This window comes from Sorex araneus, chromosome 1 (genome assembly GCF_027595985.1).
Source record: "Sorex araneus isolate mSorAra2 chromosome 1, mSorAra2.pri, whole genome shotgun sequence".
NCBI lineage: Eukaryota > Metazoa > Chordata > Mammalia > Eulipotyphla > Soricidae > Sorex > Sorex araneus.
Window position 1 is genome coordinate 358,141,344 of NC_073302.1, and position 72,089 is coordinate 358,213,432.

The following is a 72,089-nucleotide window of genomic DNA, read 5'->3' on the forward strand; positions in this document are numbered from 1 at the left end:
AATTGAGATTCTGTGGTTTGCAATGCTACTAATAAGCAGTCAAGCATTTTCTGTTCTTTGTATGCTCTGGCTTCTGGCCTTCCCTTACAACCCTTTGATCATGGGGGAGACTCATACTTTTTTTAAAATTTGGGCAGAGTAAGCATTGCATAAAATGTTCATTATACTGGGAATAATATTCAGACAGTTGACAATATACTATGCATTCCTATTTAAATGGGCAGCTTTGCTCTTAGCTCTCCTCTTGATAACTCCCTCTTCCTGGTTAGTGCATCTATTTTATCTCCTCATGATTTTAGATCTCTGGTGCATGGGCAGGATGTATGACCACATTACTCTGGGATGCCATCAAATGACTGTCTGCAGAGCTGGGGAAAGAATTGAAATCCTCTTTTCCTCTGGGCACAAAGTAGCAGCTAATACAGAGAAGTCACATGCTTAAAAACTTTATAAAATACTCTTTATTCTCTCCCTTGAGGGAATGAAGTTCAAATGAGACTGCAAAGTTTTGGGTTGAGAAAAGCCCAAATTCATATTTGTGCTTTATCTTTTTAGACAGTTCAATCTTTGCAGTATGAAAACAAGGCAAGGAGCAATCTCTTCTCTCAATTGGAATACTGATATTTATCATGTTGTCTCAATGACCAGATCCCAAAAGATGTATGGTAAATGCTATTACTTTATTTGTAAATGATATTATTTTATATATTCAGTTATCTATGGAGAAAGTATTAAAATCAAAGACAATTCTTAAAAGTCAATTTAAGGTAATGAACTTGATCAGGTCACCTAAAAGAGGCAGAGGCCAGCATTTTCAGACACTTTCATCCTAGTAGCAGAATTACTATTATATTCTATAAATCCATGGTTACAGACCTCAATACTGAAGCTTCCAGCTTCCACTGCAACAAAGTCCTGGGTTATAATATAGAAGTTTTGGTAAATGGTTGTATACCTTAGAAGGCTTCTTGAAATCAGTTTATTCTGTTGGGAATACCCTTTTATAATACAAGCCATTATTCTTTCTCTAGTTTGCAAATGAGATGCAATGACAGAAATGACAGCATCTGTTTGGGAACCAAAGACTGGAAGCCACAGGTTAGGATTATAAAGTAGAACATGAAACGGACCATGAGAGAAATGGGACCACCCAAACAGGCCCTTCTTAGGAAATTGTGCATGAAATCAGTAAATGTCTGGCTTAAGTCATGGATTTCAAAATATATGTTGCTTAATTGTGTGTGTCTCATCTAGTCCTTTAAAATACTGAGTTGCCTGGGGTATTCACATAATGAATGTTCAAATAACGACTGCATCTCATTATAAACAGCCTGACCATTTGTTCTGGCCTAAAGGAATCAGGAGTGCTATTTTGTCAGCATTGGCCAGTCCACTGACTCTAGACAGGCTAGGGGGAATTTTGTTGCTACTCCTTGCTTGATTCTATCCACCCTGACGGATTCATGGTTTCCTACAAAAGTCCTCATCATGATTATCAATCCCCTCTGTTTTATTCTTTTTGTTGATCCTTGACTTTGACTCTTTCTTTATTAACCTTAAGGTAGATAGCTTTTATCACTCATCAACTCAATAGTGTTTGGAAGAATAATAAATAAAACCATTATAAGTTCAAAAACCGTATCAATATATCTAATAATGGTGATAGATAACCCCACAAATAATGAATATTTTATCCATATTTAGGTTGGTACAGTATACTTCTTCTTAAATGCCAGATAGTGACATTTCAGGCCTTGTGAGTCATGTGCTCTTTATCACAACTCTTCATTTATCCTATTATAGTATAAGAAAAATCCTAAGCATTTTGTAAACAAATGAACATGGCTTTATTGTGGGTGAAACTTTATTTACAAGATCGGCTGATAAAGCTAGATTTGATGCATAAGATTATCAAAGATAAAAGACATTGGTGAAGTGACAGGTGGACAGTGGGCAGCTACTGCTGTGACCAATGAGATTGTCCATTCAGGGACTTTGGTTGTGGATGCATGTGATTGCAAGGTGCTAGGACAGGAGGGTGCAGTTCTACTTCATTAGTACTGGATATGAAAAATGAGGAGAAAATACTTTGGGAAGGACAGGATAGTAGAGAAACATTTCCTTTTAGAAAATAAAAGTGAGGGTGCAGTTCTACTTCATTAGTACTGAATATGAAAAATGAGAAGAAAATACTTTGGGAAGGACAGAATAGTAGGGAAACATTTCCTTTTAGAAAATAAAGGTAAGCCCAAAAGTGTCACTCTGTTCATAGTGTGGAGTAAAACTGCCCCAAGGGTCATCTCTGCCATCACTGTACTTGGTGCTGCTTTCCCCTTCACTTGGCTGGAGACAGTGCAGACAAGCAGAACTGGGGAGGTTCAAGGCAGGGGAGGCAGAATACAATTTAACAGTGGAGAGGAGAGGGGTGATTACAGTTGAGTAGCTCAGAAAGATCTTGGATGGAGATTATTATACAAAGGAACAGGTAGGCTGAAGGTCTTTTCTGAGGCACCTTAACACCAGGGGAGAGACTTATCTGAAAATAAGCCTTTGTACTTAAAGAGAATGTGAATGGTCTGTGTTAGAATTTTATTGCAGGGAACAGGGCTGTGCTTGTTTGTTTATGTAAAACCAATGGACTATTACCTGCTTCCAGCAGGAGCTAGATCCTCTAGTCATTAGAATAGCATTGGGGAGATTTCTGAGCCAGGGAAAAATTTGATAAGAGTATTCTTGGAATATTATTCATGCACATTTATGGAAGAAAAGAACTGGTTGAGTTGAAATAAGTAATAAGCACCTAATAATAATGATCTAGATTAGAAACTAAACTTTAAAGGTGAGTGCCCTGGATGAACAGAGTGTTAAATATCTCCTTATAAGAAAAGTCTATTTTGGATTTACCATATAATAAGTGGATAGAGGTAGAATCAGGTTATCTTTCTGATATGTTGTATCTTTTAAAACTACAAATAAACAATTTATAAAATAAATGGCACCAAATGCAGGGTGAATTGTTGGAAACTAATCATTTTTTTTTAGTTTTTACTCATAATACTAAACCTTAGTCATATTTACTCACTAAAGAAAAGTTTGTGAGTATATTGATAGAGTTATGTTTAAAATATGCTGTGAGTTCCTTCTATCACCATCTCTTGTAGGGAGATTTCATGGAGTGTTTATGAATAACACACTCAGTTTATGGAGTTATAGAAGATGAGAACAAAGTGAGGAAATGTAATTTTTAAAAAAATGTTTAATGAATCACTGTGATATACAGTAATAGACTTACAAACTTTCGTTATTAGGTTTCAGTCATACAAGGATCAAGTACCCACCCTCCCTCAGTGCCCATTCTCCAACATCAATGTTCCCAATATCCCTCCCGCCACCCCTCCATTATCCCCCACCCCTACCCCAGCCTCTGTCACAGGCACATTTCATTTTACTCTCTCTCTCCTTTTGGGTGTTATGGTTTGCAATACATGTAGTAAGTGGCCATCATATTTGGTCTATAGTTTACTTTCAGCATGCACCTCCCATTCTGAGCGAGCCCTCCAAGCATCCTTTACTTGGTGGTCCTGTATCTATCTCAGCTGCCTTTTCAACCAGCATGTGAGGCCAGCTTCCAAGCTGTGATCTTCCTGTCTCTTATCTCTATTGTCCTTGGGTGTTAGTCTCCCATTATGTTACTGAATATTCCAAAAATGAGTATGATCATTCTATGTCTGACCTTCTCTCTCTTACTCATTTTACTTAGCATGCTACTCTCCATGTTGATCCACTTATATGCAAATTTAATCATTTCATCATTTCTAACAGCTGCATATATTGCATTGTGTATACATACCAAAGTTTCTTTAACCAGTCATCTGTTCTCACGCACTCGGGTTTTTCCAGATTCCAACTATTGTAAATAATGTTGTAATAAACATATGAGTGCAGATGTCATTTTTTGCATCTCCGGGATACATTCCCAGAAGTGGTATTGCTGGGTCAAATGGGAGCTCAATTTCTGAGGAAATGTAATTACTAAGTCCTTAGCCTAGAAGTGATGATTGCAGTGGGTATTCAGTGAGGATTTGGGGAGAGGTTAAAAATAAAAGGCCATTTCCACATAAATAAATTAGGTAGCACTGTAGCACTGTCGTCCTGTTGTTCATCGATTTGCTTGAGCAGTACCAGTAACATCTCCATTGTGAGACTTGTTACTGTTTTTTTTGTGTGTTTTTTTGTTTTTGTTTTTGGGTCACACCTGGTGATGCACAGGGGTTACTCCTGGCTCTTCACTCAGGAATCACCCCTGGCAGTGCTCAGGGGACCATATGGGATGCTGGGAATCAAACCCGGGTCGGCCGCGTGCAAGGCAAATGCCCTACCCGCTGTGCTATTGCTCCAGCCCCCTTGTTACTGTTTTTGACATATCCAACATGCCATGGGTAGCTTGCCAGGCTCTGCCATATGGGTGGGCTACTCTCAGTAGCTTGCTGGGCTCTCCAAGAGGGACAGAGTGTCTGCCACATGCAAGGCAAGTGCCCTACCCGCTGTGCTATCGCTCCAGTCTAAATAAATTAGGTAGATATGAAAATTCTTGTCCCTAACAACAACAACAACAAAAAACCAAAGTTGAGATATCTCTCTAGCTAAAATAGTTTAGGTCTTAGAATGCAAAGGGTTTGCAAATACATGACAAATATCTGCCAGCTGCAAATGTGCTCCAAACAAGCATAGAATAAGACCTACTGGGGACTAGGGATAGCATGGACAAAAATAGAACAGGAAACTGTCATGAATTTTATTATGGGTGCCTTCTGATTGGCTATGTAAAATATCCCAGACTCTACTCTTTACTATTGAATGTTGATGTGCTTACTAACTATTCTTAATGTTGGTAAGCACATCAATGGCTCACCATTGGGAGCAATACTGAGGTCAAAGAGAGAACCTAAAGCTTGACAATCATTGTGCCCTTGTTTGTCTCCTTATGTTTTTGTTTGTTTTACTCTCTGCTATTGACCTGCAGTTGATGGAGGTTGAAAGTGCCAGTCCAAATGATATTAGACAGGTATGATGTGCATTCAGGAGCTGAATGTGAACAGACTGTGAGAGAGGCTTCAGGATGACTTCACTTACCCATATTTTCAATATTTTTTTCTATCACTGTCCTTAGGTTTATGATATTTATGTGTCCTCCACATTATCCATATTCCAGGTGGGAAGAAAAGGGAGAGTGGAGGTTGAATTATTAGACTAACAAATTGGAGTATAGAGTAATCAATTAAATTTGAATTTCAGATTGACAATACATTTTTTAAAGATACAAACTTGTGTTTTATCTGGGAACCCCAATGGGCAACACCAAGTCAAAGATAAAAAAGATACCTAATAGATTCTTGCTGCTTCATTACTATCTGTAGGCCTGACCATCTAAGATTTTCACATCATTGACCAACTGAGAATCACATGAACACTCTTGAATTTAGGTGACTCTAGGAAAATAGACATTTAAAACAACATTCATTGATGTCCTCTATAAACATGATTTTGTCTATGAGAAATAAAAGAGGTTAGATATGGCTAAGCAACCAGCACTTTCTGTGATAGGGAGAAAACTGAATTCAATGGTGGAAGAAAGATCTAGGATTTCATAAGAAGGGTTACCATTTCCTGAGTACTAGCTCTGGGAAATTGCTGTTCTACACAACGTGTAGTTTATCATAATTAGTTCTAATGATTGGTTCTGACTAGTATTCCCAACATTGGAGAATAAACTTGCCAGTGAGGTTTCCCTGGTGGCTTACTCGAAGTGGGAAGGAGGGAGGTTGCAGCCTCAGGAAGGAAATCTGCTTTCTCTCTACCCTCCTCTTGGAAAGGCCCAAGGGATTCTGGACAGATAGGAGTCTGTGAGGAGTCCCTGCATGGCACGTCCATTTTCTTCTGCCAGCCTCATAAGGCAGTTGTCAAGCTGCGCCTGAAGTTGACTTGTTCTGCACTGCATGGGTGATGAACCGCCTGCTTTCTCTGAGAGCCACGGACTAAGGCTGGAGTGAGGAATTGTTCTTGGCAGAAAGTATAGTAAGTCCTGATCATACCCATTTTAGGCATTTTGAGTAAATCACCTTTTCCTCACAGGAAAAAAAAAAGTCCAGGAAGAGACAAACAGTGAAGTGCACTTAACAAGTTTATTGTGATAGAAAGGGAAAGAAGGAAAGAGGTAAGTTAAGTTCAGGTATGTGCTCTAGAGAACACAGGCTTCTCCAGAGTGGAGAGAGCCTAAAGAACACCTCACAAGAGGGGTGATGTACCCGGGCAGTCCATGCTCCGGAAACCCATGGATATGCTTCTTCCTCTGTGTGTTAATTTGTATACTCTTTTTCATAAATACTTCCTGCACCCAGACTGTTGCTAGGGTTGTTGCCAAAGGGGGTGATCTCGGAGCATTTTATGGTCTTCTTATTTATTTATTCATTTATTAATTTTTAAATTTTGTAAAATCAGTGTGAGATAGTTACAAAATTTCATGTTTAGGTTGTCTGGCCCTGGTCTCAGCTATAAGCCTCTCTTCTAGGGGAAGAGCAACCTCTTCTCTGAGGAAGCCTCCTTGCACTTGACCTGGATTTCTGCATCACAATTGGCTTTTAATATGGGTCTTTTGTTTCAAAGTCCTCTTTTGTTTCAAAGGCCTCTTTTGTGCCCTTTGGCTGGTTCAGGCTTCAGAGGTTATTTTCTCCTACTCACATTACCAGGGTCTCCCTATCTTCCTCCTGCAACAAACTGAAGCACCTGTGAATTAAATACCCGGTTAAAAAGTTCCCCAGATTTCATTTTAAAAAAATATTTTTTTTTATTTTTATTTAATCACTGTGAGATAGTTACAAATGTTCATGTTTGGGTTACAATCACACAATGATCAAACACCCATCCCTCCAGCAGTGCACATTCCTCACCACCAATATCCCGGGTATACCCCCCCTTTCCCACCCTCCCCCTGCCTCCATGGCAGACAATATTCCCCATATTCTCTCTCTACTTTTGGGCATTATGGCTTGCAACACAGACACTGAGAGGTCATCGTATTTGGTCCATTATATACTTTCGGCATGCATCTCCCATCCCAACTGGTTCCTCCAGCCATCATTTTCTTAGTGATCCTTTCTCTATTCCATATGCCTTCTCTCCTCCACTCAGGAAGCAGTCTTCAAGCTATTGGGCAATCCCCCTGGCCCTTGTATCTACTGTCCTTGGGTGTCAGCCTCATGTGATGTTATTCTATACTCCACAAAGGAGTGCAGTCCTTCTCTGTCTGTCCCTCTCTTTCTGACTCATTTCACTTAGCATGATACTCTCCATGTCTATCCATTTATAAGCAAATTTCATGACTTCATCTCTCCTAACAGCTGCATAGCATTCCATTGTGTGGATGTACCAAAGTTTCTTTTTTTTTTTTGAAGTAAATAGATTTTATTCAGAGGTTTCTGAGAAAAGGAAGAAGGGATAAGTGGGAGAGAGAATAATAAGAATAACGCGCTCAAGAGAGAGTGCAGGCTTTTCCAAGGGTGGAGGAAGACCTTACATAACCGAGCTTTAGTCACAAAAGTATGAAAGCATGAAAGTACACATTTCAAGAGGGGAGATGCAGGAGACACATGTCCTCGGCCACGCGGGTGCAAGCAGCACGTGGGCTCAGGCAGCATATGTGCCGATGTACCAAAGTTTCTTTAACCAGTCATCTGTTCTAGGGCACTTGGGTATTTCTAGATCTTGGGTATTGTGAACAGTGCTTCAATGAATACATAGGTGCAGATGTTATTTATACTGTGATTTTTTGCATATATTCCCAGAAGTGGTATTGTGGGGTCATATGAAAGCTTAATTTCTAGTTTTTGAAGGACTGTCCATATTATTTTCCAGAAAGGCTGGACGAGTGGGCATTCCCACAAAACAATGAAAGAGTGTCCCTTTTTTCCCCCACATCCATGCCAGCACTTGTTGCTTTCGTTCTTTTGAATGTGTACCAGTCTCTGTGGTGTGAGATGATATCTCATTGTTGTTTTGATTTGTATCTCCCTGATGAATAGCGATGTGGAGCATTTGTTCATGTGCCTTTTGGCCATTTTTATTTCTTTTTTAAGGAAATTTCTGTTCATTTCTTCTCCCAATTTTTTGATGGGGTTGGAGGTTTTTATCTTATACAATTCTACTAGTGTCTTGTATATACTGGATATTAATCCCTTACCAGATGGGTTATGGGTAAATATTCTTTTCCATTCTGTGGGCTCTTTCTGTATATTGGTCATTGTTTCTTTTGAAGTGCAGAAGCTTCTTAGTTTGATGTAGTCCCATTTGTTTATGTTTGCTTCCACTTGTATGGTCAGTGCTGTTTCATCCTTAAAGATGTTCTTAGATTCAATGTCATGGAGAGTTCTGCCTGCATTTTATTCTATGTAGCTTTTAGATTCATATCTGATATTGAGGTCTTTAATCCACTTTGATCTGACTTTTGTGCCTGGCATTAGACAGAGGTCAGAATTCATTTTTTTGCAGGTACCATGTTATTGGGCTAAAAACACACCTGCAGACCAATGGAACAGATTTGAATATCCTGTCACAGTTCCCCAGTTTTCTATGGTCAACCAGACTTCAAGCCTCTGTTCTTTGGAACTACATCCAGATGGCATCTACCTGCTTAAACTGTATGCTAAACAGATAAAACACTAGGAACTAACAGGATCCTTTATGGAGTAGCTTAAAAATCAACAAGTTCACTAGCAAAATAAATGTAAGAGTATGGAACACTTTCTCCCTCTGGAAAAAGGTGAGCAACACATAGGTCTGCTCAGAACTGATCAAGTTCCCAAGGATGTGGACTTTCAGTGTTTAATTTGAAAACTCTAAGAGTAGACCATAACATACTGACTACCCAACTTTGGTATCAAAGGCTGCACTGTCTATTCAGGAGCTTCTTGACAGAACCCCCAGTGGGAAGATGAAATTTGGGAAATATGTTGCAATTCATGGTGCTAATGAAAAAGATGTTTCAATATATTTTTTTGGAAAAGACATTAGCCTGAAAGTTAGAGGGCTTATTTCCATTTCTACTTTATTGGAAGACCTTGGGCAGTTTTCTTTATCACCTGTCCATCACATTCTTTATTGGTAAAATGAGGAATGTGAGCATTGTTCTGTTAATTCTTAAGCTTAGAATTAAATGGCTTATACTGTCTCCCAGCATGAGTATTTTCTAAGATATGTGAACCTATGGTTAGAAAGAGAGAAATATTTTGTGTCTCCTTTAGATTTTGGATATAAGCATATAGTCAGTGGGGACAGAGCAGCGGGGGGTGGGTATCTTTTTGTTTGCAATTCCCCAGGTTCTTCTGTATTTTCAATAATAAAAATATTGAGTAAATAAGCTCAGACTCAGAGTTGAAAAGTAGAAAAAATTATTGGAAAGCAGAGAGAGAAGAACAGGAGCTCCCTAAGTGGGGAGGAACTTAGTGTAGGATTAAATTAAAAGTAAGGCCTTGTGTCAGCCTTTTAAAAAGTTCTTTGCATTTTCATATCAATTGACAAGTATCACAGAGAAGTCAGGGAATCTAGGGTTGGTCAGGCTGGTTGGATTCTTTCTGGCCATCTGGGTCAGGTATCGTCCATTATCTTTGTCTCTCTGTGAGCCTAAGTTCTGGAGAATAATTTTATGATGAACAATTGCTACTCCCTGTTTATCAGAAAAGCCCAGGAATTTGCAGGGATTCAAAAATGTAGGATGGGCCAGCAAAAAGCAGGGCTGCCACAGCAGCTGGCAAGAGTAAACTGAGGTCTCTTCTTTCAAGGTGAAGAGGAAAATCACTTTCTCCTGATCTGCCTCTGTCACTCCAGGACCAGCTGGGAAGGCTGGGACTGATAAAGTCTGTGATGAGCCTCTGCATGGCACAGACCTAGTACTGCCAGCCCCGCAAGGTACTGGGGGGATAGAGATGTCTATACCTGATGTCTGCTTGGTCTTCTCAGCATGGAGTTAATCCTACCACCTGATTTCTCAGGGGGCCATGACACAGGCTGGAGTGAGTAATTTCTTTTTGCAAGGAAGAAGGCAAGTCCTAGGCTTTATTTAGGCTTTACAGGTTCTTAATCCTATTTCACAAAAAGGAATTTCAGGAGTACACAAGCAGTGTGCTCCTGAAGTAATAACATTTTATTGGAGGTTTTGAGAAAGCGGAGGTAGGTAGAGAAAAGAGGGAGTAAGAGTAAAGTGTTCAAGATAGAGCATGGGCTTCTCCAAAGATGGAAAGAGGCCTAGTACACTTCTCAAGAGGAGAGATGCAAGTGGCAACACATGTGCTTGGGCACCACATGTGCTCAGTCACGTGAGCCCAAGTAGCACATGGGCTCAGGAAGCAGATGTGTGCTTCTTTTGCTCAAAGTGGTTTTTACAGGGGTTATCCCAAACTGTCCAATGTGGGACTTCTAGCTAGGATGGTTGCCAAGGTGAGTAGAGTTCGGATGGTCTTCTTTAACACTCCTTTTCTTGAATGTTATTCCTGTTGGATCTTCACTTGGAAGGTGGGTTCAGCCTTCTCTGGTTTGGGATAGCTCCAGGTAAATGTCTTACTAGGTCTTGGTCGCTTTAGTCACAGATGGGTCCTGATAGCATTAGGGCTAGGTAGTTTTATTGTTCCCCAGATTTTTTACTGCCACGAGGAATGGAAATCTACCCTAACCTACTTACTACATAAAACATAACATGATCATCAAAAAAGAAAATTATAAATGCAATGATACAATTTTGGTTTTACCTGATCGGTGAAAAGTTATAACAGGATATCAGCAGCAACAAATGAATACAGAAAAAGCTAACTTTACCATATACTTTTCCTCTTTTAAAAATTATGTTATTGAATCACCATGAGAACAATTACAAAGCTTTCATGATTGAGTTTCAGTCATACAATGATCAAACACCATCCATCCACCATTGTGTATTTTACACCAACAATGTTCCCAGTATCCCTCCCATCACCCCCATCCCATCCCACCCCCTGTCTCTGTGGCAGGCACCTTCCTTCTTACTCTGTCTCTACTTTTGGCCATTATGGTTTGCAATGCAGATAATGAGAGGCCATCATATTTTGTCCTTAGTCTGCTTTCAGCACACATTTCCCATCCTGAGTGATCCCTCTAACCATCATTGACTTAGTGTTCTCATCTCTATCCCAACTGCCTTTTCCCCCAGCACATGAGGCAGGATTCCAATCCGTGGAACAATCCTTCTTATCCTTGTCTCTACTGCCTTTGGATGTTAGTCTCATATTGTTATATTATATTCCACAAATGAGTGCAGTCGTTCTACATCTGTATCTTTCTTTTTTACTAATTTCTCTTAACATGAGACTCTCCATGTCCATCTACTCATAAGTTAATTTCATGAATTCATCTTTTTAATAGCTGCATAGTAATCCATTTTATAGATATACCAAATTTCTTTAGCTAGTCATCTGTTCTCAGGCACTTGGATTGTTTTCAGAATCTGGCTATTGGGTACAATGCTGCAATAAACATACAAGTGCAGATATCATTTCTACTGTGCTTTTTTGCATCTCAGGGATATAGTCAAAGAAGTGGTATTGCAGGGTCAGACGGAAGCTCAATTTCTAGTTTTCGGAAGAATGCCCATTTTGTTTTCCAAAAAAGACTGAACGAGTCGGCATTCTCATCAACAATGAAATAGAGTCCCTTTCTCCCCTCATCTGCACCAGCACTGGTTATTATTGTTCTTTCGGACATGTACCAGTCTCTGTGGTGTGAGATAATATCTCATTGTTGTTTTGATTTGCTCATCCCTGATGATTAGTGATGTAGAGCATTTTTAATGTGACTTTTGGCCATTTGAAGTTTTTTGAGGATGTTTTTGTTCATATCTACTTCCCATTATTTATGTGGTTGGAGATTCTTATCCCTGTACAGTTCTATTAATGTTTTGTATATTCTGGATATTAACCCCTATGTGATGAATATTGGGTAAATAATTTCTCCCATTTTATGGGATCTCTTTGTATTTTGGTAACTTTCTTTTGAGGTGCAGAAAATGCTTAGTTTAACATAGTTCCACTTGTTCATTTGTTTGTCTTTATTTCCACTTGCTTGGTCAGTGGTGTTTCATCCTTGATGATGCCTTTAACTTCAGTGTCATGGAAGGTTCTGCCTACATTTTCCTACATGTATCTTATGGATTCAGCTCAATACCTTATGATATTGAGGTCTTTAATCCATCTGTATCTGACTTTTGTGCTTGACGTTAGACAGAGGTCTGAGTTCATTCTTTTACATGTAGCTGTCCAGTTTTCCCAGCACCACTTGTTGAAGAGGCTTTCCTTGCTCCATTTCACATTTCTTGCTCCTTTATCAAAGATTAAGTAATCGTATACTTGAGAGTCTGTGTCACAATATCCAACTCTGTTCCATTGGCCTGCGAGTCGGTTTCTATTACAATACCATGCTGTTTTAATTATAACTGCTTTGTAGTACAGTTTTAAATTGAGGAAGGTGATGCCACTCAAATTATTTTTCCTAAGGATTGCTTTGGCTATTCATGTGGGTTTATTTCTCCATATGAATTTCAGGAGTGTCTTGTTTATTTCTTTAAAAATTGTCATGGTATACAGGGACCTCATTGAATCTGTATAATGCCTTGGGGAATACTGCCATTCTGACAATGTTAATCCTCCCGATCAGGATTAAATGTAGGAGATCTCCAGTTCCTAGTGTCCTCTTTTATTTCTTTTATTTTATCTCCATTTCTTAGTGTCATCTTTAATTTCTTGAAGCAGTGCTTTGCAGTTCTCTTTGTATAGGTCCTTCACCTCATTATTTAAACTGAATCCAAGGTATTTGATTTTCCTGAGACACTATTGCAAACACGATTGTTTTTGAATATCTCTCTGTTATTCTCTTTCATTACTTGTATGTAGGATAGGCATGGATTTTTGGGTATTGATTTTGTAACTTGCCACTTTAATATACAAACTTATTGTTTGTAGGAGCTTTTCTGTAGAGCCTTTAGGATTTTCTAAGTATAGTATTTGTCATCTGCAAATAGTTATAGCTTGACCTCTTTCTTTCCTATCTGGATGCTCTAGATCTCTTTCTTGCCTAACTGCTATGGCAAGTATTTCCAGTATTATACTGAACAGAAGTGATGAGAGTGTGTAACCTTGTCGTGTTCTGATTTTAGAGGGAAGTTTTTCCCCGCTGAGAGTAATGCTTGCTATGGGCTTGTTGTTATGTCGGATTACATAGCTTCAGGTAGTCTAGGTTTATTGGGTTACTCCTGTCACAGTGCTCCCATTCCTCTGTGTTTATTTGTAGCTTCTTTCTTAGTGTTCTGTTGACTTGTAAATAATGTTTTTCTCTTCTCCTTGAGTCCTTTGCATAGTTTATTCAGAGCAAGTCCTTTTTGCATGGACAAAGAAAGACATTCTTTGCAATTGGGAGTTAATTGGCTTTGAATATTATTAATTCCCGGGCATCTGCTATCTTGACTGTAGCCTTGGTTGCCCTCAGTTCCTAGCCCTCTAAAAGGCAGGGTCCCAACGGGGGACGAGACGGACCCAGGGCAAGCGGTAAGTTATGTGCTACCCTGGCATCGAGATGAGCCTGGCCAAAGTGCCTCATTCTTAACTCTAAGTTAAGAGTCTGATCATGGACAAGTGCTGTCATGATCTTAAAGTAATGACAAGACTAGGACCCTGCTAGGGATAGGAAAGACTAATCTGGCCTGAGCACTGTAGTCTGAGATTGAGATGGCCCCAGGAGAACAATTCTAAAAGTTTAATGCATCTCTTGCTATGCCCATACAAAACGATTAATATTATGAATGCTTATATGTTTGTTGGACAAGGAGAGGAGAAACACAACCATGGGATTTCATCATTGATGGGTCCTGCTGAAAGAGTATCTGTCCTAGAGAATAGGTGTTCTGCTATTGTTATTGAATTTTTTGTGCCTAGCATTTTATTTTAAGCTTGAATTGTTACATTGTAGATTCCAGGCTCTGGCCCAGCCTAGTCTTTGGGATGTAGATGGCCTAGTTTGTAATTTCATGTGGCAGCCAACCCAGTCTTTGGTATGTAAATCCGAGTGCTTTTCAGCCCAAGGAAGGCTTCGGTTTTGGTTTTGTATCTTCTTTCCAGAGGCCTAGATTACTGGCCTGCAGATACAAGAGAATAATGTTGCCTCAATGTTCTTCCTGTAAGATCTTTTGGTGCCCTTGGTGACGTCAATGTATTGCACCATGAGCAAAAAGGGGTTCCGAGAGAGAGACATGGGGAAGGAGAGACTAGAGAAGGCAGCGGAGTAGATCCAGAGAGAGGTCGGAGCTGGGAGTGCGGGAGATGCAAGTTTAAAGATTGAATAAATGGTAACTAATCAGCAATCAGCTTGGTCCTTGCCCCTCAGCGAGCCTTAGTTTTTTACAGTAGATTGTTTTGACTATATTGAGGAAAGTTCCTTTGACTCTTATTTTATTTAGAGTTTGTATCACTAACGGGTGTTGTATCTTTTCAGTTGCCTTCTCTTCATCTATTGGTATGGTCTTATGGTTTCTAGCTTTTTTTATTGATATGGTGTATTATGTTGATTGACTTGTGAGTATTGAACCATACTTGTATGCTTGGGATGAATCCTATTTGGTCATGGTATTATGATCTTTTTTGGATGAGTTGTTGGATTCTATTTGCTAGCATTTTGTTGAGAATCTTTGCTTCTGTATTCATCAGGGATACCAGTAGATAATTCTCATTTTTGTGATCTCTCTTTCTACTTTTGATATTTGGGTTATATTTGTCTCGTAGAAACTGTTTGGAAGTGTTTCTGCTTCTTCAATTCACCGGAAAAGCTTGAACAGGATTGGGATTTTGGTTTTGGGGACATTTTTGATTATTATTTCAATTTCCTTGATAGTGATAGATCTATTGAGGTATTACAAGTCTTCTGGGGTCAGCTCTGGGAGATTATAGGAGTCTAGGAATTTATCCATTTCCTTGAGGTTCTCTTATTTTGTGGCATAAAGATTCTCAAAGTCATTTCTGATTATCTTTTGAATTTCTGGTGTTTCTGTTGTTATGGCCCCTTATTCATTTCTGATTCTGTTTATTAGAGCTCTCTCTCTCTCTTCCCTTTTGAGTCTCACTAGTGGTTTATAATCTTGTTTATTTTCTCAAAGAAGCAGCTTTTGGTTTCATTGATCATTTGGATTATTTTTTGGGTTTCCATGTTGTTAATTTCTGCTCTAAGAAATTATTTCTTCCTCCTGCCTGGTTTGGGTTCCTTTTGTTAGTCATTCTTCATGTTCTTAAGCTGTGAGGCTAAGCTACTTATATGGGCTCGCTCTTCAATCCCAAAGAATGCTTGTAGAACTATAAGCTTTCCTCTTGTCACTGTTTTTGTCATGCCTCATAAGTACTGGTAACTTGTTTGTTCATTTTCGGTTTTTGTTCCTAGGAATCTTTTGATTTCCTCTCAAAGACACTGGTTGTTCAGTAGTGAGCTATTTAATTTCTAGGTGTTTTATTTGAATTTCTGTTTCTATGTGTGATTCATTTTTATTTTCAGTGTATCATGATCTAAATATCATTGATACTATTTCTATCCTCTTAATTTTATATCCCCCATTTCCCATCCTCCCAATGCCTCCATGGAAGACAACATTCCCCATACCATCTCTACTTTGGGGCATTATGTTTGCAATACAGATACTGAGAGGTTATCATGTTTGGTCCTTTATCTACTTTCAGCAAACATTTACCATCCCGACCGATCCCTCCAACCCTCATTTTCTCAGTGATTTCTTTTCTATTCCAGCTTCCTTCTCCCCTACACTCATGAGGCAGGCTTCCAATTATGGAACAATCTTCCTGGTCCTTGTATCTACTGTCCTTGGGTGTCAGCCTCATATTATGTTATTTTATACTCCAAAATGAGTGCAGTCTTTCTATATCTATGCCTCTCATTTTGATTCATTTCACTTAGCATGATAGTCTCTATGTCTATCCACTTATAAGAAAATGCCATGACTTCATCTTTCCTAACAACTGCATAGTATTCCATTGTGTAAATGTACCAAAGTTTTTTAAACCAGTCGTCTGTTCTCAAACACTTGGGTTGTTTCCATATTTTGGCTATTGTGAACAGTGTTGCAATGAACATACAATTACAGATGTCATTTATACTGTGATTTTTTGCATCCTCGGGATATATTTCCAGAAGTGGTATTGTGGGGTCATATAGAAGCTCAATTTCTAGTTTCTGAAGGACTGCTCTTGAGAGGAATATGTATTAAGTTTCTTGGGGATGAAATTCCTACATATTCTACTGAATCTGTCTTCCATTTCCTCTCTCAGATAATGTATGTCCTTGCTGAGTTTGAGTCTGGTTGATCTATTAAGAAGTGATAAAGCAGTGTTGAAATCTCCAACTAACATTGCTTTGCTATTGATGTCTTTCTTCAAATCTATGGATAGTTGTTTTAAATATTTTTCTGGTCACTCATTAGGTGCATGTATACTTAGGAGTCTGAGTTCTTCCTGATTTACAGATCCTTTGATCATTAAGGAATGACCTTCACTATATCTTGTACACTTCTTCAATCTGAAGTCTATGTGGTCTGGTACTAGCATGGCCATTCCAGTTTTTTTTGAGAGAGTTTGTTGCTTGTAGAATTATTTTCCATCCTTTTACTCTTAGTCCATTTTTGATCTAACTGTTCAGGTATGTTCTTGTAGGCAGCAGAATACTGTGTTCAATGTTTACATCTATCCTATCACTCTGTCTTCTAATTGGTGCTTTTGAACTTGAGAGAAAATATTGTTAAGGTTTTGTCCCATGCTTTTGTAGATTTTCTGTGTTTGAGGAACTTGTTTTGCCTTAAAGCAGTCCATTAAATTTTTCCTGCATCCAGAGGTCTGAGTCTATGAAGTTAGTGAGTGGCCATCGTGTTCAGTCTCTAGTCTACTTTCAGCACTTATTGCTCTTTCCGCGAGGGCTTTCCAATCACATTTTACTTTACCTTATCTATCTGGACTGCTTTTCCCACAGCATGTGAGGTCAGCTTCTAAACCATAGAGCCACCTCCTGGTATTATATACTACTATTCTTGGGTGTTAGTCTCCTACTCTGTTATTTTAATCCACAGATGAGTGCAATCTTTCTATGTTTATCCCTTGCTTTCTGGCTCATTTCATTTAGCATGATACTTTCCATGTTGATCCAATTATATGCAAAGTTCATGACTTAATCTTTTCTAACAGTTGCATAGTATTCCACTGTATTGATGTACCAAAGTTTCTTTAGTGAGTCATCTGTTCTCGGGAACTCGGGTTTTTTCCAGATTCTGGCTATTGTAAACAGTGCTGCGATGAACATATAAGTGCAGATATCATTTCAACTGTACATTTTTGTGTCTCTGGGATATATTCCGAGTAGTATTGCTGGATCAAATGGGATGTCAATTTCTAATATTTTGAGGAGGTCCATATTGTTTTCCAAAGGGGCTGAACCAGTTGGTATTCCCACCAGCAGTGTAGAAGGGTCCCTTTCTCCCCACATCCTCTCCATCCTTTGGTTGTTTTGGATGTGTGCCTTTCTCTGCGGTGTGAGGTGGTATCTCATGGTTGTTTCGATCTACATCTCCCTGATGATTAGTGATGCAAAGCAGTTTTTTCATGTGCCTTTTGTCCATTCATATCTCTTCCTTGGAAAAGTTCTGTTCATTTCTTTGCCCCATTTTCTGATGGGGTTGGATGTTTTCTTCTTGCAGAGTTCAAGCAATGTTTTATATACCCTTGGTATCAACCCCTTATCGGATGAGTATTGGGTGAATATCCTTTCCAATTCTGTACATTGTCTGTGTATTCTGGTCACTGTATCTTTTGCAGTGCAGAAGCTTCTTAGTTTAATATAGTCCCATTTGTTTATCTCTGTTTCTGCTTGGTTGGTCAGTTGTGTGTCATCTTTGAAGATACCTTTAGCTTCAATATCGTGGAGGCTTTTGCCGACCTTGACTTCAGTGTACCTTATGGATTGTGGTCTGATGTTGAGGTCTTTAATCCATTTTGATCTGATTTTTTGTATATGGTGTCAGGTCAAGGTCTAAGACCATTATTTTGCAAGTGGTGGTCCACTTATGCCAGCACGATTTGTTAAAGAGGCTTTCCTTACTCCACTTCACATTTCTTTCTCCCTTATCAAAGATTAGATGATCATACATTTCAGGTTGTGTGTAGGGATATTCCACCCAGTTCCATTGGTCTACAGCTCTGCCTTTATTCCAGTACCATGCTGTTTTAATTGTTACTGCTTTGACGTAAAGTTTAAGGTTGGGGAGGGTGATGTCTCCCATTGTCTTTTTCCCAAGAAATTTTAGCTATCCGTGGACCTTTTTTGTTCCATATGAATTTCAGGATTGCTTGCTCCATTTCTTTGAAGAATTTCATGGGTATCCTTATCGGGATCACGTTGAATCTGTATAATGCTTTGTGGAGTATTGCCATTTTGACAATGTTGTTTCTCCCTATCCATGAGCAGAATATATGTATCCATTTCCTTATGTCCTCTTTATTTCATGGAGTAGCATTTTATATTTTTCTTTGTAGAGGTTATTTACTTCTTTAGTTAGGCTGATTCTGAGGTACTTGATTTTCTGGAACACAATTGTGAATGGGATTCCTTTTTTCATGTCCCTTTCCTCTGTCTCATTATTTGCATATAGGAAGGCCATGGATTTTTGGGTATTGATTTATAGCCTGTGACATTACTGTACAAGTCTATTGTTTCTAAGAGTTTCTTAGTAGAGTATTTAGGCTTCTCTAGATATAGTATCATATTGTCTGTGAATAGTGAGAGTTTGATTTCTTCCTATCCTATCTGGATGCCCTGAATATCTTTTTCTTGCCTAACAGCTATTGTAAGTACTTCCAGCACTATATTAAACGGAAGTGGGGAGAGTGGGCATCCTTGTCTTGTCCCTGATCATAGAAGAAAGGCCCTTAGTGTTTCCCCATTGAAGATAATGCTTGCCATAGGTCTGTGGTAGATGGCTTTTACTATCTTGAGGAAAGTTCCTTCAAAACCCATTTTTGTGAGAGTTTTCATCATGAACATATGTTGGATCTTGTCAAATGCCTTCTCTGCATCTTTTTTTATATGATCATATTGTTTTTATCTTTACTTTTGTTGATATGATGAATTATGTTGATTGATTTCCAAATGTTAAACCATCCTTGCATCTCCGGGATGAATCTCTCTTGACCATGGTGTATGATCTTTTTGATGAGTTGTTGGATTCTATTTGCTAATATTTTGTTGAGGATCTTCGCATCATGTTCATTCAGGATATTGGTCTAGTTTTCTTTGTTAGTGGTGTCTTTGTTTGCTTTTGGTATTAGGGAGAAATGTGCCTCATAGAAACTATTTGGGAGTGTTCCTCTCTTCAATTTCCTGGAAGAGCTTGAGAAGACGTTGCAGCAGGTCTTCTTTAAATGTTTGGAAGAATTTGCCAGTGAATCCATCTGCACCTAGGCTTTTTTTTTTGGGTAAACTTTTGATTAGTTTCAATTTCCTTGATATTAATGTGTCTGTTCATGTATTCCAAGTCTTCTTGATTCATTCTTGGGAGATTGTAGGAATCAAGGAATTCATCCATTTCTTTTAGGTTCTCTTGTTCCGTAGCATACAGACCTTCAATGTAGTCTCTGATGATGTTTTGAATCCCATTGGTTTCTGTTGTGATGTTCCCCTTTTCATTTTTGATTCAATTTATTAAGGTTCTCTCTCTCTCTTTTCCTTTGTGAGTCTTGTTAGTGGTTTATCAATCTTGTTTATTTTCTCAAAGAAGCAGCTCTTGGTTTCATTGACCTTTTAGATTGTTTTTTGAGTTTCCATTTCATTAATTTCTGCTCTAATTTTTATTATTTATTTCCTTCTGTCTGGTTTGGGTTCCTTTTTCTAGTCCTTTTTTAAGATCTTGAGCTGCGAAATCAAGCTATCTATGCAGGCCCTTTCTTCCTTCCTGAGGAATGCTTGCAGAACTAAAATTTCCCCCTTAACACGGCTTTAGCTGTGTTTCATAGGTTTTGGTAGCTTGTGTCTTCATTCTCATTTGTTTCTTGGTACCTTTTGACTTCTTCCTGGATTTCCTTCCTGACACACTCATTGCTCAACATTGAGTTGTTTATTTTCCAGGTTTTTAATTTGGTTCTCCATGTCTGTGTATGATTAGCTTCTATCTTTAGTGCATCGTTGTCTGAAAAGATGGTTGATACAATTTCTATTTTTCTGATTGTATTGAAGTATATTTTGTGGCCCAGTACATGGTCTATTTTGGAAATTGTTCCATGTGCACTGGAAAAGAATGTGTATTCTTTCTTTTGGGTGTGTAAAGCCCTGTATGGGTATATTAAGCCTCTCTCTTCAATTTCTTCTTTCAGTCAGTGTTTCCTTGCTGAGTTTTGTTCTTGTCGATCTATCCAGAGAAGATAAGGCAGTGTTGAAGTCTCCAACTACTATTGTGCTGCTAGTGATGTCCTCTTTAAAGTCTGTTAGGAGTTGTTTTAATTATTTAGCTCTCATTCATTAGGTGCATATACATTTAAGAGTGTGATTTCTTCCTGTTGTACATCTCTCTTGATAAATAGAAAATGACCTTCACTGTCCCTTCGAATCTTTTTCAACCTGAAATCTGCATTGTCAGATGCTAGTATGGCCACCCCATCTTTTTTGAGGGAATTATTTGCCTGCAGAATTGCTTTCCATCCTTTGACTTTGAGTTTGTTTCCTCTGACTATTCAGGTGTGTTTCTTTCAGGCAGCAGAATGTTGGTTTACTTTCCGGATCCATTTTGCCACTCTGTATTTCTTAGTAGGTGCATTTAGGCCATGGACATTGAGAGAGATTATTATCATGGGGTTTTGTGTCATCTTTCTGATGATGTTTTGTTGTTTTGTTGTTCTTGTGGGGTTCTTCCTTGTCTTACAATAGCCTCTTTAGTCCTTCTTTTAAGTTTGGTTTTGAGTCTATGAAGTTCCTGAGCTGCTATTTATCCAAGAAATAGTGTTTGGTTCCTTCGAGTTTGAGTGATAGGTTAGCCGGTAAAGTATTCTTGGTGAGGCGTTCATTTCATTGAGTTTTTTCACTATGTCTTCAGGCTTGGAGAGTTTCCTCTGATAGGTCTGCTGTAAATCTGAGGGTTGTTCCTTTGTATGTGATTTCCTTCATTGACCTTGGTGCTTGCAGTATTGTGTCTCTATCCTCAGCACCCATCATTCTGACTATGATATGCCTTGGAGTCTTTTTGTTCAGGTCTCTTTTTGCTAGTACCCTTCAGACTCCTTGGATCTGGATGCCTGCCTTCTCCAGCTCTGGGAATATCTTGCAATGATGTCTTTAACTGTGTGTTTTTCATTGGGGTTACTTCCCTTTGCTTCTGTTATGCCAATGATTCTTATGTTATTCCTTTTGAGGTCATCCCCTAGTACTCTGATTCGCTCCAGAGCTATTTTGAGGTCTTTTGACATTTTTTTGTTGCTGTCTGTAAGCTTTCTGCAGCTCATCTTCAAGGTCGCTGATTCTGTCTTCGGCTAGTAGCCATTCTACTGTTGAGGGCTCCTACTGAGATTTTTAATTCATCTACCAACTCCTTTATTTGTGTGACTTCTGTTCGTAGCTTGAAATTTCTGCTCTCATTTCTTCCTGTATTTTCTTGGTGGACCATTCTCATGTTTCATTTATATCCTGCCTTAGTTTATTGGATGTCTGTTTCATGGTTGCTTGGAGTACATCGACTCCTCAAGATTTCCTCTCTGAATTCTTTATCTGAGAGGTTGTATATGTGAGTAGCCCCTGTTGAGGTTTCTGGAATCTTTTCTTCGTCCTCTCTTCATGGAGGGAATTTTCACTGTTTCTTCATATTGTGATGGAGGTATAGAGTTGGAACCTTCTAGTTGTCTATCCCTGTTCCCTCTTGCTGTGGGGAGGGTGAGGGAGGTCTGGTTGTGCTAAATTGATGATGGTAGCCTTGTTCCTATTCTAGAATTCTTCCTTACTCTCAGGCGCTCTTCCTGATGTATGTGGGGCCTCTAGTGAACACTTAAGGCTATGTTATCTTTATGAAGGTTTTGTGCAGCTTCAAAACTATCAGTTCACTGATAGTTTTTGTGTCATTAGAAAAGCTAATGGTCTATTTGACTTAGAGTGATTGAGATGGCCAGCGTGTTTTTCAAAGAAACACTCAGTACATATTATGCTAAAGCAAAAAAAGAACCTGCAAAAGGCCATGTCCCCTTTTGAGACCACGCCCCTTGAGATACAGGCCACGCCCCCAGTAACCTCTTGGGACCCTGGTACGTCCGGGTCTGGGAGAGCTGTCTGGGGCTTGGGAGGTGAGGCTCAGGGTGGGCCAATTACCTGAAGACAGTGGCGGAGTTAGGGAGTGCGGGGAGAGATGTGGGGACGGGACACAGGGGCTGGGTGGGTCCTGGGATAGTTGGTGCAGTCAGGCTGCGTGGGAGCCGTCCGGGGCCAGGAGGCGGGGCTCTAAATTTTATTTTTTAAGATGTTCAAAATAATTTATTACATTCAGTATTCCAACACCAATCTTGCCACTAGTACACCTTTTTATCATCATTATTTTGAATTTTCCCACCGCCTCCCATCTGCTTCCAAAGCAGATGCTAAATAATGTATTTTGTGTTGCTTGTTGTGAATAATCTGCTAAAAGTTATTCAAAAAAGTTTCCTTAGAGGGAAGTGTGTGAAGGTTTTTGTATCTCATCCTGGAGTCATTAAGTGCTTGTATTAGGGATTACTAACATGTTTTTATAGGTTGAGCCTTTATGTACATATATATGTATATATATATAATTGTATCACTGACATCACTGTCATCCCATTGTTCATTGATTTATTCGAGGGGGCGCCAATAATGTCTCCATTCATCCCAGTCCTGAGATCTAGCCACCTCTTCTTACTCTTTCTCCCCAATGATTGGAGGCTCTTTTCAGGGTCAGGGGATGAGACCTGTTATTGTTATTGTATTTTGCATATTGAATATACCACAAGGAGCTTGCTAAGCTCTTCCTTGCAGGCAGGATACTCTCAGTAGCTTACTGGGCTCTCCAAGAGGTCTATCTACCTACCTACCTATCTATCTATCTATCTATCTACTATCTATCTATCTATCTATCTATCTATCTATCTATCTATCTATCTATCTATGATGATTTGTTACATGGCTGCTCATGTGTGAGGCTCAGCCTGAGCGTGTGGAAGCAAAAATTAAATTCTTCAAAATTTGAATCAGTGGTCAAAAAGAATTGTATAGTGGGTGCAGGAAAAAGTCTCTTTTTCAGACATGTACAGCTATGATTTTTTGTTTGTTACAGTAAAATATGACATATAGTTTAGAAATTTACTTTTTACATAGTGGAGTTATTTGATAACTGTATACATTTCTTGTAACCCCTTCACAAGGATGCCTGCCAGCCACGGAGTAAAATAGGAACAATGTCTTAGGGTCCACAGAGTGATTTGGTTAGTGAACAATACTTGATTCCTTTGTGTAATCACTTTTTCTCTCTCCTATATCAATGCTTGCTTCACTATGCTACATAAATTTACTGGGTTCCAGGACATGTGCCCAGTGAGTTAAGCTAATTTTGTGGGTGTTTATGAAAATGACAGGTATGGCAGGATGTGTTATTTCCTAATCAAAATCCTGTGCTTCTGCTGAGGCTGCTGCTCTTGCCTAGCAGGACAGCGCGCCAGCTGGTGTGAATACACTCCTGCCAACTTTATTTGATATCTCCAGGTCTAATTTGATCATGACCCCAAAAACTTTGATCATGACCACAAAAACTTGTGGGATTTGATGGTGGACCCCAGCACAACAGGTCCCCAGGACAGCTGCAGAGATTCTTCAAAGGACCACTTTGCTGTTGCTTTGTTCAAAACTTTGCCCAGTTGCCCAGGGTGTGAGCTGAACTGATGCCCCCAAATCTCTTAGATTTGGCTCTTAGGAGTCCTCTGTTCCTCACCAGAGAGTCACCCATGATCTTTTCTCTGGGCTTGTAAGTCACTGTTCAGGACTGTGTGGAAGGCTGGATGCAGCACTACTGACCTGAGCAGGCCTGGACATGTCGAGATGGACCACACGGGACATTTAAATCATCTCAGCACAAGAGCATTGCTCTCAGGATCAGTGAGTTTTTGTTCTTTTTGTTTTCTTATTTATATTTCTTTTGGGAGGGGCACACAAAGCAGTGCTTGGGGATGAGTCCTAGTGGGGCACCGGGGATCATACAGGGTGTTGGGGATGAGCCCAGGTTTCCACTTCATACAAAACAAGTGCCCTTCCCACTACACTATCACTAGGATCCAAAGACCAGTTCTTTGACACAATTAACACTTTTACTAACTTTCTATAGAAGGCAAACTCACAGTATTCCATTAGTATGAAAATAATAGATATTTTTTTAGGTTTCAAATGGACTAATTTCAGTTCCCAGTGAGACTAAAGCCCTCCACTCCCAGCATTAGGCTCTGGACTTCCTCCTGACCTGTCGAGAGACCATTTGTCAGGGATGGAGCCTGGACCCCCACCTTTCAAGTCACATGCTTGCTCCACTGAGCTATCCCTGCACAATAAATACATGTCTATTCCATTGTGAATCATGCCAGCTCACTCATATTTGGTGACCTCATTCTCAAGTAAAATTGCAGCAATGCCAAATCCTGAAGCTGTGGCTTGAGTTCTGACTTGTAAAATATATATATATGTATATGTATGTGTATATATATACATATTTGATTGAAATAAGCTCCATTTCCTACCACATTACACTGTATCAAATGTGGTGTATTTCTCTTGGTACATCAATGGTGTAGAGTATGAGATGTCATGGCCATGTGCTATAGGAATGCTAAAATTTTAAATATGGTGTTACAGCTGGAACTAAATTTTAACTTGAGTAGTGACATTGAAATTAGGAGGCATCTTTGCAGCTGTGGTTCTCCTTTGAGATTTAGTTATGAGTCTCTGGATTTTTGCTGTTAATGAGCTTATATGGTGCAAGAAGAGGCAGTACGTCGGCGTGACTACTAGTGTTCCAAAAGAACAGGGAGATAGAGGAAGGTTGCCCATTCCAGTCTCTCTTACAGGGACTGTAGAGTTTGGTCACAAAACCCATTTTCTGAGTTTTACAGGAGATTAATTCTCATGACTGAGGCACATGCCAGTCTGTGAAGATTGTGAGAATGGCAGTGATTGGGTTCTGGAGGTTTTCACCTGCCAGGGTTCTGTTGGGGTGGGTGGCAATCTTATTTTTCAAGGTAGCTATTTTTTCACATCTATAATAACACCCAAACATGGCATAATTTTTGGCACTAAAGATTATGATTCCATTGTTTTGGTAATTCAGAGGTTGTACAAAGTATTTGTCATTGTGCCTTGATTTTTTGTATTAAGAAACAGAAGTAAAAAATCAGAAGTGATTAGTATTGCCTAAAGATTGTGTTTATGATATATGTAGGAGAGAATTCAGATATTATGTAATCCAATCTTTCTTTTCACAGGTCAGATAGATGTGAAAACATGGGAAGACTTTGTACTATAAAATAGTAGAGTTAAGGATAGCTCACATTCTGCTTACAATACTATGTTTTTAAGTATCTTCTTCAGTTGCATAAATACACATCCTTTGGATAGAGATAAAAAGACAAGGATTATCATCTGTAAATATATAAAATATGCAAAACCCAAACAAAATGTGAATAACCATTGTGAGCAGAACAAATACTTGCTGAGTTGGGGCCAATGTTATTTTATATAAAAGCTAAAAAGGACAACTAGAATGTTATTAGTATGTTCAAAAACACCTGTCTTATCCCCTGAGACATAAGCTTTCATTTTTATCTTCAATTTTTCTCTTTATAGATATACTATTGGGCATATGCTATCAGAACTAGCAGCCTTGTAAAAGGTATCTGGTTTTTCTTTTTTGCTTTTATTAACGTGATGAATCACATTAATTTATTCACATGTTTTTAAGTGATCATGGTTCTGTGATTTACAATGCTGGTTTTTATTTTGGTTTGGTTTGCTTTTAGGGCGACACCCAGAGTTACTTCTCCTGTTCTTACTGCTGCCTCTGTGCTCAAAAAATCACTCCTGAAGGGGCTTGGAGACTATGGTATACCAATGGCCAAACCTTGCATAGGTTTGATCATGTGCAGGGCGAGCACCTAACCCATTGTACTATCACTCTCGCCCAAATAATGTTGCTATTGACTTTCCTTGATTCTAACACAACATTCATTACCAGTGTACCTATCTTCCTCCCTGCATGTCCCCATTTCCTTTTCCTTCTAACATCATTTCAAAATCAGTTTTGTGGATCATTGTGTTGTCTTTGGCCTTTTGTTGCTAACTTGTTGTGTATCTTTAAGTCTTATATATGAGAGTAACCTTCTGTTTCTATGACTTACCTTATGCTGCCTTCACTCAACATGATGTCCTTTTGTTTTATTCATATCATGGCAAATTGTATGATTTTGTTCTTTATTGAAGCTACATTGTGTATATATATACTACAACTTATTCTTTTGTTTTCCTCTTGTACTCCACCATTCAATCTGGGATGCTACATGGCAGTGAGAATGGCACATATCTAAAAGTCTTAAATCGGCCAATGTTTGTTGGGCTCTGGTGAGGAAAAAATCTCTCATCCACAGTTGGCAGGATTGCCATCTGCTTCACTCTCTATAGAAAACAATATGAAGACCTCTCAACAAAAATAGAAGTAGACCTTCCATATTACCAGCAAAACCCAGCAATACCACTTCTTGATATTTATTCCAAAATATAAAAACATTAGTTCAAAGGATATATGCACACCTACATTTATCACTATACTTAATAAAATAGTCAAGATATGGAAACAACCCAAATTTCCAACTGTGGAAGAATGAATCAAGAAGTTTTAATACACACTACAGGTGTGAGGAAAAATGAAGTGTGTCCTCATACTTTCTGTCTGGAAAAGGTATCTCAGTAATGACTTTAAAATATTTAGAAGCATCTTTTTTTCTCAACTCCCAAGGTAATCAAATTGAAGAGGGACATGAAATATTCCTTTTTGGTTTTCTTCTCAGAATGCCATGAATACAACTTTGCCATTTGAGTTTTGTATAGTAACCCAAGGAAGCAGAAGTAAGGAAGTAAGAAGATATGGAAGAAAAAAGCCAGCAGAAGGCATGTTAGAGTTGCTTTGGGAGTACACTACTGAAGCTCCAATTCTCTTAACCAAACTATGGATGGTTGAGTATTCAACAAATCTTATGCCTCACCACTTCAGGATATCACTTCTTTCTGTGTTGATTCACCATTAAGACCCTGTGGCCTTTTATGTCTTAAATCCAAAGCGGCTGGTGAAAGGTATATTGATGAGGTTGAGGATGATTAAATGCTGGAATAAACATGAAAACTAATTTGAAATCAGATGCACTATGAGTATAAAGTAGTTGCTGACTATTCCAAACAGAATGAATTTCAGGTATCCGGAGGCACTCAGAGAACACTGAGAGACATGTGTGGCTGAATAGAAAAGGCTGTAGTGACTGCAGTCTGAGAGGGAAGGTGGGATCTGTTTGACTTATGAGAAGACAGGTGCAGAGTTTGCATAGGGTGTATATGGGCTGATTAATGCTGTGTAGAGAATGAGTTTGCAGTAGATAACTGTAGGAGTCATTTCAATATCAGGTGAGAGTTGATAGTGGCTGTGTGGATTGATGAGACAAGAGAGGCATTCTCTGATTCTCCTGACAAATAAACAAGGTGATTCTTATTTTTAATTCTGAGTTTGTGTTTTCTAAGAATTTGAAAATTAGTAATATCAAATAATTTTGATTTCTGTAGGTTAAGGAGGTCACAAGTATTTGACCCTACAAGTGTTAACATAGTAACACTGCGTTACCATCTAAAAAGATTTCATAAAAGCTGTCTAGCGTTTTGTCTCCTGCATCGCTGGCTACAAACCTGGATATATTTACTGACAAGGAGGCATAGGAAGAGTAGATAAAAGAAAACAAAAAATTCTAGATCACTTTTCTAAGATTCCACTTGTCACATTCCATGATGCTGAACAAACTAGATGCATGACTTCAGAAACAATGTAACAGCAAATTATTGAGCTGGGAAGCAATAATTAGAAAGGAAATGAAGAAAATGGATGTTGAGAGTCTTAATGTGAAATATGACATTGATAAATCAAAGGAAGCCTTAAATTAGAGATGTGGATATTTCAACTGATTATCTGAGATAACTCATATCCTCCATTAGCCTCGTCCATCTTGTTTTGACTTTGTGAGGACAAAGAGAGTCTTTGCAAATTGCCAGGCCACAAAATTGTGTCTCCCAATTACTTATTGAAAGGAGGGGGGTAGGAAGGGGATGAAGCAGTTGAAAAATAATTTGCTTATGAGGCAGTCTAGAGGAATGTTCTACTTTCCAAAGCCTAACATATTTATGAGAAAGATAATAAGGGTTTCTTATGACAGATTTTGACATTAACACAAAAGTAAACCATAAGCTCAGTTTAGTAAAAGTTATATTTACAAACTTTTCCTTACCACGTTTATCCAAATAGTTGAGTATAAACAAAATGTCACATGACCATATGTAGAGAAGTAAAAATTTTTCTTCTGTCTTCTCTTGCCTGACACAAATTTCCACAGAAACACTCTTTGTTTTTCTGACATTTTAATTTAAAAAATACCCCTAAGGACAAAAGGCATGTTGGGATTATGGTATCATCACGTGTCTGTCTCCAGATTGTTTTGATTCATGTGATGTGATGAGAGACCAAAGGATACCACAGAAGTGGAATTAGAAAAGACCTGACCAGAATATTCTATGTCAGCCACTCCACCATACCTGGCAGAAGCTAGTTCCTTGACAGAAGATATAATGCCTGGTCTTAGCCAAATATTCAACTTGTGTGGAAACTGTGAAGATAAGGATAGAGATTTGAACTGGTGCATGAGATGCTTCACAAAACTCTGTAGGGAGAATTTTAGAGGATTGGTTTGTTTTGTATAAGAGAGTTCCCAGGCATTTAGTAAGATTTTTGGTGTTTGTTTTGTGGAGGGTGATCTTGTGCAAGCAAGTTCTCAAAGATTCCCATATGGCCATCTTTAAGACCTTTTACTGTTTCCTTGTTCTACTACCAGCTATTTACAAGTAGACCTGCTCACTGTTTGGGCTCATGAGAAGATAATATAACTTTCCTAGTGGCCCAAACATAATTAAAAAACCCTTTCACTGTGTAACACTGTAGCAACGTTGTCCCATTGTTAATTGATTTGCTCGAGGAGCAGGCACCAGTAACATCTCCATTGTGAGACTTGTTGTTACTGTTTTTAGCATATTGAATACACCATGGTAGCTTGCTAGGCTCTGCCAGGCAGGCGGATACTCTCGGTGGCTTGCCCAGTTCTCTGAGAGGAACAGAAGAATCGAACCCCAGTCGGCCGTGCAAGGCAGATGCCCTACCCACTGTGCTATCGATCCAGTCCTTTTATTGTGTACTTACCTGTAAAGAATTACAAAGGTGCACACGCTTGCAGGAGGGGGAGATGATGTGTGCTGTGTTGTTGTTGTCCGCAGACTTTCGGGGACAGCTCTCTCTTACACGTGTGCCGCTCGCGTTTGGTGTTCTCGAGCCACTGTGTATGGACTAGATTGGGATGGCTCCTCCTTGTGTTCTGCTTCTGTGTGTACCGCTGTGCTCTCTTCTGTCTGTCTATCTCTATCTCTGTCTCTGTAGTCTCTCCTCTGGTCTCTTCCAATCTCTCTCTTTCTCTGTCTCTGCTTCTGTGTCTTCTCTCTTGCTTCTGTGTCTTTTCCTGTGTCTTCTCTCCTGTCTCTGTCTTCTCTCCTTGCTGTGTCTTCTTCTGTCTGTGTCCTGCTGCTTCTTCTTCTGTCTCTGCTGTCTCTTTGCTAGTGTGTCTTCTGCTCTCGCTTCTGTGTCTTTTCAGTGTCTGTGTCTCTCCCTATTTCTGCTACAGTCTTAGTTTATATAGCAATCATATAGAGTGGTAACACAAAGGTGGGTTGAACATCAACAAATCAACATAGAAGGGTAAGACCATTTCTCGAGGAGATTATCAAAATCTCATCTAAGGAGATTACTAGTAGATCTGCTCAAAAGTGGGGTCCAAACAAAGGTGTGTCAGGGTGTGTGGCTTTCTTCCTTCCACAGCTAGTAATCCGCTTAAATAGTTACAGAAAATTTACTTCAAATATTTCTAGCAATGTCATTCTGTATGAGCAAAGTAAGAGATGTATCAAACTTAAAGTTTGATTCTTTCTGAGGACATCTCACTACATTTTCTAAACCATAGTCCTCAGGTCAAGTTAGTCTTCCTAACCCCAGCAGGGTCCTAGTCTCGTTGTTACCTTTGGATCATGACAACATTTGTCTATGACCATGTTCTCAACTTATAGCTGAGTATTGTGGTGCTTTGGCCTGGCCCATTTTGATGCCAGGGTAGTCCACAGCTTGCCTTGGGTCCATTCCATCCTTCGTTGGAACTCTGCTTTTGGGGAGCTAGGAATTAAGGGTAACTGAGTTGAGAAAGCAGATGCTCAGGAGTAAATATTATTGGAGTCAATCAACTCCCAAGTTACAAAGCATAATATTAACTGTCTTCCTGTATCCATACAGAAAGGCTATTGCTCTAAGGTAAACTAAGTTCCCTGCATCAAGGCTAAAAGGACAAACCCCATGTTATCTTATACTTCCCCAAATCTAGCTCTGATTTTACAAAATGCATGTATGTGTGAGTTTGCTCCAGCTATCATAATACCAACCATGGTTGCTACTTTACTACCTTATTATACCACCAGTTGTAGGATGTTGAGGCTCTTTGATCATTTATTCCAAAAATTATCATTCCTCTAGCCTCTATAAGTCTCTTAACTATCCCATAATATTTCTACTTTCAATCTTTAAAAATTTGTTAATATGATCTTACCCTCCTGGCAAACCTTTTGCATCCCATCTTTATATTGATTGAAAACTCCAATATACAGCTTTCTCTTTAAGAACTGTTTTACACGTGTGTAATAAGCACTGAAAATTAAGTACCCCATTTTCTATTGCATTTTGTTCTGCAATTAACAGAGTTTAAGTTAGTGTTTATTCTTCTGTCTTTATTAGTATTTTGTTTACATACTTGTTTTCCTTTTCTACATATTTATTCTATTTTTATTGTAAGTCTTTAATATGTATATCATACTTAAATATACTTTTTATACTTTTATCAGAAACAGCCAAAAACTAAAGCAAAATTAATCACATGATATGATTTACTTTTCTCAAATTCTTTCTAAAGAAGTAAGCTCCTTGAGGGTAGGTAAGACTGAGAAGAGACCAGTATGACAATAATAGCAGGGAATGATCATGCTGGAAAAGATCTGAGGGTTAAAAGTAGGTAAAGGGTATTATCAAGAATATTATCAAGAATATCAGTATAGATATTGCAAACCACACTGCCCAAAAGGAAAGAGAGAGAGAGGGGGGGGAGGGAGAGGGAGAGGGAGGGAGGGAAGAAAATCTCCTGCCATAGATGCAGGCAGGGGTGTGAGGGTGGGGCATTATGGGAGGGAACCTGGAGACACTGGTGCTGGGAAATGTACACTGGCAGAGGGATGGGTGTTGGAATACTGTATGACTGAAATCCAATCATAAACAGTTTTGTAAGGGTCTATCTCACAGATTCAATTAAAAATTTTTTAAAGAAGTAAGCCTCATCAAATCTGAAATCCAATCATAAACAGTTTTGTAAGGGTCTATCTCACAGATTCAATAAAAATTTTTTAAAGAAGTAAGCTTCATCAAATCAGAAGCAGGTATGATGTCTTACACTGGGCAGCTGTAAGTCTGTACAAATGTGTTCACCTGGTGAGTTATTCACCTCTAACAGAAACAGCTGCAAAAAGCCTATGAAAAGTGAGAGGGAACTGAGATGGGAGAAAAGAAGGCAGCTGGCCAGGCAGCTGGTGGGACTTCATAACAGGTATTTAGACCTTTGAGGAGATGTTCACTCCAGAGTCGCACATTTCTTCACCACTCTATGACTTCATCCTACACATACAAAGACTACAAAGACATCTTAACTTAGGCTCTTAATCACACAAAACACAGAGGAAACAGCCCTAAACTGCAAAGGTCACAATGGTAAAGGAATGCGGAAACTATATCAACTATTTTTTCAGACTATGATGCACTGAAAATAGAAGTGAATCACACAAATAAACAGAGAATTAAATCAAACACCTCAGAATCAAATAGCTCAGCACTGAACAACCAGGGGGTTAGAGAGGAAATCAAGAGGAAATCAAAAGATTCATGGAAACAAAGGAAAATGAGGACACGAGCTACCAGAATTTACGGGACACTGCAAAGGCAGGGTTAAGAGGAAAGTTTATCAGTGACCAAAATACAAAGTGAGTGCCCACTGAATGGGACAAATTATTTACCAAATACCCATCAAAAAGGGGTTTTAATATCCAGGATATACAAAACATGAGTAAAACTGTACAAGAGTAAAACCTCCAACCATAGCAAAAAATGGGGAGAAGAAATGAATAGAAACTCCCTCAAAAAAGAAATACAAATGGCTGAAAAAAGTACATGAAAAAATGCTCTACATCACTAATCATCAGGGATATGCAAATCAAAACAACAATGAGAACATCATATTACACTACAGAGACTGGCGCACATCCAGAAGAGCAAGAACAACCAGTGTCGGTGCAGATGAGGGGAGAGACTCTCTTTCATTGTTGGTGAGAATACTGATTGGTCCAGCCTTTCTGGAAAACAAAATGGGCATTCCTCCAAAAACTAGAAATTGAGCTTCCATATGACCCTGCTATGCCACTTCTGGGGATATGTTCTGGGGATGCAAAAAAGCACAGTAGAAATGACATCAGTGCCTGTATGTTCACTGAAGCACTGTTTACAATGGCCAAAATCTGGAAACAACCCAATTCCCCGAGAAGAGATAACTAGTTGAACGAACTTTGATACATCTACACAATGGAATACCATGCAGCAGTCAGGATAGATGAATTCATGAAATTTTCTTATAAGGGTAGATGAATTCATGAAATTTGCTTATAAGGATAGATGAATTCATGAAATAAATCAGAAATAAAGGGACAAATATATAATAACTACACTCATTTGTAGAATGTAAAATAACATAGCATGAGACTAATACCCAAGGACAGTAGAGACAAGGACCAGGGGACTGGTCCACAGTTGGAAATTGTCCTTATGATCTGGGGAAGAAAGTAGCTGGGATAGAGAAGGGACCACTAAGTCAATGATGGTTAGAGGAATTGCTTAGTATGGGAGATGTGTGCTGAAAGTATATTTAAAAAAAACAATCATTACAATCTCTCAATATCTGTATTGTAAGCCATAATGCACAAAAGAGAGAGAGAAAGATGGAAATTGTCTGCTATAAAGGCAGAGGGGGTGGTGGTGGGATGGGTGTGGCAGGAGAAATACTGGGGATATTGGTGGTGGAAAATGTACTCTGGTGGAGGAATGGGTGTTTGATCATTGTATGGCTGAAACTCAATCATGAAAGCCTTTTAACTGAATCTTACAGTGATTCAATATTTTTTTAAAGAATAAAGTTTATGCTCTGCAAGCAATCATCAGGATGGAAGGGCCCATATCAATAACAACTTCAAAGCTTAAGATATTGGAAAATGACCAACAAAAGGAGTCCAAATCAGGCATAAGGAAGGAAATAATAAAACTCACAGCAGAAATTAATGAGCTGGAATCCCAAAAAACAGTCCAAATGTTCAATGAAACCAAGAGTTTATTCTTTGAGAAAATAAAACGTGAAGAAATCCTTTGGATCATCAGATATTATTTTGAAAAACTTAATGGCATAAGACAAGATATCCTTGCTAGCTGCTATACGACCAGGATCCAGAGCCAGCTATACGACTTGGGGTCCCAGCGAGTGCTTGCAGCCATGTGCCCAGACTGTGAACTAAGCTTTTTCCCCAAGCCGGCTAAGGGGGGAAATATCCTTCCTTGGTTTTTCTTCCCTCTGGGAGGAATCGGTGCGGTGTCTGGCATATTATGGAATTTTTAGAGAGGTATGAACTTGGTGGCGCGGGGGGAAAAAATGTGTGTTTCAAACTTGAAACAGTGGGATGCTCAAACAGTCTCGGGCTGGGGCTGGTGCCGGCTCGAGCTCCCCCGAGACTCAACCCAGGTGGCCATGCCTTTGTACAGCCGCCTAGCTGCTATACAACCAGGATCCAGAGCCAGCTATATGACTTGGGGTCCCAGCGAGTGCTTGCAGCCATGTGCCTAGACTGTGAACTAAGCTTTTGCTCCATGATGCTCCAGGAAGGGAAATGATGCTATTTCCAAACTTAAGTCTCCCTGGACTTAATTACTAAAATACAGAAATCCTAAACTGCGCGGCCGCTACTGTGGCCGCACAACTTTATTTCTCTTCATTCTCATCAGTGGAAAACTAATTATCAAATGTTTCCTTGTCAATAGGGCTGTATTCTTGGGGGATAAACTCCAACAAGAATAGTGAGTTCTATCTTGAAACTCCAACAACAATAATGATTTTTGTGTTGAAATAAGGAATGTATTCAAGGTAAAGAGAAAAGGAAGTGAAATTTGTCAGTCTATGTGGGGGGTGGGGTTAGGGGTTGGGGGGTGGTAGGTATACTGTTTTTGTTTTGTTTTGTTTTGTTTTATCTTTTTTTGGTGGTGGAATATGGTCACTGGTGAAGGGATGGGTGTTTGAGCATTGTATGACCAAGACATAAGCCTGAGAACTTTGTAACTTTCCACATGGTGATTCAATAATAATTAAAAAAGAAAATATATCCTTGAAGAAATGAATAAATTCTTGTAGTCCTATAACCTCTGAAAGCTGAACTAAGACAATTTGAAATACATGAACAGACCTGTCATCATTGAGGAAATTGAAATGGTAATCAAAAGTTTTCCCCAAAACAAAAGCTTCGGCCCAGATGGATTCACTCGTGAATTCTTTCAAATCTTTAAAGAGGACCTATTGCCAATCCTTTTCAAGCTTTTCCAGAAAAATGAAAAAAACGGAAATACTCCCAAACAGTTTCTGTAGGTAATTATCACCCTAAAGCCCAAAGTAGACAGAGACATCACACATACACACACACACACACACACACATACACACAAATTACTGATATCTATGATGAACATGAATGCAAAGGTCCTCAACAAAATACTAGCAAAAAAAATCTAATGACTCTTCAAAAAAATCATACACCATGACCAAGTAAGACTCATCCTGGGGATGCAAGGGTGGTTTAACATTCACAAATCAGTCAACATCATACAACATAACAACATAAGAAAAGAGAAAAAAATATATGATTATATCAATAGATAGAATAGATAGAATAGAAAAAACATATGATATAAATAGATATATATAGATTTTGTAGCCTGCAACTTTACTGTATAAGTCTATTTTTTTCTAAGAGTTTCTTAGTAGAGGCTTTAGGCTTCTCTAGATATAGTATCATATCATCTGCAAGTAGTGAGAATTTGATTTCTTCCTTTCCTATCTGTATGCACTTAATCTCTTTTTCTTGTCTAACTGCTATCGCAAGTACTTCCAGTACTATATTGAAGAGAAGTGGTGACAGTGGGCATCCTTGTCTTGTGCCTGATCTTGAGGTAAGCCCCTTAGTTTTTCCCCCATTGAGGATAGTGCTTGCCATAGGCTTGTTGTAGATGGCTTCCACTATGTTGAAGTTCCTCCAAAACCCATTTTGGTGAGGGCTTTCATCATGAACGGATGTTGGATCTTGTCAAATGATTTCTCTGAATCAATTGATATGATCATATGGTTTTCATCTTTACTTTTGTTGATATGATGGATTATGTTGATTGATTTTCGAATGTTAAACCATCCTTGCATCCCTGGGATGAATCCCACTTGGTCGTGGTGTATGACCTTTTTGATGAGTTGCTGGATCTTATTTGCTAATATTTTATTGGTGTTCATCAGGGATATTGTTCTATAATTTTCTTTCTTAGTGGTGTCTTTGTTTGCTTTTGGTATTAGTGAGATGTGTGCTTCATAGAAACTGTTTGGGAGAGTTTCTGTTTTTTCAATTTCCTGGAAAAGGTTGAGGAGAACTGGCAACATGTCTTCTTTAAATGTTTGGAAGAATTCGCCAGTGAATCCATCTGGACCTGGGCTTTTGTGTTCGGGGAGAATTTTGATTACAGTTTTAATTTCCTTGATATTAATGGGTCTGTTCAGGAATTCCAAGTCATCTTGGTTCAGTCTTGGGAGATTGTAGGAATCAAGGAATTCATCCATTTCTTTTAGGTTCTCTTGTTTTGTGGTGTATAGACCTTCAAAGTAGTCTCTGATTATCTTTTTAATCTCACTGGTTTCTGTTATGATGACCCCCTTTTCATTTCTGATTCTATTTATTAGGGTTCTCTCTCTCTCTTTCTTTGTGAATCTTGCTAGAGGTTTATCAATCTTATTTATTTTCTTTCGTTGATCTTTTGGATTGTTTTTTTGGTTTCCATGTCATTCATTTCTGCTCTAATTTTTATTATTTCTTACCTTCGGTCTGGTTTGGGTTCATTTTTCTGGTCCTTTTCTAAGGTCTTGAGCCGTGAAGTCAAGCTATCTATGTGGGCCTTTTTTTCCTTCCTGAGGAATGCTTGGAGAGCTATAAATTTTCTCCTTAACTGGGCTTTAGCTGCGTCCCATATGTTTTGGTAGCTCATGTCTTCATTCTCATTTGTTTCTAAGTATCTTTTGATTTCTTCCTTGATGTCCTTCCTGACTCATTGTTCAACATTGAGTTGTTTAATTTCCAGGTGTTTGATTTGATTCTTCGTGTCTGTTTGTGGTTAGCTTCTATCTTCAGTGCATCGTGATCTGAAAAGATGGTTGATACAATTTCTTTTTTTTTTAATTCTATTGAGGTTTGTTCTGGGTCCCAATACCTGGTCTATTTTGGAAAATTTTCTGTGTGCACTGGAAAATAATGTGTATTCTTTCTTTTTGGGGTGTATAGGTCAATTAGGACACTCTCTTCAATTTCTTCTTTCAGAATCAGTGTTTCCTTGCTGAGTTTTGTTCTTGTCAATCTACTCAGAGGTGATTGGGCAATACTGAAGTCTCTGACTACTATTGTGCTGTTAGTGATGTCCTCTTTGAAGTCTGTTAGGAGTTGTTTTAAATATTTAGCCGGTCGTTCATTAGGAGCGTATATGTTTAAGAGTGTGATGTCTTCCTGTTGTACATATCCCTTGATAAATAGAAAATGACCTTCGCTGTCTCTTTTAATCTTTTTCAACCTGAAGTCTATGTTGTCGGATACCAGGATGGCCACTCCAGCTTTTTTTAAGGGAGTTGTTTTCCCTTAATAATAATGCTTGCAGGATTATTTTCCATCCTTTGACTTTGAGTCTGTGTTTTCTCTGGTTGTTCAGGTGTGTTTCTTGCAGGCATCAGAAAGTTGGGTTTAATTTCCGGATCCATTTTGCCACTATGTGTCTCTTGATATGTGCATTTAGGCCATTGTCATGAGAGAGATTATTGTCATGGGATTTTGTGTCATCTTTCTGTGGGGTTTGTTTTTCATATGGGGTTCCTCCTTGTCTTACAGTAGCCCCTTTAGACCTTCTTTTAAGTTTGGTTTTGAGTCTATGAATTTCCTTAGCTGTTGTTTATCCGAGAAATAGTGTATGGTTCCTTGGAGTTTGAGTGAGAGTTTAGCTGGATAAAGTATTCTTGGTGAGGCATTCATTTCATTGAGTTTTTCCACTATGTCCCACCGTTGTCTTCAGGCTTGGAAGTTTCCTCTGACAGGTCTTCTGTAAATCTGAGGGGTGCTTCTTTGTATGTGATTTCCTTCTTTGACCTTGCTGCTTGCAGAATTGTGTCTCTATCCACAACATCTGTCATTATGACTATGATATGCTTTTGAGTCTATTTATTTGGGTCTCTTTTTGCTGGTACTCTTCGGACTCCTTGGATCTGGATGCCTGCCTTCTCCAGCTCTGGGAATTTCTTAGCAATGATGTCTTTGACTGTGTTTTTTTTTTTTTTCATTTGGGTTACTTCCCTGTTGTTCTGGTACTCCAATGATTCTTATGTTGCTCCTCTTGAAGTCATCCCCAAGGACACTGATTCGCTCTATAGCCATTTGGCCATTATTTGATGTTGTCTGTAAGCTCTATGCAGCTCATCTTCAAGGTCGCTGATTCTGTCTTTGGCTGTAGTCATTCTACTGTTGAGGGCATCTACTGAGATTTTTAATTCATCTACCGATTCCTTTGTTTGTGTGAATTCTGTTCGTAGCTTTGAAATTTCTGCTCTCTTTTCTTCCGCATTTATTTTGTAGACTGTTCCAGTGCTTCATTCATAGCCTCCCTTAATTTATTGGATGTCTGTTCCATGGTTGCTTGGAGTACATCGACTCTCCTCCAGATTTCCTCTCTGAATTTTTTATCTGAGAGATCGTAGATGGAGTAGCCCCTGTTGAGGTTTCTGGAGTCTTTTCTTCTCCCTCTGTTCGTGGAGGGGATTTTGGCTGCTTCTTCATGTTGTTATGGAAGTATACAGTTGGAACTTTGTAGTTGTTTATTCCTATTCCCTCTTGCTGTGGGAAGGGAGGGTCTCTGGTTGTGCTATTGCTAATAGCAGCCTTGTTACTATTCTAGAGTTCTTCCTTATAGTCAGGCGCTCTTCCTGATTGATGTGGGGCCTCTAATGAAGGCTTAAGGCTATGTTCTCTTTACGAAGGTTTTGCCAAGCTTCTCTATTTCACTGATAGTTTTTATAAAGTTAAACTAAGCTAATGAGCTATTTTGCATAAGTGATTGAGATGGCTAAAGTGGTTTTCAAAGAAAAAGACTATACCTATTATGCTAAGGTAAAAATTAATAACTGCAGCTGCTCTGACAGGAGGCTACGTCCCTTTTGAGACCACATCCCCTGAGATACAGGCCACACCCCCAGTACCTTCTTGGCAGGGTCACGGGACGCAGGGCAGGGCAGTTGCTGAACAACCAAAGCCCAGGGTGGCCGCCTCGGAACCGGAGGGACCTGGGGAGTCATGGCCGGGGAGTGGTCTGATTACCCTGAGAGAGGGCCGGTATTATGGAGCCAGGCGGGAAGGTAGGGTCGCGGGACGTGGGGCAGGATGGCTGCTGGACGACTGAAGCCCGGGCGGCCACACCACCTTTCCCAACTTTAAACTGTACTACAAAGCAGTAGTTATCAAAACAGTATGGTATTGGAACAAAGAGAGACCGCAAATCACTGGAGCAGTCTAATATCCTGACACTGAATCTAAAATATATAACCACCTAATCTTTGATATTGACGAGTACTGCCCGCAGATTCTTCAGATATTCAGGTCTGACCTTGTTTGGACCGAGTGATCTATGCTTCTTTACCAATGAAATGTCGTGTTGGATTCTGGAAGGGAGAATGCTGGGAACGACATATCCATCCTGAAGAATTTGGTATGTGTGCCGGTGGATATGACTATTGAAGAGATCCAAGTAGAAATCGTGGATAACCTTTTCCGTTGCCCTTCTGGACGATGTAAGAAATCTATAATGACGTCAGAGGACAGTCATCTTGGTCTTATATTTGGCAAAGGACAGGCAGGTGTTGCAAATATTTTTCCCAGCTTCTGCTACATTGGCCAATACTGCTACTCTTCTCTCTTTGAGGTCTTCCTTTATCACTCCTCTGCACAGCTTAGCGAGCTCGGATGTTAGCTTGTGATTGCCTGAGGCTTGTGGCAAACCACGTTGGCGAATGAGCTCAAGAGTTTCTGAAGACAGGCAACTTTTTGTGGCTTTCTCACTCTCGGCATTCCTTGCACAGTCATAGAGGCACTGAACCAGTCAATCGTATTCCTCATTGATATTGTCACAAGGACAGCATCTTCCCATATTGCCGCAGTAGTACCAAAGAGCTCCCAGTTGGTGGTTGTTCTGGGAGTTCTTCCTTTAAACTTTGCAGCCCTTTCTTCCCGCTCTGTGAAATAGAATTTCACGTAGAGGAGATGGTGGTCTGATCCAATTTGGAATTTGGGGACAACAGCGACATCTATCAGGCAAAACCAGTTTGAATATGATGTGCTCAATTTTGTTGTGGAATTGTCCACCGGGAGACTTCCATATCCAGTGTTTAAATTCAGCCTTCTGGAACTGCGAGTTACTATGGATGGTTGTGGTCGCCACAATGAACTCAGTCTCTTACCCTGTTCTTTCCATTATAGGCTGCGGGTTCTGATGTGGAGTTCTTTGCGTGGTCTCTCAGTCCTTTTCTTGGCATTGAATTCACCAACAATGACCTTGTAGAAGGTGTGGTCTTCTTTATAGAACTTCACCAGCTCCATGTAGAACTTCTCAATTTCTTCTTTGTTGTTGTTGGCTGTTGGTGCATAGACAATGAAGATAGAAACTGCCAGCAATGAGCCACATCTATTCAAATGTAAGCATCCAATTAAGGTTGTTAGACATTTGAACGAACTGATGCTCATGGCCAAGTTCGTGGTGACGAGGACACTGACACCACTGATGCTTCCACTGTCACATATTCCAAGGAACGGTTCTTTTCCAGTGATGAAAATGCCGTGATGTGATCAATGCCTTCTCATCTAGGTCAGTCTGATAATGTCATACTTGATCTTCTGTGCTTGCAGCATCAGGTCTTCAATGGATGCTTCCGATGCCAACGTACGTGCATTGAAATTATAGACAGTCATTTCAGTCCTTCTTTGTTTTGGTAGCCTAGTTCGGCCCTGAGATTTTATCAGCCTCTCCTTGCTCTTCCTTCCCAATGCTACTGTATTGGGGGATCTTTCAGGGCCAGGGGGATGAGGTATATTATTGTTATTGTTTTTGGCATATTGAGTATGCCACGGGTAGCTTGCCAGGTTCTGTTATACGGGCCAGGATACCCTCAGTAGCTTGCAGGGCTCTAAGAGAGGGACAGAGGCTTTTAGGGAGGCATCTAATTGCCCTTACAGGTGCTCCCAGTCTACCAAATGTAAGCTTTTGGTTGACTGTCATGAATATGCACCTGCTTGCATCTCTGGGCAGTACCTGTTGGCTCACTCTTCTCCAGTTGGCACTGTTGCCACCCCCCTTGCCACAATGAGGCAATGAACCATTGAGGTGTTACTTATCTGAATGCAAGATTCTGTCCCAAAGAAAAACCAGCAGGACCATCCTGTTGTACAAGAAGGGAGACATCCACGACATCAGCAACTATCGCCCAGTCTGCCTTTTTTCTGTTGTCCACAAGTTTTTCACTTGAGTCATCCTGAATAGGATTGGTAGAATACTAGACAAAGGACAATCTTGTGAGCAAGCCGAGTTCCAAAAAGGATTCAGCACAATCAACCATCTCTACACGGTGACCAAGCTCACTGAGATTTCACGAGAGTTCAAGTCGCCGCTCTGTCATTGATTTAAAGAAGGCCTTTGATTCTGTTGAGACTGAAGTGGTCATCGAAGCCCTAGCCAAACAGGGTATTCAAACTCAGTAAATCAGGGTCCTCTGCGAGATGTATTATGTATTCACCACCAAGATCTCACCATTCTACAAAGAAGTGATCATCGACATAAAGAGGGATTCGGCAGGGCAATACCATTTCACCAAAACGCTTCAGTGCCACCCTCAAGAATGTCATTCGATGAGTGGAATGGGAAGAAATGGGAGTGAATACAGAAGGTCGACAACTACACCACCTCCGCTTCACTAGTGACATCGCTCTACTAATATCAAACATTAGCCAAGCAGCCTGAATGCTGGCCAACTTCAACCATGAGTGTGGGAAGGTCGGACTGCAGCTGAATCTCACGAAGATAATATTCATGAGAAACAAACTAGTTCCTGACATTTCATTTGCTCTCAATGGAACAAATATCTTCGAATGCAGCAGTTATGTGTACCTAGGTTGAGAACTCAACATGACGAATGACTTGGCGCCAGAACTTCACAGGAGGAAGAAAATGGTGTGGAACACCTTCAAGACTGTTGAGGAAGTTGTTAAGAGGTTGAAGAACCACGAGCTCTGGGCACATCTTTTCGACTTCACCATTCTTCCTGCACTAACATATGCCTCAGAGACCTGGGCCCTATGAAAACAGGATGAGAATGCTATTCGGGTCTCCCAAAGAGGAATAGAAAGAGCTATGCTTGGAGTATCACATTTCACTCAAATGAGAGAAGGAATCCAGAGTTTGATGATCAAGAATCAGGGACACTGTCTCATTTGCCAAGACATCGAAAATCAGATGGGACAGACAGGTAATGCATTTTGGTGATGACTGCAGGAATAGCGCAGTTACTGACTGGATTCCACGGGATGTAAAAAACCACGTGGCTGCCCAGTTATAAAATGGTCAGACTTCTTCATCAAAATCCTGAACGAACGGTTTGAGGCTCTTAGTGTTTCTGGATAGAGCAGATGCCTTTGGGCTATATTATCACATGACAGGAATGAATAGACACATTACTGGTGCCTGCTTGAACAAATCAATGAGCAATGGGATGACAAGTGATACAAGTGATAATCTTTGATAATGGAGTAAGAAATATGAAATATACTGTCATATTGTCATCCCATTGCTCATTGATTTGTTCGAGCAGGCTCAGTAACATCTCTCATTGAGAGACTTATTGTTACTGTTTTTGGCATATCCAATACGCATGGGTAGCTTACCAGGCTCTGCCATGCGGTCTCCATACTCTCAGTAGCTTGCCGGGCTCTCCGAGAGGGGCAGAGGATTCGAACACGGGTTGGTCGCGTGAAAGGCGAAAGCCCAACCACTATGCTATCGTTCCAGCCCCTTAGTAATAAGGGTGGTGCTGTGAAAACTGGACAGCAACCTGCAAAAACATGAACCTTTTTCTAATGCCATGCACAATGTCAGATGAAAATAGATTAGAGATCTCAATATCAGACCTGAATCCATAAGGTATATAGAGGAAAAAGTGGGCAAAACCCTTTATGACATCGAAGTTAAAGGAACCTTCAAAGATTTCACTGAGCAAAGAAGTGGAAGGAAAGGGAAACAAATGGGACTATATAAAAATAAGAAGCTTCTGCACCTCAAAAGACACAGTAATCAAGTACTAAGACAGCTCACATATTGGGAAAAAATATTTACCCAATATTCATCTGACAAGAGGTTAATAGTCAAAATATGTAAGGTACTGGTAGAACGTTACAAGAAAAAAATCCAACTCCATAAAAAATGGGGAGAAGAAATGAACAGAAACTTTCTCAAAACAGAAATGCAAATGGCCAATAGACACATGAAAAATGCCCCACATCAGTAATCATCAAAGAGATGCAAATCAAAACAACAATAATATTTTATCTCACACCACAGAGACTGGTACACATCAAAAAGTACAAGAGCAACCAATACTGGCTTGGTTGCAGGAGTAAGGAACTCTTCCTCATTGTTGGTAAAAATGCTGACTGGTTCAGCCTTTTTGGAAAACAATATGGGCAATCTCCAAAAATCTAGTAATTGAGCTTCCATATGGCCCAACAATACCACTTCTGAGAATATATTCTGGGGCCCCAAAAACACATAGCTGAAATGTTATTTGCACTTGTATGTTCATTACAGCTCTATTCACAATAGCCAGCATATGGAAACAACCTAAATGCCCAACAACAGGTGATGGGTTAAAAATACTATGAAACATCTATACAACGGAATACTATCCAGCTCTTAGGAAAAATAAAGTTATTAAATTTGCTTATAAATGGATGGACATGGAGAATATAATGCTTAGTGAAAAGAGTAACAAGGAATTGGATTGACATCGAATGATTGGACTAATTTGTGGGATAGAAAATATATAATATGAGACCATTACCGAAGTACATTAAAAACAAAGGCCAGGAGGATTGTTCCATGGTTAGTAGCTTACCTCAAATGCTGGGAGGAAAGGCAGTTGGCATAGAGAATGGACTGTCATGACAAAGACAGTTGGAAATGATCACCCTGGATAAGAACTGTGTGCTGCGCAACTGATCAATGGAATGGAAACAGAGATAAACAAATGGGACTATATTAAACTAAGAAGCTTCTGCACCACAAAAGATACAGTGACCAGAATACAAAGACAATCTACAGAATGGGAAAGGATATTCACCCAATACCCATCCAATAAGGGTATCAAGGGTATATAAGGCACTGGTTGAACTCTGCAAGAAGAAAACATCCAACCCCACCAGAAAATGGGGCAAAGAAATGAACAGAAACTTTCCCAAGGAAGAGATATGAATTGCCAAAAGGCACATGAAAAAATACTCTTCATCACTATCAGGGAGATGCAGATCAAAATAACTATGAGATGCCACCTCACACCACAGAGAATGGCACACATCCCAAAGAAGAAGAACAACCACTGTTGGAGGGTATGTGGGGAGAAGGGACCCTTCTACAATGTTGGTGGGAATGCCGACTTGTTCAGCCCTTCTGGAAAACAATATGGATGTGCCTCAAAAAATTAGAAATTGAGCTCCCATTTGACCCAGCAATACTACTTCTGGGAATATATCTCGGAGAAGCAAAAAAGTATAGTCGAAATGACATCTGCACTTATATGTTCATCGCAGCACTGTTTACAATAGCCAGAACCTGGAAATAACCCTAGTGCCCAAAACAGATGACTGGTTAAAGAAACTTTGGTATATCTATACAATGGAATACTATGCAGCTGTTAGAAAAGATGAAGCCATGAATTTTGCATATAAGTGGATCAACATGGAAAGTATCATGCTAAGTGAAATGATTCAGAAAGAGAGAGACAGACATAGAAAGATTGTGCTCGTCTGTGGAATATAAAATAACAGAGTAGGAGACTAACACCCAAAAATAGTAGAAATAAGTACCAGGATGTTGGCTCCATGGCTTGGAAACTGGTCTCACATGCTGGGGGAGAAGGCATTTCAGATAGAGAAGGGAACATCAAGTAAACTATGGTTGGAGCACCCGCTCAAGAGGGGAGATGCGTGCTGAAAGTAGACTATAGATTGAACACGATGGCCACTCAATACTCCTATTACAGACCACAACACCCCAAAGGAGAGATAACAAAAGGAAATGTCCTGCCACAGAGGTGGGGGGAGGAGGAGATGGGATTAGGGGGTGGGAGGGATACTGGGTTCACTGGTGGTGGAGAATGGGCACTGGTGGAGGGAGGGGTGCTTGAACATTGTATGAGGGAAATACAAGTGTAAATGTGTAAATCTGTTTCTGTACCCTCATGGTGATTCACTAATTAAAAAATTAAAAAGAGTAAAATAAAAAATAAAAAAGAACTGTGTGCTGAAAACAGATAAAGGAACAAATATGATAACCTCTTGGGAGTGATAGTACAGTGGGGATTTCTGAGTGGAGAGCCAAAAGTAACCAACCCCCATCATCACCTGATGTGACCCCAAAAGCCAAAAATAAAAAAATTAATCTCTACTGAAAACCATAGTGCCTCAAAGGGGCTTGGGGAGAGAGGGAGAGAGAGAGAGAGAGAGAGAGAGAGAGAGAGAGAGAGAGAGAGAGAGAGAGAGAGAGAGAGAGAGAAAGGGAGAAAGAGAGAAAAAGAGAGAGAAAAAGAGAGAGAAAAAGAGAGAGGGAGAGAGAACGAAAATTCCTGCCACAGAGCAGTCTGGGGGATTGGGGGCACTGGTGGTGTGAAATGTACACTGGTTAAGGGGTAGGTGTTGGCACACTGTATAACTGAAACATAACTATGATCAGTTTTGTAACTGTATCTTATGGTGGCTCAATGAAAAAATAAAATGTTTTCATAGCATGAATACATGTTTGTATTAAGGACAATGACCTACCTCCAACTATACTGCTTAGTGCATCATCTAATGCTGTGGTTCTCAGAACTGGGCATAGTCCAGTAGCATCCAACAGCTAGAAATGTAGCTGTGTCAAGTTTCATTCAAGCCCTTCTGAATCAAAGTGTGGTGAAAGGCTTGCAACTTGTACTTTACCAAGTCCTCTGGTTGATTCCCATGCATGAATCTGTCTAAGAACCACTGTTAACCCATATCTTACAGGAAAATGATTTGAGAAACCCATTTAATTGAATATGTTTTGGTCACTGAGTATTCAAGTATTTCCCCCTCCTGTGCCTTCTCACTCATTGTGATTATCATTCATTTTAAAGACATTTCACTGTCTCCTTTCTGCTCATGCTATAAGACACTGATCTATGTCTTTTTAACCCCACAAACTTTCTTGTTTCCATGAACTTGCATGTTATAAACATTTCAAGTGGTGTCTTCATTTTTGAGTAGACTCCCATAAATTAATGCATTCCTTGCAATTATTTATGGTTCATACTATTACCACTCACTTTTTATAATTTAAACTTTGACAACTATGAACATTCAAGGAACTTAGACATAAGTTGTTCTAAAAATGAATAAAAAAATCCTAACAAACATGAATCTTTTTCTTGGCATACATCATTTGCCATGAAAGGAGACTACAACTGCTGAGTGAAAGATTTTTGAAATTGATGTAAAATAACATATCACTTAACTTTCATGTAGTTCTTTCCTCCCTAAAAAATATTTTTAAGATCTTCTGATCACATAAGTGCAAATAAAACCTAATTTTTAGCAACCAAAAAGGATCATGGATTGTTAAAATATTTTAAGATAGTCGTTACATTTTCTGAGGTTCTGACAAATAAGCATCAATGGCTGAAGTAAAGTTGACAATCAAAAATATAAATAAATTGGGCAAATGCATGAGGATAAGTGGTGTGGAAAGTGAGGCTTGTGACTGTTTGAATAATACTATTTGTGATTTCCCCACTCCAATCACCTCTGTATTAAATACCCTCCTCTTGACTTATCATTAGACTTACACCTTCTTTCTATGCACAGCATAAGTCCAAAATATTTACTCATAACCCACAGGCCATGGGACTTTATTTTATTTAAATTTTATTTTGGGGGCCACAGCTTTTGGTGCTCAGGGCTCTCTCCAGGCTCTGCACTCAGGATCACTCCTGGCGGTGCTCTGGAGACCATATGGGATCCAGAGAGCAAATTGGGATCAGATGTGCTCAAAAGCAGCTCTTTGACCACTCTGCTGTTTCTTTGGCCCTCAGCACAGGCCATAGCATTTTAAACAGCTTGATTACAGTTTGATTGTGTGATCATGAGAATTATATTTTATTTTAATATGCTGTACAAAGTTGATACAGAGAGGAATGATTCAACTCTCCCAATTAGGACTGCTGAAGATGAAGTCTCTCAGACTCACTTTCCTGAGCCACGGCCTTCATTATATCTGCCTCAGAATATTTTTGTAAGGTTTCACTGAGATCACGTGTAAGAAAGCATTTGTGATTTTATGTAGTAGGCATGGAGTAATGGAGGAATGTTACATTCCTTCTCTCTGGTTGTTAATATGATTATTTTCTTCCATGACCACAAAATTAATGGAATGACTGGGGCTGCGGACCTTTGAAGCCAACTCATTCTACCACGGAAAAGAGCCACCAGGGAACACTTCTTTTGCAAAATTGGCATCCACCCACTATCCAATAAGGGTCATTTTTTCCTTTTAACTGTTTTCATTCCAGACTCATAGTTAAATAGATGCAAGCAGATGCCAAAGACAAGATTTCATCTATTCTTGCCTGTAGCTTTGTCCACAGCAGTACCTAAATAGTACTAAGTATAGTAAGGTAAAGAGAAATGTTGCTAATTATTTTATCTTAGGTTCTAGAGTTCTTCTTTGGTTTGGTTTGGTTTGGTTTGGTTTTGGAGTCCACCTGGCTCTGCTCAGAAATTACTCCTGTCTCTGTGCTTGGGAATAGCTCCTGGCAATGCTGGAAGAAGACTTGTGGCACCAGGGAGTGAACCCAGGGCAGCCTCACTGTATTGTCTCACTGGCCCTGGAATAGGTATATTAAATAACTAAAATACTTTGTATTTAGGCAAAATTGTACTTTAAAAAAAGAAAAAAACTACCTGTTACCGCTAAGATGTCACACTCCTTTTGTTAACACAAACAAATAGAGAATGGTATGTGCATGTGAAACATAAGGAAGGAGCAGGCTTGTGCTCTGAGTCCTATTAAATATGTAAGTAACATTTTCCTATACATAAAATATTCACTTTGATTTTTAACAAATAGGTATGAACTTTTAAAAATGGCCATGTAGCCAATGATACTATATGAACAGCAGGAAGACAGCAACATTACGGAACAAGAACTTTTTCCACTAAATATTCATCTGGTGAACAGAACTCCTCACTCAATCTCTGCTTACAAGATTCTAGGTATAATGATAAATTTACATTTTTTTCCTAAGTAAATCAATTTGCTTAGCTTGTGAACCATTCCCAGTTGTAGTCACAGGAAAAAATTTTTTCTTTTATTACAATGAGGAAACATATGCATGAAAAGCAACTATTACACAAATATACTGGGAGCTTCTAGTGGTATTCTGTAAACATAAGAAAGAGGTAGGCCTCTTCAACTCCTTCATGAATTAGGAGTATGGAGAGAATTAATCAGTTGACTTTCCTTTATTGAGAGTTAAAATTCACAGAGTGCTACAGTAGATGGGCTAATACAAGACACTCGACACTGAGCTGTGGACTGTTAAAGTCAAAATCTACAGAACATCTTTAGAGATAGGCTCCCTTAGGTTAGTACGCATGCACTGTGCTCGAATTGTACCTCCTGGTAGATACTCTTTCCGGTATCCCCCTTCATGAGATTTCTTTCCCTTATTACTCAGTGCCCTTTTATTTTGTTGGAACCAACTTAGCCAGAGAACTGCCATGACAGAATTTGTGGCCTTCTGAGTGACCTAATCTTCTTCCAGGAACAAGAAAAGCAGAAAAATCAGATGCTTTTGTCAAAGATTACATCCCCGGAATAACATTAGATCTCCGGAATGTTACTGTCAGGGAGGTAACATTTGTAATTTGTGTATGTTGCAGGCCAAAACAACAACAACAAAATAGATGTTGATGTGTACTCTGCAGGTGATAGAGATTGCTGAGTAATGCTGACTTGCCAAAATGAAAGTATAAGAACTTGCTGAATCTAGTGCTTGGGGTCCTTGTTGAAGCCTACTGCGTCTGGCGGACACTTGAACCCCAGCTAGCTGGAACAATAAACCTCGCTGTGTGATTTGCGTTATCGACTCTGTTCTCTGTCCTTGAGGGGTGGTCGACTCCACACTCTAACATTTGGAGGCCCCAGCAAGATAAGACCCTTTCCTCGAGAACAGACAAACCCCAATAACGAGGTTCAAACTGTAACAGGACCACGGTAAGGAGGATTGGTAGCCTCGTCTGGGGAATCGGGAGGTCCCCATCTGAGTGAGAATTCTCATCTGGGTGGAGAACGATGGGGCTTGGTGAATCTGTTTCAGACCCTGGAGGTTCCACTGCTGTAAGGAGGATTGGCCACCTCCTTCTGAGGGGTACTGGAGTTCAACATTTGGGTCTGGTCGAGAATTCTCTTCTGAAAGTCATGGGAGACATCCCTGACATTAGGAGCTGAGAATGAGAAAGTGTCCCCAACATCAGGCTGGTAAGGATCCTGATCTGGATGTGAGTGTGTAAAGAGTAATTTGTGAGAGTAGTGTGCTGACCAGCCAGTGTGTGTGTGTGTGTGTGTGTGTGTGTGTGTGTGTGTGTGTGTTGAGTGACTTGGTGCAAATCTGTTTCACTGATGAAGTGTTCTCTGTTGTTATTTTCTGTTTGTTTAATTTGTTTAATTTGTCCCTCTCTGTTTAATCCATCCTTTTTTCGTGAATCGATGCAAACCTATTTCCCTGGTGGAGGGTTTCTGTTGTTATTTTCTGTTTGCTTAATTTGTCCCTTTCTCCTGATCATTATGGGTCAGGCCCAGATGACCCTGAAATCTGTCCTCATAGCTAATTTTGATCTGGGGACCATGCAGTGAAGAAAGTCACGGAGAAGGAGGTAACCTATGGAAAATCACAAGTCACATTGCTGAACCACTATGGTTAAGTTTTCCACCGGCCAGGCAAGCACCTGAGTGGTATCTGCAAAGAGGCATCCCTCCTTTTTCTGTCTTGTGTCACCGTTCACTATTGGAAGAACGGGAGGAAAACTAGTGAGAAGATTCAGGGAAACTAAGGCCAATCAGCTCCCAGGCAGAAATCCTTTCCCCACCCAGTCTCAGTCAGCTAGAGATCAATTCAAATTTTAATGGAGGAGAAAAGTTTTGTCAAGGAACCATCCTTTTCCATAAGTCATTGCCCCGGCACTCAGGAAATATGAGAAATTCTACAGTGATACCCAAAGGTTTTCCTTTAGGTTCCTTATTAAAACATTGGAATTTCCAACTAGGTAGTTTAAATAAGGAGCATCTTGTTGACCTCTGTAACACCATGTGGCCTGAGTAAGTTAGAGCACAGGAAAAGACGGCCAGTAAATGACAGTTTGCATTGCCAGACCATCTTGCAGTTCTATAATTTTTTCAGGAAGTGAAAAAATGTGATTATTAAAGGCTTGCTTTTCTCTTCTTTATAATTTCAGTATGTTTTTTAAAAAAATTTTTATTAGTGAATCACTGTGAGGTACAGTTATAAACATAAGAACTTTCGTGTTTACATTTCAGTCATACAGTGATTGTTTACCCATCCCTCCACCAGTGCCCATTCTCCTTCACCAATGATCCCAGTATCCCTCTCACCACCCCCACCCCATCCCCTACCACCCAACAATGCTTCTGTGGCAGGACATTCCCTTTTGTTCTCTTTCCTTTTGGGTATTGTACTTTGCAATAAAGGTATTGAGTGGCTTTTATGTTTGGTCTATAGTCTACTTTCAGCTCGAAACTTTCAACCTGAAGGGTCCTCCCAACATCCTCTACTTAGTGTTCCCTTCTCTATCTCAGCTGCCTTTTCCTCCACATGTGAGGTCAGTTTCCAAGCTGTTGGGATGACCTCCTGGTCCTTATCTCTACTACTCTTGGATGTTAGTCTCCCACTCTGTTACTTTATGTTCCACAGATGTGTGTGACCTATATATGTCTGTCTGTCTCTTTCTGACTCATCTCACTTAATATGATACTTTTCTTGTTGATCCACTTATATGCAAATTTCATGACTTCATCTTTTCTAACAGCTGCATAGTATTCCATTGTGTAGATGTACCAAAGTTTCTTTAACCAGTCATCTCCTTTTGGGCACTCAGTTTATTTCAAGATTTTGGCTATTGTAAACAGTGCTGCAATGAACATACAAATGCAGATGTCATTTTTACTATACCTTTTTGCCTCTCTGGGATATATTCCCAGGAGTGGTATTGCTGGGTCAAATGGGAGCTCAATTTCTAATTTTTTGAGACTTGTCCATATTGTTTTCCAAAAGGGCTGAACTAGTCAGCATTCCCACCAGCAGTAAAGAATAGTCCCTTTCTTCCCACATCTGCACCAACACTGGTTGCTTTTGTTCTTTTGGATGTGGGACAGTCTCTCTGGTGTGAAATGATATCTCATTGTTGTTTTGATCTGCATCTCCCTGATGATTAGTGATGTAGAGCATTTTCTCGTGTGTCTTTTAGCCATTCAGATTTCTTCTTTAAGAAAATTTCTGTTCATTTCCATCCCACATTTTCTGATGGGGTTGGATGTTTTCTTCTTGTAGAGTTCAACCAGTGCCTAATATATCCTTGGTATCAACCCCTTATCAGATGGATATTGAGTGAATATCCTTTCCCATTCTGTAGACTGTCTTTGTATTTTGGTCACTGTTACTTTTGAGGTGCAGAAGCTTCTTAGTTTAAGATAGTCCCATGTGTTTATCTCTGTTTTCACTTGCTGTGGCATGTCATTTTGAAAATACCTTTAGCTTCAATGTTATGAAGGGTTTTGCCAACCTTGTCTTTTATGAACCTTATGGATTCTGGTCTGATGTTGAGATCTTTTATCCACTTTGACCTGACTTTTGTACATGGTGTTATGTAGCTATCTGAGCTCATTTTTTGCATATAGCTGTCTGGATTTGCCAGCACTATTTGTTAAAGAGATTTTCCTTGCTCCAATTTGCATTTCTTGCTCCCTTAATTAAAGATTAGATGAGCATATATTTGAGGGTGTGTGTGAAGATATTCAACCCTGCTCCATTGGTCTGTGGCTCTGCCTTTGTTCCAGTACCATATTGTTTTAATTATTACCACTTTGTAGTAGAGATTGAGGTTGGGGGGTTAATTCTTCACATATTCTTTTCCCCAAGAGTTGCTTTAGCTATTCATGGGGGCTTATTGTTCCATTTGAATTCCATTTCTTTGAAGAATGTCATGGGTATCCTAATAGGGATTGCATTGAATATGTACAGTGCTTTGGGGAGTATGAATATTGGCATTTTGATAATATTAATACTCCCAATCCATAAGCAGGGTATATCTTTCCATTTCCTCATGTCCTCTATTATTTCTTGAAGTAGCGTTTTGTAGTTTCGTTTGTACAAGTCCTTTACCTCCTTAGTTAAGCTGATTCCTAGGTACTTGTGTTTCTGAGGCATGATTGTGAACAGGGACTGCTTTTTTCATGTCACGTTCTTCTCTTTCATTATTTGCATATAGGAAAGCCATGGACTTCTGTGTATTGGTTTTATGGGCTGCAACTTTACTAAACATGTCCATTGTTTCTAGGAGTTTCTTGGTAGAGATTTTAGGGTTCTCTAAGTATAGTATCATATCATCTGCAAATAGTGAGAGCTTGATTTCTTCCTTTCCTACCTGAAAGCCCTTAATATATTTTTCTTGCCTAACCACTATTGCAAGTACTTCCAGTACTATATTGAACAGAAGTAGAAAGAGTGGGCATCCTTGTCTTGTCCCTGATCTTAGAGGGAATGCTCTTAGTTTTTCCCCATTCAAGATGCCTTCCACAGGCTTATAGAAAATGGCTTTGACTATATTGAGGAAAGTCCCTTCTATACCCATTTTGGCGAGAGTTTTCATCATAAATTTGTACTGGATTTTTCAAATGATTTTTCTGCATCTATTGATATGATCTATGGTTCTTTTCTTTTGTTGATACGATAGATATGTTGATTGATTTCCAAATGTTAAGCCACACTTGCATCCCCGAGATGAATCCCACTTGGTCATGGTGTATGATCTTTTTGATGAGTTGTTGAATTCTATTTGCTAATGTTTTGTTGAGAATCTTCGCATCTGTGTTCATCAGGGATATTGGCCTTTAGTTTTCATTTTTTGTGGTGTCTTTGTTGGCTTTTGGTATTAGGGAGATATGTGCCTCATAGAAACTGTTTGGGAGGCTTTCTATTTCTTCAATTTCCTAAAAAAGCTTGAGAAGAACTGGCAGTAAGTCCTCTTTAACTGTTTGGAAGAATTCTCTAGTGAATCCATCTGGACCTGGGCTTTTGTTTCTGGAAAGACTTTTGATTACAGGTTCAATTTCCTTGATATTAATGGGTCTGTTCAGGTATTCCTAGTCTTCTTGGTTCAGTCTTGGGAGATTGTAGGAATCCAGGAATTTATCCATTTCTTCTAGGTTCTCTTGTTTTGTGGCATACAGATTTTCAAAGTAGTCTCTGATGATCTTTTGAATTTCTTTGATTTCTCTGGTTTCTCTGGTTTCTTTGTTTTTTCATTTCTGATTTGGTTTATTAGGGTTCTCACTCTCTTTCTTTGTGAGTCTTGCTAGTGGTTTATCAATCTTGTTTATTTTCTCGAAGAACCAACTCTTGCTTTCAGTGATCTTTTGGATTGTCTATTGGGTTGCCAAGTCGTTGATATCTGCTCTAAGTTTTATTATGTCTTTCCTTCAGCCTGGTTTGGGCTCATTTTTTTGGTCCTTTTCTAAAATATTGAGCTGTGAAGTCAAGTTTTTTATGTAGGCACTTTCTTCCTTCCTGATAAATGCTTTCAGGGTTATAAATTTCCCCTTAACATGGCTTTAGCTGCATCCCACAGGTTCTAGTAGCTCGTGTTTTCATTCTCATTTGTTTCCAGTACCTTTTGATTTCTTCCTTGATTTCCTTCCTGATCCACTCATTGTTCAACATTGCTTTGTTTAATTTTGGTGTTTGATTTGGTTTTCTGTATCTGTCCATGACTAACTTCTATCTTCAGTGCATTATGGTCTGAAAGGATAGTTGGCACGATGTCTATCTTCCTGATTCTGTTGAGGTATGTTGTGTGGTCCAGCACATGGCTTATTCTGGAAAATGTTCCATGTGCACTGAAAAAAAAATGTTTGTTCTCTTTTGGGGGGGATATAAAGCCTGGTATAGATCTAATAGCCCTTTCTATTCTATTTCTTCCTTCAAAGCCAGTATTTCCTTGGTGAGTTTTGATTTTCTTGATCTATCCAGCGGTGATAGGGCAGTGTTGAAGTTTCCAACTACTATTGTGTTGCGTGCAATGTCCTTCTTAAGGTCTGATAGCTGTTGTTGTAGGTATTTAGCTTGTCCCTCATTGTGTGCATACACGTTTAGCAGTGTGATTTCGTCCTGTTGTACATATCCCTTGATTGGTAAAAAAATGGCCTTCATTTTCCTTTCTAATCTCTGTCAACCTGAAATCTATATTGTCCGATACTAGTAAGGCCACCACAGCATTTTTTGAGGGAGTTGTTTGCTTGCAGGATTTTTTTTCCATCCTTTGACTTTGAGTCTGTGTTTGTCCTGGCTACTCAGATGCATTTCTTTCAGGCAGTAGAATGTTGGGTTCAGTCTCTGAATTCATTTTGCCACTCCGTGTATCTTATTGGTGAATTTAGACCACTGACATTGAGAGAGATTATTGTTATGGGAGTCTGTGCCATCTTTCTGTAAGGGTTTGTTGTGCTTGTAGGGTCTTTTCTTGTCTTACAATAGCCCCTTTAGTCTTTCTTTTAGGTTTGGTTTTGATTCTGTGAAGTTCCTGAGCTGTTGCTTATCCACAAAATAGTGTATCATTCCTTTGAGTTTGAATGAGAGTTTTGCCGGATAAAGTTTTCTTGGTGAAGCATTCATTTCATTGAGTTTTTCACTATATCATACCCCTGCCTTCAGGCTTGGAGGGTTTCCTCTGATAGATCTGCTGTAAATCTAAGGGGTGCTCCTTTGTGTGTGATTTCCTTCTTTAACCTTGATGCTTGCAGTATTGTGTCTCGATCCATGATGTCCATCATTCTAACTATTATATGTCTGGGAGTTTTTTTGTTAGGTTCTCTGTCGCTGGCACCTTTCAGGCTCCTTGAATCTGGATGCCTACATTCTCCAGCTCTGGAAACTTTTCAGCAATAATTTCTTTGTCTGTGGCTTTTTCATTGGGGTTGCTTCCATGTCCTTCTAGTACTCCAATGCTTCTAATGTTGTTCCTCTTGAAATTATCCCTATGACTCTGATTCGTCCTAGAGCTATTTTGAGATCTTTTTCCATTGTTTGTTGTTGCCTGTAGGCTTCCTGCAGCTCATCTTCAAGCTCACTGATTCTGTCTTCCACTTTAGCTATTCTATTGTTGAAGGCACCCACTGAGTTTTTTTTTTTTTATTTCATCTACCTTATCCTTTATTAGTGACATTTCTTTTTGTAGCTTTTTTATTTCTGCTCTCATTTCTTTCCAAATTTTCCCGGCCGTTCATTCCATTGTTTCTTTCAGGTTCTCCTTTAGCTTAATGTATACCTGTTCTATCTTCACATTGAGTTCATTGAACATCTTCAGCATGTCATCTCTGAATTCTTTATCGAAGAGCTCAAGTTTGTAGGAAACGCCTTTTGTGGCTTCTGGACTCCTTTCATTGTCCTCACCTTGTGGTGGGGATTTGCACTGTTTCTTCATGTTGTGGTGGTGGTATGGAGGAGTGACCTTCAAATTCACTATCCATGTTCCCTCTTGTTGTGAAAAAGGATTCTGGATGGACTCAGTCAATGGTGTTTGCCTTTTTATTTTCCCCTTCTAGAACATGTCCTTCCTGTAAGATGTTACTCTGTTCCTTACGTGAGGCCTCAAGTGATGCTTTCGGAGAACGTGCTCTTTTACATTGGGCTTGCACAGCTGCTTGTATTCATTGGTATTTTGGTGAAATTTGAATAGACTAGCGGTCTATTGCCTACTCTTTTTTGGATAGCTAGCATGTTACTCACAGACATAGGTAATGAAGACTGAGATATAACAACAGATTGCTGGGTTTGAAGAAAATAACTGCAGCGGCTCCAAAAGAGGCCACGCCCCCTTTGGCAGAGGCCATGCCCCAGGAGATTAGGTCTGCCTCCTACCACACTGTAGCTGGGTTCACACGCTGTCTGGGATGAGGGAAGGGCAGGTCAGGGGACTTCGCACACCTGGGCCAGCACAGAAAATGGCTGCAGTGCTGGGGAGCAGTGTGGCACCAGACAGGGTGACAGTTTGGGGTGGGGTGCAGGACTGGGATGGTCTGGGTCCGGCTGGGATGTGGGAAGGGCAGTCCTCAGTATGTTTATTTTTTTTTGAGCTTGACATTTTTAAATTTTTATTACTAAATCACTGTGGGGTACAGTTACAAACTTATGGACTTTCATGTTTGTATTTGGTTTATATCCCTCCACCAGTGCCCATTCTCCTTCACCAGTGTTCCCAGTATCCCTCCCACCACCCCCACCTCAACCCCCACCACCCCACCCTGCCTCTGTGGCAGGGTATTCCCTTTTGTTCTCTCTCCTGTTGGATGTTTTAGTTTGCAATAGAGTTATTGAGTGGCCATCATGTTCGGTCTATAGTCCACTTTTGGTAAGTGGCTTTCGACTGAGTGTGTCCTCCCAATATTCTCTACTAGATGTTCCCTTCTCTGTCTCTGCTGCCTTTTCCCCCATCATGACAGTCCAGTTTCCAATCTGTGAGGCAGACCTCCTGGTTCTAATCTTTACTACTCTTGGTTGTTACTGTCTCATTCTGCTACATTATATTCCACATATGAGTGCGATCTTTCTATGTCTGTCTCTTTCTTTCTAACTCATTTCAATAAACATGACACTCTCCATGTTGATCCACTTATAGGCAAATTTCATGACTTCATCTTTTCTAACAGCTGCATAGTATTCCATTGTGTAGATGTACCAAGTTTCTTTAAACAGTCATCTGTTTGGGCACTACGGTTTATTCCAGATTTTGGCTATTATAAACAGTGCTGCAATGAACATAGAAATGCAGATGTCATTTCTACTATACCATTTTGCCTTTCCAGGGTATATTCCCAGGAGTGGTGTTGCTGGGTCAAATGGGAGCTTAATTTATAGTTTTGTGAGACTCATCCATATTGTTTTCCAAAAGGGCTGAACCAGTCGGCATTCCCACCAGCAGTGAAGGAGAGTCCCTTTCTCCCCACATCCACACCAACACTGGTCACTTTTGTTTTTTGGGATGTGGGCCAGTCTCTGTGGTGTAAGATGATATCTCATTGTTGTTTTGATCTGCATCTTCTGATGATTAGTGATGTCAAGCATTTTCTCATGTGCCTCTCAGCCATTCGGATTTCTTGAGAAAGTTTCTCTTCATTCCATCACCCCATTTTTTGATCAGGTTGGAAGTTTTCTTCTTGTGGAGTTCAACCAGTGCCTTGTATATCCTTGATATACCCATATGATAAGGATATTTGTCATTTGTTTTTCTGCTTCTAAGTTCTGGTCATTTCAAAGTAGCATTCCTTAGCTTTCAAATTTCTGATATTTCATATTCATTGCTTGGGGCTCATTATAAACTAAGGTAGCTTGAGATTTCGCCCCTTGTGCAGGCAGGGTCAGCGTCCTTGTGTCAGTAGGAAGCAGCTCCAGAAGATGGAATTTCGACCATTCTCCCTTGAAGATTCAAGGTGGTGAAATCTCTAGGAGGGAATATAATGTTTTAGGAAGGTAGACAGGGAAAGGTCCTCGACAATGGAACCTAGGTCAACAAGATTCCTGGTAAAGAAAGTTTGAGATTGATCCAGCCTGTGGATACAGATAAGACCTTGAGTAGCAGACCCTAAGGTTGAAACCCTCCCCATGAAAGTAAATTCCTTGAATACCATAGCATTTTGGGAATGTAGGTAGAGAGATTAAGGAAGCCTCCCCCCAAATCCCAATTGCCTGTTGTGAGTGTGAGCCTCCTTTATGGAGGAACTCTGCTCCCTTTAAAATTTTTTTTGGGTCGGCAGCCACTACTCCAACTCAGCCTTAAAAGTGTAGACTAGAGTGTGTGATCTCTCTCTCTCTTCTCCAGTCACTACTGTCCCTACGGGTATCAAGGCCCAGCTTGAACTCCTCATCTGTACACATTGGGAGATCTGGCCTACATTAGGCGATATGAGACTGCCACCGTGAGTCCTTACACCATGATCCTGACCAGACCAACTGTTCTGAAGGTGGATAGAATCAAGACCTGGGTCCATGCTTCACATGTAAATGCTGACTTCCCTTTTGGAGACAGAGTGACACCAACCACTGACATGTCCAGGCAACAGGAGACGACCCTACTCAAGATAAGACTGAAGAAAGTGGCTGAAAGGAACCATGGGAAGAGCACGGGTTATTCTCTGTTACTGCATGATTGTAGTGACAACTGCAGAGTAATCTCCTTACATGCCCCAGTTTGGGCACTGGGTACTCTCTGATACTGAAGCTAGTAGAATTAGTCTTGATCTGTGGCAGTTATGACACACGCTAGGATGTGTGTTTGTCAATACTGAGCCTATTGTCTTGAATGTAACCCCTTGCTTGTCCCCTTCCTACTTTGCCAACTCCAGTTCCCCTGAATTGTGTTTAATGGTAAAGATTGTGCTACAGGAATATCGTTATAGGAAGAGATCTGGGAAAGTCAACTTGTCATCATGATCTCATCCCCTCCTGAGACCCTTAGTACTTCTGTTTTTACTCCTGACTGTGGGCTTCTGTATCCTGAATAAGTTGGTGTCTTATGTTAAAGGTAGAATGAACATGGTACAGTTGATGGTTCTCAGGCAGGATTATCAGAAGCTCCCAAACCTGGGCAGCCTACAATTGAGTGGTCAGAATGAGGAAGATTCCTCATTATGAATAACTTAACGGGGTAATGTTAGGACCCACTTAGCCAGAGAACTGCCATGACAGGCTTTGTGGCCTTCTGAGTGACCTAGGTTTCTTCCAGGATCAAGAAAAGCAGAAAGATCAGATGCTTTTGTCAAAGATTACATCCTCGGAATAAGATTAGATCTCCAGAATATTACTGTCAGGGCGGTGGATTGGATATTGCAGGCCAAAACAACAACAATAAAATAAACATGTACTTTGTAGGTAATAAAGATTGCTGAGTAATCCTGACTTGCCAAAATGAAAGTATAAGAATTTGCTGAACCTAGTGTTCGGGGTCCTTGTTAAGCCCGCTGCATCAGGCAGACACTTGGACCCTAGCTAGCTGGAACAATAAACTTTGCTAGGTGATTTGCATTATTGGCTCTGTTCTCTGTCCTTGAGGGGTGGTCGACTCCACACTCTAACAATTTGAACTAACTTGATTGAGACTCCGAAGCTTGCAAACAAACATTTATCTATAACTTATTTTTTTGATGTTTAGTCACAATATTTTGAATATATCACAGATTTATGTTCAATTGCTCAAGGCCACTCTCCACATCTTCAGATGAGCCTCACGCATGAAGGAACCAGCAGTGGAACCCAGGTGTGTGAGACCTGGGGCCAAGATCTCCAAGGCTGCTCAGATCGGGACTGAGCCTCTTCCACCCAGATTCCCCATTTTCCATTAGCTAGGTTGTCACACCCAGAAACTGCCCCCAGAGCCTTGTAAGCCCATCAACGGCCAACATTCAGACACTATAAAACCAAGTTCCTGGCAGTTCTTGGCCGCAAGGTGGCCACGCAACATCTAATAGCCTAGTTCTTCCTCTTGGAGAACCTGACAAGCTACCAAGAGTAAACTCTTGCCCGCGTGGGAGAGTCTAGCAAGCTCCCCGTGGCATATTCATATCCCAAATACAGTAACATATATACATAACTCTCGGAGAGCCTGGCAAGCTACTGAGAGTATCCCACCCACATGGGAAGAGCCTGAAAAGCTACCCATGGCGTATTCCATATTCCAAAAACAATAACAATAGGTCTCATTCCCTTGACCCTGAAATAGCCTCCAATCATTGGGAAAGACGAGTAAGGAAAGGCTGCTAAAATCTCAGGGCTGAGAGGAATAGAGACGTTACTGGTGCCCCCTCAAATAAATTGATGAACAATGGGATGACAGTGATACAGTGATAGAGTTGTGGTGGTCCCGTCCTGTCCAGCAGGGAGGACCCTTCGTGGGATGCAGCTGAATGAACAGATGCAGAGTGATCACGATTTAATCTCAGAACTCTTTTCACAAATTTCTGTTTAAGAGGAGCTTGCTTCTCCTGACTTCTAAGAAAGCAATGTAACAAAATCATAGACTGAAATACATTACAAAATAGTTTTGTTCCTTTTCACAAATTGAGTATCTTGTTTTCCAAGTTTCTCTATAAATTTCCCCAGTTCAGTTCTAGGTGGCTCATGTCTTTGTTCTCCATGTCATGTCAGCTCACACAAAGAAGCCAATTGCTGCACTGAAATCATCTTTAAAAGAAATGCCATATATTTTTATTATCATAATTATAATTGAGCTACTAGAAAAAATCTGGAGATGGTTAAAGAGTGAAAGAAAAATATACCTATAATTCCAGAGAAAAATTTGCAGTTAAAATTTAATTTTTATCCTAATTTCTTTGTGTACATAAAAATAGTTAAGTCTTTATAAATTAGTTAGCACTAAAATAAAAACATATTTCCAAACCTTAAAATATACTCCAACAGGGCTGGAGCAATAACACAGCGGGTAGGGCATTTGTCTTGCACGCAGCCAACCTAGGTTCAATTCCCAGCATCCCATATGGTCCCCTGAGCACAGCCAGGAGTAATTCCTGAGTGCAAAACCAGGAGTAACCCCTGTGCATACTCCAGATAAATCATCAGTTTTCTAAATTTTGGCTTTGTGCTCAGAAGTGACCCCTGGTAATGCTCAGGAGAACTGATATGGGTCTAAGATTGAATTAGGGTTCACCACTTGCCAGGTTTGTGACTTAAATTATTTTCTCTACAAACCATCAGTTTATTAAAACTATTTATTAAGTTTATTAAGTTGATTAAGTTTTTTAAGTTGCACAATAGTTCACCCAATGAAATTTAATCACTTAAAATTTTAATACTTTCATAGTGTTGGGATGTGTTAATTGTATTAGGTTAATATCTATGATTATTTAATGAATATTTGTCTGTTTTTGAATGATTATTTTTATTTGGAGTTCTAAATATGTAATTACTGAAATGAGTTTGCTTTAGCATTTGCAAGGCCCTTCACAATATCTTTTTGAAAATAAAGATGAGAGATTAAACAGCTTGTCCTCTAGGACCCTATCAGCAACCATGGAAACTTCAAGTCTGGGTAGATATCATAAAACATAGATATCAGTGTAAAAAATGTAAAGGCGTGCACACTTGGTAGGGTGTGATGTAATGTGTGTGTTGTTCTCGGGTTCTTAGGGCAGCTCTCTCTCTCTCTCTCTCTCTCTCTCTCTCTCTCTCTCTCTCTCTCTCTCTTCTCTCTCTCGCCGCTTGTGTTCGGTCCTCTTGAGCCATTGTGTATGGACTAGATTGGGATGGCTCCTCCTTGTGCTCTGCTTTTGTATGTGCCACTATGCTCTCTTCTGTCTCTCTATCTCTGTCTCTATAGTCTCTCCTCTAGTCTCTTCCTACCTCTCTCTGTCTCTGTGTCTTCTCTCCTGCTACTGTGTCTTTTCTATAGCTTCTGTGTCTTCTCTCTCTGCTTTTGTGTCTTCTCCTTGCTTCTGTGTCTTTTCATGCTTCTGCTCTGCTTCTGTGTCTACTCCCCTGTGTCTTCTCTCTTCCGTGTCTTCTCTCGTGTCTTCTGTGTCTTGTGTCTTGCCTCTGTGTTTTCTCTCCATTTTCGTCTCTTCTCCTTGCTTCTGTCTTACCTCTGCTCTTCTCTGTATCTTTTCTGTTGTTTCTCTTACAGTTTTAGTTTATATAGCAACCATATTGGGTGGTGACACAAAGGTGGGTTGAATATTAACAAATCAACAAAGAGGGTTAAGACCTTTTCTCCAGGAGATTAACAAAATATCATCTAAGGAGATTACTCCAGATAACAAGGAGATCAGCTCAAGGGTGGGATCCAAACAAGGGCTCAGCTAGTAATCCACTTAAATAGTTGTAGCAAATTTACTTCTAATATTTCTAGCAATGCCATTCTGTATGAGCACAGTAAAAGATATATCAGACTTAAAGTTTGAATCTTCCTGAGGACATTCACTATATATTCTGGCCACAATCCTCAGGCCAGGTTAGTCTTCCTAACCCAAACAGGGTCCTAGTCTCGTCATTACTTTTGGATCATGACAGAATTTGTCTATGACCATGCTCTCAACTTATAGTTGAGTATTGTGGTGCTTTGGCCTGGTCCATTTCGATTCCAGGGTAGCTCACAGCTTGCCCTGGGTCCATTCTGTCCCTCATCAGGACCCTGCTTTTGGGGTGCTAGGAACTAAGGACAACTGAGTAGAGAAAACAGATGACCAGGAGTAAATATTATTGGAGTCAATCAACTCCCAAGTTACAAAGCATAATATTAACTGTCTTTCTATGTCCATACAGAAAGGACATTGCTTTAAGGTAAACTAAGTTCCCTGCTGCAAGGCTAAAAGGACAAACCTATTGTTATCCTACATCTCAGAACCACTGGTGACTAAGCATGCTTTTATGCCTTCGTAGTTTTGTGTTTTAGTTATGATCTGATTTTCTAAGGAGAAAATAAAGTTGTAACTAGAATCGGCTAGATTGAGGTTAACTTCAAACACTCACAATTAATAAATTAAACTGCAGTATTAGTTCCTGAACAGATTGTTACCAAAAGACAAAAAGAGCGATTAAAAGTGTGGTGTACTGAGGTTGGAGAAATAGTGCAGTGGATCAGGCTTGCCTTACATGCAGTTGACCCAGGTTTGATTCCTAGCATTTCTATGATTTCCTGATCCCACCAGGAGCAATCCCTGTGTTCAGAGCCAGGAGTGAGACCTGAGCTCTACTTCCAATGGCCCCCACCCCAAAACAAAGTGTGATATGAGTGTATGTGTGTGTCTGTGAGAGAGTGAGGTGAGGGGAGCAGACATACACACAAACAGATGCAGAGAGAAGGAGAGACAGAAAGATGTCCCTCTCCATCTTTAAGACCACATTCTTAGCAGGATAAGGGGAAGGCAGAAATCAAAAAGCAAATGCTCTTCCCACCTCAGCCCTATAACTTGCTTTAGCAGGTGCTTCAACCTGCTCCAATTATCTTCTGGGTAGTTTTCTTATAAATAAACAATCCTTTTTTAAAAAATCTTACTTTAAACAGAGAGGAGAAAGACATCTAGAGCACCTTTTTAAAGCACAATATAGGTTTGCAAAAGAGAAGCTGAAGACTTTTAACCTTCAGAGTCTTGGTGTAGCATCACTATTTTTTGTTACATATAACATTTTTAAAACTATTCCATTGAAATAGTGCATTCCACTGAGATAGTGCAGCGGATAGGGCATTTGATTTGCATGTGACCAAGCCATGTTGGATCTTCAGCACCTCATAGAGTCCACTGAGCACTTCCAGGAGTGATCCCTGACTATAGAGGCAGGAGTAAGCCCTGAGCACTTCTGGGTGTGATGCACTCCCCCAACCCAAGCAAACAAACAAAAAGATATAGTTTTTTAAACACATACCTCTAAGAAGTCTAGAAATACTGAGTCATTGGATACTAGAAAGTAACTAAATCTTTTAGAAATATTATTTAAAGCAAGCAATCAATTAAATGTATGAATATGTTGCATAAACTGGGTTCATTTATTCATTTATTTATTTGTTCATTTTGTAAGTGAATAGTAGCTATTTATTCAGTCAAAAAATCATGTTAAGGATACTTAGCATCCCAGTTGCTGTTCTAGATGGTAATCATGCAAGATAACTCAGGTTTAGTTCTGTCCCCAGGAATGTATAGTCTATTGAGTACACATGTCTGGATCAAAAGGTTAATGCCCGATGGTGAGTGCTATAATGGAGACATATGCAGGATGTAGTAGGAATAGAAGTTGAAGTCTCTTACAATAAAAGAGGAAAAAAAGTTTCGAAGGGAGAGAAAATGGAATTGAGATATGAATTCACAAGCGTGTCCAGAATTGTACTAAGGGCCCTGTGCTGGCTCTTAACACCTTAAATAGCCAAATATTTTCTCCTATTTTACTATATGACTTTACTTTCTGTTCCCTGAACTCTGAGTTTTAATTTTATCCGGTGTTTGATACAAAAATTTCACTATGGCATCATGAACTTAAGCAAAAATTTCTGACATGTGCCTGGTTTACACACCTTTATATTTATATTTTGTTTCAGTTCTCTCTCCATTCATTACCTTGTACTTCAAAAACCAGCTTTGCTCCTGTAACTCCAAGCTTCCTAAGCTTCCATGTCTTGCATTCTTTTCATACTCGCACTTTGATTTTTGGACTTTATGGAAGAAACAGTTTCTTTAGTTTTTGGACTTTATGGAAGAAACAGTTTCCCTGGGCATCGATTTGCTCAAGTGGACACCAGTAAGGTCTCCATTGTGAGACTTGTTTGTTACTGTTTTTGGAATGTTGAATACGCCATGGGTAGCTTGCCAGGCTCTGCCATGCAGGCAAGATATTCTCAGTAGCTTGCCAGTCTTTCTGAGAGTGGTGAAGGAATCGAACCCGGGTCGACCACGTGCAAGTCAAATGCCCTACTGCTGTGATATTGTTCCAACCCACTTGCAATCAAACTATGTTTAATCTCTTAAGCATACTTGATAAGTGGCCACTAGTATAGATGAATGTACACCTTAAGAGATTTTTTGTTATTTCTCTAAGTACATTCTTATTATAGGCTAGTGTTCTGTCTAATAGTGTAAGACAATACCTTTAGAGAAAATAATTTATTTATATTATTTATTAATAGTCTTTAGTAGTAATGTTTCCATTTACTGATGTCTTGCTCTTTGTTGATGTGTGAAGCTAATTACTAGAGAGAAAATACAATGATGGGTATATCTGGTTGGGTTACTAGTAATTGCATCTAGGTCATGCCTAGGAATGATATGATTCCCATCATTTAAAAACATTTTTTTTTCTTTTTGGGTCACATACAGCAATACACAGGGGTTACTCCTGTCTCTATACTCAGGAGTTACTCCTGGTGGTACTTGTTGACCCTATGGGATGCTGGGAATTGAATCTGGGTCATATGTGTACAAGGCAAATGACCTGCCTGCTGTACTATCGCTCCAAACATATCATTTAAAAATTTAATTTTTAAATTTAAACTTTAAATTATTAGGTAATCTTTTTTTACTAAAATAATTTTGACTGCACACAGTGATCATATACAGACTGAAGGCTGAGACCTCTTACAGTGTGTGGCTGTGGCATACCGCCATCAAAGTGCAGTGGTCCTATGCCTCATCCAGGGCCCCAGTGGTGCCCTCCACCTTCCACTTGCTCCTCTCCCACCTGCCCTTTCCTAGGAACCTTAGTTCTGCAGCCAGTATTCAACATTTGTTTGATTCTGTCTGTTCCTTTGCTTTCCTGCTTTATATTCCAAATATGAGTGAAATTATTCAGGATTTGTCTTTCTCCTACTGACTTATTTCTACTTTCATGACCTGCCATTTAGTCCCATCCATATTGTTGCAAGTGGCAACATTTTTTTTATTTAAAAATAAAATTTATCCACCCATTCATTGCTGGATATTTGAATTTGTTTTATATCTTACTGTAAATAGTGCTGCTACTAACAAAGGACTACATATGTGTCTTCTAATTGTATTCTTTAGATAACTTTATATTGATTTGCATGAGTGCATATATTCCACCAGTAACATCTCCATTTGTCCCTGTCATGTTCAGGGGCAGGGGAATGAGGCCCATTATTGTTACTGTTTTCGGCATATAAAATATGCTACGGGTAGCTTTCCAGACTTCGCCGTGCGAGATTCCGTAATGCCCAGAATAGGTTAAATATGGATAGGTTGAATATCCAAGCAAATTGGTATGAGAGTTTTGCCAACTAATTTGACCTCAGAAGAAATAATCATAAACTTCTGGTCAAATATATAAAAGCCGAATTTATTTAACTTATATTACTATTTTTTTAATTATTGAATCACTGTAAGATACAGTTACAAAGCTTTCATGTTTGAGTTTCAGTCATACAATGATGTAACACCGATTTTTCCACCAGTGCACATTTTCCACCCTATGGTCCCATATCTCCCTACCCTGTTAGTAGCCTTCCCCCTGGCTCTATGGCAGACAATTTTCCCAAATTCTCTCTCCACTTTTAGGCATTATGGTTTGCAATATGGATAGTGAGAGGCTATGACTTTTGGTCCTGTATCAACTTTCAGCAAACCTCTTCCATCCCGAAAGATTCCTCCATCCCAAACGATTCCTCCAACTATCATTGTCTTAGTGATCCCTTCTCTATTCCAGCTGCCTTCTCCCCCAGCTTATAAGGCAGAACTTCAACTATGGAGCATATTTATGGCCATTGTGTCTACTGTCACTGGGTGTCAGCCTCATGTTATGTTATTTTATACTCCAAAATGAGTGCAGTCTTTCTATATCTGTCCCTCTCATTCTGACTCATTCCACTTAGCATCATACTCTCCATGTCTATCCACTTATAAGAAAATTTCATGACTTCATCTCTCCTAACAACTGCATAGTATTCCATTGTATAGATGTACCAGGGTTTCTTTAACCATTCATCTGTTCTCGGACACTTGGGTTGTTTCCAGATTTTGTCTATTTTGAACAGTGCTGGAATGAACATATCATTACAGATGTCATTTATACTGTGATTTTTTGCACCCTTGGGATATATTTCCAGAAGTGGTATTGCAGGGTCATATAGAAGCTCAATTTCTAGGGTTTTTTTGTGATGTTTGAACCTTTTTGTATATTATTTATTTTTTTTAATTTATTTTTTTTTATTGAATCACCATGTGGAAAGTTACAAAGCTTTCAGGCTTAAGTCTCAGTTACATAATGCTCGAATACCCATCCCTTCATGAGTGCATATATTCCACCACCAAGAACCACGGTAAACATCTACCTCACCCCCCCTGCCACCCAGCCCCCACCCTGCCTGTGTAGCTGATAAATTTCACTTTACTTTCTTTTTACTTTGATTACACACAAACAAAAAAACTCACTATTATTGTTTGGAGTCCCCCCCCCTCAGAGTCGGACCTGCTGGAAAGGAAGCATTTGATAATTTGTTTTCCATTGCTGAGAATAAAGAGATATGAGGTCATGTGGTCACAATAGTGGCCGTGAGTTTATATATTTCTGTATTTTAGTATCTTAGTGACTAAGTCCAGAGGTTTAGTGACTAACCTGCCAGAGGTTGCATCATTGCTAGCTCGTACCTCTCTGCTACTTTATATTCCACATATGAGTGCAATCTTTCTGTGTCTGTCTCTTTCTTTCTGACTCATTTCACTCAACATGATACTTTCCATGTTGATCCACTTATATGCAAATTTCATGACTTGATGCTTTTTAACAGCTGCATAATATTCCATGCTCTTAATCAATAATCATAAGGGAGATACAGATCAAAACAACTATGAGATAACACCTCACACCACAGAGACTGGCTCACATCCAAAAGAACAAAAACAACCGCTGTTGGCATGGGTGTGGGGAGAAAGGAACCCTCCTACACTGCTGGTGGGAATGTCGACTGATTCAGCCCTTTTGGAAAGCAATATGGTCGATTCTCAAAAAATTAGAAATTGAGCTTCCATTTGACCCAGCAGTACCACTCCTGGGAATATACCCTGGAGAAGCAAAAAAGTACAGTCAAAATGACATCTGTACCTGTATGTTCATTGCAGCGCAGTTTACAATAGCCAGAATCTGGAAAGAAAAAAAAAAACGAATGCCCAAGAACAGATGACTGGCTCAATTTCTAGTTTTTGAAGGAATGCCATGCTGTTTTCCAAAAAGGCTGCGGCAGTTGACATTCTCACTAGCAATGAAAGAGAGTCCCTTTCTCCCCATATCTGTGCCAGGACTGGTTATTATTCTTCATTTTGATGCATGCCATTCTCTGCGGTGTGAGATGATATCTCATTGTTGTTTTGATTTGCATCTCTCTAATGATTAGCGATGTGGAGCACTATTTCATATGCCTATTGGTCATTTGTATTTATTTTTTGAGGAAGCTTCTGCTCATTTCTTCTAATTTTTATGATGGGATTGGAGGTTTTCTTCTTGTACAATTCTACTAGTGTTTTGTATATCCAGGATATTAGCCCCTTGTCACATGAGTATTAGGTAAATGTTCTTTCCTATTCCATGGGCTCTCTCTGTATTTTGTTCACTGTTTCTTTTGAAGTGCAGAAGCTTCTTAGTTTACTGTAGTCCAGTTTTTTTATGTTTCTTTCCATTTGCTTGGTCAATGGTGTTTCATCCTTGAAGATGCTTTTAGCTTCAATGTCATGGAAGGTTCTGCTTACTTCTCCTCCATTAACCTTATGGATTCAGATCTGATATTGAGGTCTTTAATCCACTTTGATTTGTCTTTTGTGCTTGGCATTAGACAGAGGTCAGAGTACAATTTTTTTTTTGCAGGCAGCTGTCCAGGTTTCTTAACACAACTTGTTGAAGAGGCTTTCCTTGCTCCACTTCATATTTCTTGCTCCTTTATCAAAGATTAATTGGTTATATATTTGCTGTGTCCCACAGTCCTTCAAACACTAGAAATTGAGCTTCCATATGACCCCGCAATACCTCTTCTGGGAATATATCCCGAGGATGTAAAAGAGCACAGTAGAAATGACATTTGAAACTATATATTCATTTCAGCACTGTTCACAATAGCCAAAATATGGAAACAACCCGAGTTCCCTAAAACAGATGACTGGTTAATAAACTTTGGTACATCTATACAATGGAATACTATGCAGCTGTTAGTAGAGATGAAGTCATGAAATTTGCTTATAAATGGATGAATGGATGAACATGGAAAGTATCATGCTAAGTGAAATGAGTCAGAAAGAAAGGGACAGACATAGAGGGACTGCACTCATTTGTGGAGTGTAGGGTAGCATCATATGAGGCTGACACCCAAGGACGGTAGATACAAGGGCCAGGGAGATTGCCCCATAGCTGGAAGACTGCTTCATGAGTGGAGGGGAGAGGGCAGATGGAATAGAGTAGGGATCACTAAGAAAATGATGACTAGAGGAACCAGTTGGGATGGGAGATGCATAGCAAAAGTGGATAATTGACCAAACATGATGACCTCTCAGTGTCTGTGTTGCAAGCTATAATGCCCAAAAGTAGAGAGAGAGTATGGGGAATATTGTCTGCCATGGAGGCAGGGGAAGTGTGGGAAAGGGGGGATATAACCAAAATATTGCTAGTGGGGAATGTGCACTGGTGGAAGGATAGGTGTTTGATCATTTTGAGATTGTAACCAAAACATGAAAGCTTGTAACTATCTCACAGTGATCCAATAAAATTAAAACTTTTTAAAAAAATTGATTATATATTTGAGAGTCTGTGACAGAATACTAAAGTCTGTTTCATTTGTCTGCGGGTCTATTTCTAGTACAATACCATGCTGTTTTAATTACTACTGCTTTGAAGTACAGTTTGAAGTTGGGGAAGGTGATGCCACCCATCTTTCTTTTCCCAAGGATTGCTTTGGCTATTCGTGGGGGTTTATTTTTCTGTATGAATTTCAGAGTGTTTGTCTATTTCTTTGAAAAATGTCATGGGTGTACTGATAGGGACCATATTAAATCTGTATAGTGCTTTGAGCAGTATTGCCATTTTTATAATGTTAATCCTCCCTATCCACGAGTAGGGGATGTGTCTCCATTTCCTAGTGTCCTCTTTTACTTCTTGAAGTAGTCTTTTGTAACTTTCCTTTTATAGGTCATCCACCTCTTTAGTTAACCTGATTCCAAGGTACTTAATTTTCTGAGATAGTATGTGAACGGGATTGCTTTTTTAAATATATCTTTCTTTTCTTTTATTATTTGTATATAGAAAAGTCATGAACTTTTGGATGTTAATTTTGTAGCTTGTCACTTTAATATAATAACTTATTTTTTCTAGGAGGTTTTCTGTAGAGTCTTCAGGATTTTCTAAGAATAACATCATACTTGACCTCTTTCTTTCCTATCTGTATACACTTGATATCTTTTCCTTGCCTAACTGCTATGACCAGTAAAATATTGAATGGGAGTGGTATGAGCAGGAATTCTTGTCTTGTTCATGATCTTAGAGGGAAGGCTTTTAATTTCTCCCTATGGAGAATGATGTTTGTTGTGGGCTTGTGGTAGATGGATTTGACTATATTGAGGAAAGTTACTTTAATGACCATTTTGATGTGAATTTTCATAATAAACGGGTGCTAGATCTTATCAAATTCTGTCTCTGTACCTATTGATATGATCATATGGTTTCATATTTTCTTTTATTGATATGATGGATTATGTTGATTGACTTGCGAATGTTAAGCCATCCTTGCATGCCTGGGATGAATCCTACCTAGTCATGGTATATGATCTTTTTTGATGAATCATTGAATTCTGTTTGCTAGAATTTAGTGGAGGATCTTTGCTTCTGTGTTCATCATTGATATTGGCCCTAATTCTCTTCCTTTGTGGTATCTCTGTCTGCTTTTTGTATCAGGGTGATATTTGCTTCATAAAAACTGTTTGGAAGAGTTTCTGATTCTTCAATTTCCTGGAACATCTTAAAAGGATTGGGAATAAGTCCTCTTTAAAGATTTGGAATATTTAACTGGTGAATCCATCTGGGCAAGGAATTTTGTGTTTGGAGAGTCTTTTTATTACTGTTTCAATTTCTGCGATCATAATGGGTCTATTCAGGTACTCCAGGTCTTCTTGGTTCGGCCCCAGGAGGCTATGGGAATTCAGTAACTATCCATTTCCTCAAGGTTTTCTTGTTTCATGGCATAAAATTCTCAAAGTAATCTCTGAGGATCCTTTGAATTTCTGTAGTTTCTGTTTTTATGTCCCCCTTTTGTTTGATTTGGCTTAATAGGGTTTTCTCTCTTTCTTTGTGAGTCTTGCTAGAGGTTTGTCAATCTTGTTTGGTTTCTCAAAGAACCAGTTATGATTTCATTGATATTTTGGATTGTTTTTTGGCTTCCATCTCATTAATTTCTGCTCTAAATTTTATTATTTCCTTCCTCGTGTCTGGGTTGGGCTCCTTTTGTTCGTTGTTCTCCAAGCTCTTAAACTTTGAGGTTAGGTTACTTATGTGGGCTTGCTCCTCCTTCCTGAGGGATGCTTGTAGATCTATAAACTTTACTCTTAACACAGCTTTTGCTATGACCCATAGGTTCTTGTAATTCGTGTCCTCATTTTTGTTCGTTTCCAGGAATCTTTTGATTTCCTCTTTGATTTCCTTTGTAAACCACTGGTTGTTCAATAGTGAGCTGTTTAATTTCCAGGTGTTTGATTTGATTTTCTGGTTGTGTATGTGACTCACTTCTATTTTTAACACATCATGGTCTGAAAAGATTGTTGATACAATCTTTATCTCTTATTTTGTGGCACAGCATGTTGTCGATCATGGAGAATGTCCTATGCACACTTAAGAAGAATATGTACTCAGCTTTTTGAGGATGAAGTGTCCTGTATTTATCCACTAAGCCCTTTTCTTCCATTTCTTCCCTCCAGATAAAATGTGTGCTTGCTAAGCTTTAGTCTGGTTGATCTAATGAGAGGTTATAAAGCGATGTTGAAATATTCCACTAGTATTGTGCTGCTATTGATGTCTTTCTTCAAGTCTATGGGTAGTTGTTTTACATAT

General features: G+C 39.5%; 1 long non-coding RNA gene across 1 annotated transcript; it reads left to right on the forward strand.

The window, feature by feature from the left end:
• The first annotated feature begins 14,330 nt into the window (after positions 1–14,330).
• Positions 14,331–59,582, forward strand: LOC129405732 (uncharacterized). Its single transcript, XR_008630744.1, has 2 exons — positions 14,331–14,416; positions 58,381–59,582. It is a non-coding gene; the product is annotated as an uncharacterized LOC129405732 (long non-coding RNA).
• The last annotated feature ends 12,507 nt before the right edge of the window (positions 59,583–72,089 follow it).